This window comes from Gymnoscopelus braueri (assembly GCF_963280865.1).
Source record: "Gymnoscopelus braueri genome assembly, chromosome: 9".
NCBI classification, from domain to species: Eukaryota; Metazoa; Chordata; class Actinopteri; order Myctophiformes; family Myctophidae; genus Gymnoscopelus; species Gymnoscopelus braueri.
This window is the reverse complement of record NC_137610.1, coordinates 18137964-18208533: the sequence shown is the minus strand read 5'-3', so window position 1 is coordinate 18208533 and position 70570 is coordinate 18137964. Positions and strand designations below refer to the sequence as shown.

General features: G+C 41.2%; 7 protein-coding genes across 9 annotated transcripts in view; 3 read left to right on the top strand and 4 right to left on the bottom strand.

Moving 5' to 3' along the window:
* The window catches only part of fbxl13 (F-box and leucine-rich repeat protein 13), a 22211-nt gene extending 18957 nt beyond the window's left edge, over positions 1-3254 (top strand). The window contains exons 8-14 of the mRNA XM_080438056.1: positions 575-737; positions 895-1014; positions 1169-1292; positions 1405-1485; positions 2462-2596; positions 2747-2910; positions 3051-3254. Coding sequence (XP_080294182.1) covers positions 575-737; positions 895-1014; positions 1169-1292; positions 1405-1485; positions 2462-2596; positions 2747-2910; positions 3051-3243 — 980 coding nt within the window. The 3' untranslated portion in view covers positions 3244-3254. The remainder of the gene's footprint in view (positions 1-574; positions 738-894; positions 1015-1168; positions 1293-1404; positions 1486-2461; positions 2597-2746; positions 2911-3050) is intronic.
* Positions 3255-3284: 30 nt separating this feature from the next.
* On the bottom strand, positions 3285-7646 carry fam185a (family with sequence similarity 185 member A). Its single transcript, XM_080436817.1, has 8 exons — positions 6998-7646; positions 6612-6724; positions 6317-6409; positions 5601-5739; positions 4787-4828; positions 4554-4652; positions 4135-4269; positions 3285-3806 (listed from the first exon to the last, which is right to left on the bottom strand). The coding sequence occupies exons 1-8, from the start codon at positions 7449-7451 to the stop codon at positions 3694-3696; spliced, it is 1188 nt and encodes a 395-aa protein (XP_080292943.1). The 5' UTR covers positions 7452-7646; the 3' UTR covers positions 3285-3693.
* A 1287-nt stretch (positions 7647-8933) lies between these two features.
* Positions 8934-21666, bottom strand: LOC308092210 (uncharacterized protein; the record flags this gene model as incomplete). Its single annotated transcript, XM_080438055.1, has 3 exons — positions 8934-10159; positions 12852-19570; positions 21623-21666. The coding sequence occupies 3 exons, from the start codon at positions 21664-21666 to the stop codon at positions 9447-9449; spliced, it is 7476 nt and encodes a 2491-aa protein (XP_080294181.1). The 3' UTR covers positions 8934-9446.
* Positions 21667-24478: 2812 nt separating this feature from the next.
* On the top strand, positions 24479-44324 carry LOC308091310 (lysine-specific demethylase RSBN1L-like). The gene is made up of 8 exons (XM_080436810.1): positions 24479-25006; positions 26041-26178; positions 26689-27344; positions 36878-37015; positions 37147-37289; positions 38818-38985; positions 39621-39729; positions 41637-44324. Exons 1-8 carry the CDS (start codon positions 24487-24489, stop codon positions 43356-43358), a joined length of 3594 nt encoding a protein of 1197 aa, XP_080292936.1. The 5' UTR covers positions 24479-24486; the 3' UTR covers positions 43359-44324.
* A 300-nt stretch (positions 44325-44624) lies between these two features.
* LOC308091317 (transmembrane protein 60-like) lies at positions 44625-47138 on the bottom strand. Of its 2 annotated transcripts, none has more exons than XM_080436820.1 (2): positions 47025-47138; positions 44625-45760 (listed from the first exon to the last, which is right to left on the bottom strand). In XM_080436820.1, exon 2 carries the CDS (start codon positions 45688-45690, stop codon positions 45286-45288), a length of 405 nt encoding a protein of 134 aa, XP_080292946.1. In that variant the 5' UTR covers positions 45691-45760; positions 47025-47138; the 3' UTR covers positions 44625-45285. The 2 variants fall into 2 exon arrangements, with proteins under 2 accessions (XP_080292946.1, XP_080292947.1); XM_080436821.1 differs by having other exon boundaries at positions 47028-47137.
* Positions 47139-47923: 785 nt separating this feature from the next.
* On the bottom strand, positions 47924-57761 carry prr5a (proline rich 5a (renal)). 2 transcript variants are annotated; one of them, XM_080436815.1, is made up of 11 exons: positions 57415-57761; positions 54672-54799; positions 52827-52952; positions 52634-52714; positions 51722-51770; positions 51398-51455; positions 51201-51292; positions 50746-50886; positions 50198-50333; positions 49772-50047; positions 47924-49117 (listed from the first exon to the last, which is right to left on the bottom strand). In XM_080436815.1, exons 2-11 carry the CDS (start codon positions 54797-54799, stop codon positions 48831-48833), a joined length of 1374 nt encoding a protein of 457 aa, XP_080292941.1. In that variant the 5' UTR covers positions 57415-57761; the 3' UTR covers positions 47924-48830. The 2 variants fall into 2 exon arrangements, with proteins under 2 accessions (XP_080292941.1, XP_080292942.1); XM_080436816.1 differs by lacking the exon at positions 57415-57761 and adding an exon at positions 55541-55885.
* Positions 57762-60118: 2357 nt separating this feature from the next.
* On the top strand, positions 60119-64919 carry rad52 (RAD52 homolog, DNA repair protein). Its single transcript, XM_080436814.1, has 11 exons — positions 60119-60456; positions 61843-61944; positions 62035-62128; positions 62247-62314; positions 62944-63062; positions 63247-63322; positions 63418-63704; positions 63826-64016; positions 64150-64245; positions 64353-64577; positions 64671-64919. The coding sequence occupies exons 1-11, from the start codon at positions 60397-60399 to the stop codon at positions 64730-64732; spliced, it is 1380 nt and encodes a 459-aa protein (XP_080292940.1). The 5' UTR covers positions 60119-60396; the 3' UTR covers positions 64733-64919.
* Positions 64920-70570: the final 5651 nt, after the last annotated feature.

Below are 70570 nucleotides of genomic sequence, written 5' to 3'. Positions count from 1 at the left end.
ATAAACAACTGGCACAAGGAAAAAGTTCAAGTCAATAAATATGTGTTGAAGATTGGACAATAGTTGATAATGTATGCATGTAAAAAAGGAAAAGGAAATGTTTTTGTTCTGCACTTTTGTAAGTGCAGCATTTTTTAAACATCACCATTTCCAGGAGAAATGACTGTTCAAAAGTAAAAAATTAAATGAATACTCTTTTCATTGTCCAGACCCTCATAGCACTGTGCATCACCAGACAGCTGATTGAGTAGGATAATTTATGCTATTTCGAGAGGGGAAATCCTGCTCTAGTAAAATACTGTATCTTCTGTATTAATGTTTATTATATAGATATTTGTTCACAAACCTCACACATTATTACTTAGGCTATCGATATAAATATAATAGTTTAGCTGTGATGCTCTCAAGTGGTCAGGGAGGGCTAAATAAATGGGCTATAGCTAAATATTGGACACTGTCATTAGACTATCTTTTTAAAATGGCAGATATTTCAGTTGTATCGAAACTCAGCATTTAATCATTGCCATGAAGAGACTTGATATCGATTCATTCCTTATACCTGTTTCTGCGTCAGGCAATGACCGCATGACGGATGTCAGTTGGAAGGCCCTTTGTCGTAGCTCACAGGGCCTCCGTAGGCTCCACGCCGCAGACTGTCCCAGGACGACTGACGCCAGCCTCAAATCCATGAGCACCCTGAAGAACCTGCAGTACCTGGACATCTCACATTGCAGCAGGTATGTGTGCTCATACTGTGTGAGGGTGTGTTGTCTATGGTTATGACATTCACTGTTTATCGGCTTTTTTATTCTGTTGCACCATGAATGATAAATAAGATACCCCACTCTTTGGCATTATTTTTCCCAAATTAATGTGTTCAAATGAATGTTTAAGGGTAGGAGATGTGGGGATGCGCTACCTGACTGAAGGCGCCTCAGCAACTAAATTGCGAGAGCTGAACGTGAGTCACTGCAGCCGCATCAATGACATCTCTGTCAAGAGGATTGCCCAGAGGTATTTGTCTGCACGCGCATGCACACACACACACACACCTCGCACCATGGTCTGCTGTGCAAAGATGCTGAGTGCTGTGTGTGTGTGTGTGTGTGTGTGTGTGTGTGTGTGTGTGTGTGTGTGTGCGTGCGCATGCCTGTGACCATTTCACCAGGTTATCTAAGCTATACCAGCTCAATGTGAGTTATTGTGAGAGTCTGAGTGACAGTGCCCTAGAGTGGCTGAGTGGCAGTTCCATCACCTCTCTTGACATCAGCGGATGTAATATCCAGGATCAGGTACTCTGTGTATGTGTGTGCTCACAAGTGCACTGCAAACACCTGATTGAAAATAATTATTTTTGTAAAATGTTGCCTTGTTATTGAAGACTCTTTTTATTTGCATGTTTAGGGACTGAGTGCACTGGAAGGAATTCACTTGAAGAAGATGGTTCTCGCCGAGTGTGCCAATATCACAGACACTGGCATAGAGGTAAAATTCTAGCTATAATATTGACACTCCAGGTGAGTCATTTGTATATTTTACAGAAGTTTGCTCATTTGGTTTTACAGTTATGCATTTAGCATACACTCGTATTCCAGAGCAACGTACCAAAGGTCGGACATGGTGCCAAGATCTGAGATTCAAATACTTTATTTTTCATGTACTCATAATATAGGGACAGATTCTGACAGACTGTGTTTTTCTTTTATTATTGTTCTTTATTGAATGTCTCTTGCTTTAGTTTACAATTTTTCCCAGGAGAAACTTATTTTATATTTCTCTTTTTTTAGGGGAGGTCTTTGTTTAAGCCCAATTGGGTTTCAAACCTCGACTGCACACTTCTAATACTTTTTGTAATTATTTTCAGTCTGTATACTTTCATAGTGTGTGCAAATAACCTATACGTCTTGATCACATGACTACAGAGATAATGTGTACGGAGGCTTGGACAAACTCTAGCAGGGATTATTAGCAACCAAACATATACATATACATATATACATACATTCATGCAGCAGAAGGATGACCAAAGTAGTAGTGCAAATAGCAGTAAATATTGTGGTGAGCTATAGCAATCCTGAGCTAGGTGCAATCAAGACTGTACCAGTTGCATAAAGATATGTACTACAAATGTGTCCAAAAGTGCTGTTGGTGTGTGGGTAATTACAGGTTAAAGACAGCTGGGTCCTTGTTCAGAGCTCTAATAGATTTAGGGAAAAATTAGTCTCTCTGTGGTGGCTTTGTGGCGGCGTAGGCGTTTGCCTGACCGCAGCAACACAAACAGTACATTGCTGGAGTGGTGGGAGTCCTTCATAATTCTTCTGTGAGTCATGAACATTAGTCAAACAACAACAGGGCTAATGACCATGGGACTGGAGTGCAATGAGAACAAAATGCCTTCTCTTGTTTGATCATCTCTCTTTCATATGTTATTCCAATCACCATTTACTTATTTTTCTCTGAGACGTTCTGCAAGCAAGTGAAAGGTCTGGAACACCTTGATGTGTCTCACTGTGTAGCGCTGTCTGACCAGGCCATCAAGATTCTCTCCTTCTACTGCAGAGGTTTAGTCACACTGCAAATGTCCGGTTGTCCCAAGGTAAAACACATAAACACATCCGTTTCAAGTTCTCTGAAGTGTCAGTTCAGTTCAGTGAATCTCCAGACTGCCTTCTAATCTGTGCTTCCCCCACCCCCCTCCATTTAATTCCGTGCCACGTTTTATCCCTCGCCATTTTCCTCATTCCAGATGACAGATGTAGCGATGCAGTACCTGACATCTGGGCTGCACTACCTGCGAGAGTTGGACGTGAGCGGCTGTGTGCTTCTCACCGACCGCACGTTACGATACCTTGAAAGGAACTGCCCTCCCCTCCGCTTCATCACGATGGCCTACTGCAGCGGCATCTCCAAGTATGCAACACACATATAGATACTGCGTGCAAAACAATGCATTTTGAACTTATCTTAATTGAACTTATACATGCAGCATGTGCTTCTGGTGCACTGCAGTGGAGGCTGTTTGTGATAAATGCACATATGTGTTCCATCAGGCTGGCGGCCTTGAGGCTGCAGCCACGTGTGCAGCACTGGGAGCATAGCAGTGATGACCCTCCCTATTGGTTTGGATACAACAACGTGGGCCAGATGGTGCAGCCAATAAGAATGGCCGGCAAGACTGATGACACCTGGGAGGAGGAGGAGGATGGGGAGCGAGCGCTCAGTGACAATAAGAGCAGGAACTGAAGAGGGAGGAAAGACTGACCCTCGTAACTCATCACATGGCTTTATACATATTGTACATAACATGAAGTGATGACCCCATCGTTTCATAAAATCATCTTGAAGATGTTAACAGATGTTTGGGAAATGTTCTGTTTTATATCCAATTACGTACGGTCAGAGTTGAGGTATTTCTGTATTACATCATATTCAGTCCACATAAATACAATACATATTTTAAACATAACCATTTTTGTCAACACAGTAATTTATAGCAGTCCCTACATTCAGGCATGCACAGAGACAAATTAACAATGCTTAGCTTTTGAGACAGATGAAGCGTGCAGAATATATTCCCGGCAAGTACAGAGTTTGGAAGAACATAGTCCAGAACCTAGTTCATTCACAGAATTAAAGCTCCTGCAAACAAACAGAAGAGCTTTACAACCTTCCATAAAACACATCATTCAGGACTCAGCTCCCGAGCTTCAGGGACTCAAACCAGCTTTGTGTCTTCAGCTTGATGAGGCCTTGGTCTGCCCGAGCCTTAATCCACTGGTCCACCTGGGGCTCGCTATTCACATGGCCTGAGAATAAGTAGTGAAAGGGAGTTCAATCATGGTGCTGGATGACACTTTTGCATCATTTGTTGACAGTATAGCCACTCAAGACCTATTTAAAAAATAGCCAATCTGCAAGCCCATAAGGTGTCCCGATGCGACACGTTGTAAGCTTGTAGATCTGCAGTTGTCCAAAATAGGGACACCAGATTTTTGTAGTTAGTTATAGCAGGGCGGTGTTAACGTCAGAATGACGTTAATGTCATTAACGCTCCCCCCATGATAGCACATAGGCATTTGCCTAGCTACAGTTACAGTGATATGGGATAGGGTTTAATGAAAAATGATGACTAACCAGTGACTGTGGTTTGGCTGTCAGTCGTGTTGTGCTCCGTGCTGTGTAGGATGACCTCTGGGCTGATGTCCACAGACGCTCCAATAAGCTCCACTCTGGCTCTTATAGAGGAGGGTACGCGTACACACACTGTCCCTAGGGAGAATGAGTTTGCAAAAAGAGAATGGAGAAACATCAATTATACCAAGGCAGATATAATTATCTTATACTCATTCAGATGGGATTGAAATAGCTGTAGTTTCTTCCCAATAGTACAGGGTGGTAGTGGCATAACATATTTGCAAAAATAAATGTCTGTTAATATGTTTCAATTCGGATGGCATTAAATGTATCAGTTGGATGAAGAACTTGATGACATGTTTATTCTGATTAAATGCTTTGAACAGATAATGTAAGAATGCATTTTCCAATCTGTTTACCTTCTTGACTGTGGAGGTCAGCACTGCCACTGTCCCCAACGTATGCGTCAATGTCTCCACTCTTTGAGGAAACCTTTAGATGGCCATAGTTTGAGCCATCTGCAAAGGCAAAACAAGTTCTGGTACTTTTGTCTTTGTGATTAAGATGCAATACACAGTTCATTGTGCCTTATAAATCTGTTTATTTACTGTACATAGCCAATGTTTGTAAATTGAATAACATGCTTGCTTACCTACAATTACATCTCCAGAGCCGTTTTTCACAGTGACATTACCTGATAATAAAACAAAAGGACAAAGTGAGTGTTAATAGTGTTACTGTGACTAGCTGTCAATGCCTGCACACATACTGTACTTTACAGCTCCCTATAGATGGGCGCCAACACACTTAGTATTTAATATGTGCAGACTTGTCTATGGAATTGTTGCCAACACCCCCTTTTCAGACTTTTTTAAACCTTCCATATTGAAGCTAACAGGGTAATTGTTTCCATGCCCTCTGGGAAGAGAGAGGATCGTATATTGTACAGTATGTCAGGAATACGTCAAAATTCTCTGTGGATGATTCATCCTCTTCTCTTGGCATCACGCTAGCGTTCAAGTTCGTTCTCTTCTTGATCCAGAAATAGGCGTGACACTTGCTCTATTAAAATAATAAATGAATAAATAATAACACATATATAGCCCAGTCTGCCTTCTCGATCCTATTTTTTTCTCCCCAAGGGTTGGTTAGTGGCTTTTGTGACGTGCAGAACCAAAAAAAACTGTGATTCACTTTAGAGATGTAACTCATGGAAGATTTGACCTACACTACATAACCTCAAATTAATTAAACTTCATTTTAATATAATGTATGTAGCACACACGAGATAATTCAGACATGCATGTCACTCTGAACCTTCTACTGATTCAGATTAAATAAGATTCTTTCAATGCATCTGCTGAATGTTTTCACACTTCTTCCTCACTCCATCTTAGATTATGATGACAGAAGGATTGATTGTCCATGCCTGTGGTTAAGACGATGCTAAACGTTGTTTCGCTTACCATGTACGTGACCCAGCTCTACTCTCCCTGTGGAGGATGTGACAGAGGTGGACTCAGCATAGACGGCTTTGATCTTTAGAGGGCCATGTTCTGTTGACACATTCAATATGGTTCCTTGAAGCTTCTTTATGTCCACTGCCTACAAACGTGCAGACAGAGGGATTACTAAACATAACAGCATGTTTGTAGAGGAGAATACAATCTCAACGTAAACACTCACTCTCCTGTCTCTCTTAACTGTCCAGACCTAATACTACAGAAATACATAATTAATCATAATGATTATATTTTAAATGTAGTATCAAATGTGAAAACAAAAGCTGCAAATACACAATACTACTAGAGTCTTAAAATAATATATAGGCTAGCACTGCCCCCTAATGACTGCTGACTGTAAGAGCAGCCTAGCAAAATGGTAAAAATGGTAAATGGTGCATTTATATAGCGTTTTTATCCAAAGCGCTTTAAATAGATTGTGCATTACATTCACCCATTCACACACACAGTCATACACCGATGGCGGAGGATACCATGCAAGGCATCAACCTGCTCATCGGGAGCAATTAGGGGTTCAGTGTCTTGCTCAAGGACACTTCGACACCAACTCTGGGGGAGCCCGGGATCGAACTGGGAACCTCACAGTTCACATCCGACCACTCTACCCCTGAGCCACTGCCGCCCCTAGCAGCCATTAAAGTAATGTAACTTTGACATACACCGTTTCCTGATGAATAGATGTCCACGTTGCCATAGATGGTGCCCCTACCAGTCACATTTCCTCCGTGGGACAGCACCTCAATGTGGTGACCCTATGATGTGACAAACGAGACTCATCTCAGCATCAGTAGAAGGACAATTAAATGCTGATTTCACTGTTCACAGACTGTTGTTTTCTTATTTTGACATCTGATATAACTAACTTTGACTGTTGCAAAACAAACAGAAATTGGACCATTATAAGCACAATATACTTTGTAGTTATTGCAAGGATTATTTTTCTATTACGTCTACCTTGACTGAGTGTAGCACACAGTTGCCCTTCTCTGTTTGCAGCTTACAGACGTCAGCACACTCCATTTTCTGCACGTGCACATTGCCTTTTCCTTGGGTGGTGATGTAGAGATCTGGCACAAAAATACACAGTTTATTATCTGATGATAACTGATGCCTTTCCAAGCATAGCCCCATAGTAGTGATATGCCTAGGCTTAGCCTTGATACAAGACTGTCATACATTATATATTATATTACATCATTTTAACATCTGTGGCCATGGGGTAAGCACTTTATATTTGAAATCTGAACGTTTATGTAGATGTATGGGCCAAAAAGGGAGAAAGATCATCCAAGACGGTCATGACAGATGATCCAAGGCTATGATATGCCTATTACACTTACTACTTTTGGTGGGTGCAGTTAGTAGGACAGATAGGTCGCTGCTGGCCCTTTCAGCCAACACCAACAGCTCTTTGTTGTGCTCATCATACTGGACTTGGAAGTCGAGGAGATCAACACCCTGGTCTTGGTCACCGTGGACTGAGATGAAGGCTCGGTCCGACTCGGGGAAGTCATGTGGATCCAATGAGGACACCGCTATGTTGCAACCCAAGTGTGCGCGCACCACGCTGAACGGGTCAACAGCAAACTCCCACTGCTTCAGAAGCTTCTCTGCCTCCTTGGTTGTTGTTGTTGTTGTTGTCGCCTCTGACTTCACACATGGCGATGTTGATACATTCCGTAACGTTGTTAATAAGGACCACGGGCTACAAGGTGTTTGTTGGCGTGATGCTAATGACTGCCAGCGCACAAGTCCAACACATGCACGCTGACACGCTGCTGAACCCCAAAACATCACGGACCACCGGTGGTAAACACTACAGTACTGAAGACTAGAGCTACAGCGTGTACATTGCCGTTGGCTAAGTGGAAAACTATCCCCATGTGTTGTGGAAAACAAAGTACTTTAGTAAACAACACATTCTTTATCAGAGGACGTCATTTTGTCACCATAACCTTCTGGAAATGGAATCATTCTTTTAGATAATCTTCAAAGTCACATTACTTGTGTCTCGTCCAATCAGACGCTTCCTCCTCCATGACTTCCTTGTTGTCGACACTCGCCCGGAAACGCAGTAGCGTTGCCAAGTCCGCCTATTATAAGCGACTTTTGGCTTCTTTTTCTGTAAAGTAAACTGGTAGTTACGGATTGCCGTTTCCTCCCCCCAAAAAATAAATATATTATTCAAACCAGTGATTCTCAAATATTTTCATGTCATCATGGACCACCCAAATTAATATGTAGCCTATTTGTGTTGTTAGAATGTTTCAAAACGTTTCCAAATATTCCACATTATTTTTATTTCAACATGTTTTAGAAAAACGCTTGTAAAACATGTTGAAAAAAAGTGTTGTGAGCTTGTAGATTGGCTATTCAAAAAGCCGATGTATATAGGTTTAAAGCGCTCATATGATCTAAGTTGCTTCTTTTGGGCTTGTTTTCCTAGACCTGGTTGCTTATTTCTCTCACACAATCTGGCAACACTGAAACGCAGCCGGACACGCCTCGAACAGAATGTCGGGAATTGGAGTCTTGTGACTGTGAGTTTTTTTTCAATCACTGACTGTCTGTCATACGCAAATAGTTGTGAATTGATTTATTCCGGAGATAAGTGCTAGAATATTCGTCATACGCTTTAAATACACTTGTATTAATTTACAGGGGAATGCGGGTTTATTTAAGGCAGCCCATCTTCATCTTCTCTCTCCGGGGCCAGGTTGAAATTGGGAGCGTTCCAGATCAACTGCAGCAAACCCAAACTGTTGCAAGAATCCGATAGGGTGCCAGATTCTTACAGTCGATGGCCAAATTGCATTGGATACAGACAGTGGTGGAAAGTAATTAAGTACATTTACTCAAGCACTGTACTTAAGTACAATTTTGAGGTACTTTTACTTTTTACTGGAGTATTTCATTTTTTAAATACTTTTACTTTTACTCCACTACAATAGTAGTCAAATATTGTACTTTTTACTCCACGACAATTATTAGAAAACTTTATTTATAAGTTACTTTGTAGATTTGGATTATTATTACAAAACATACATTACCACTTCAGCTCTATTTAAACTTTGGCTATTTGAAAACAGCAAATCAGTGCAATGCATTGTGAGCTTAATTGTAGATCTGCTATTTTCAAAAGATTTTTATACATTTGAAAACTGAAATGGGACATTCTGCATAATGGATACTTTTGAATTCTGGACTTTTACTTGTAACAGAGTATTTCTACATGGCAGTATTGATACTTTTATTTAATTTTTTTTTGTACACACATTTTATTGATCTCGAAATAGCAAAATTATACCAAACATAGTCAACAGTATATATATCAACGAACAATTAACATTCCAGTACTGTTATGTTTATCAGTCTCTCTATTGCTCATTGGCTACCCACAAGGTTCATATCTATCTTTGCTAATAGAAAAATAACTTCACAAGAGGATTTCTCTTTCTTGTCATCATAGAATATTAAAACAATATTTCCATTAAGAAAAAATAAGAGATTACGAAAAGATATTCTATGAATAAGAATATTTTTCGTAATTACTATGTACACCTTTCCACAGTTTCATATACATTGAGTAAATCCTTGGAAAAAAAGAAAGAAAAGTATTGCAATATACCAACACAAGGCGGCAGCCTTGTGTCAACAGTGCACAATAATCATTTGGCTTAAAAGACAGCTTGTGAGTTCATGGTGGGAGTTAGTGGTTGGTTGTAATTACCCATAAAGCTTATAATGTCATCTCATACTGTTTTCAAGCATGAAAAGGTAGTCCAAGACTCACGGTGCAAAGCCTTTGGGTCTGATCATCATTTTGACAGTTTTAAAAGAGTGCCGATCATTGGTGGGATAGTGCTCTCTTGATATGTTATACCATGTCCCCCAGAAAATACCATCCCGGACCCCTTTGTATGCCCCCACGTGGTATCTCCCGTTAAGGTTTGCTGCCATGCATGCATCAAACCACCACCCTGAGCTGTAGTATGCCCCACAGTTCCCGGATGGGTAGCGGTCATGGTCCTTGTCTGGGGTAGTGAAGGCCCTGTTATTATGATTATACCTTCTGTTGAAGGTAAGGCCATCACCTGCAGAGCCCGAATAACTACCAACTGTCAAGCGGTAGCGCATTCTCTCACTCGCCACCCTAAATTGCCCATACTCTGCATATCCCTTCACCCCCTCGAAGTCCTCCAGCTCCACACGCAGCACCATGTCCCTGGCACGGGTCAGCAGGTGGATCTTATCATTTCCCAGCCAGAACTCCCCCCCATCCAGTTCCCCAAATCCTGATCGGTACTCGGCCCATGTCCGGTTGAAGCTCACACTGCCATCCTGGCGGCTCTGTATGAGGGTCCACCCCCCACTGCCTGGCTCCATGGCGCAGAACACTGGGAAGGTTCTGTTATGGGGGTCAGGGGTCACCTGGTAGACGCCGTTGGTTTTCTTCCCTCCTCTGACTACATGATCAGAGCAGTCTCTCGGTGATGTGGTGACTGCAGACAGAAAGAGTATGTTTTACAAATGATTGATCATCTACATAGGTAGACAGACAGACAGACAGACAGAGCATTATTGATCCCATAAGGGAAATTAGGGTGGCATGGCAGTACCGTAGTATGAAACAGGACACAAACATAAAAAAGAGATAAAGCTAAGAATACAAATAATAATAATATGTGTACAGTGTGTGTGTCACATCTAATACAATTTGGTAAATACAAATATGGTTTGAGTTTTAATGGGATATTTCACTTTCAAACATGTTTGGGGTCATTTTAATGTGTTTTTTGTGTGCACCCCAGAATGTTTTTAGGTTGCTTGATTCAGTATTTACACCTTTTTGATATTCATTTGATCAGACACGCCCCTTTCCTACATAAACCCAATGTAACTTCAAATTACATTTTAACCATGATAGACTTATTTAAAATACAAGTCCCTGCTTCTGATGACTGATATTGTCCTTCTAATGCGTGAGGGGGCCGTGTTTAAAAAAAGAAAGAAAAGGAAATGAAAAAAGGAATTGAAGAAACACTGCCCTCTCACGCATTAGAAGGACAATATCAGTCACCAGAACCAAGGACGTGTGTTTTCAATGACTCTAACATGGTTGAAATAGAGTTTGAAGATATCTAAATACTGAAACAAGCAACTTAAAACTGGGGTGCTCACAAAAGCCTGAGTAGATGTTAGAATGACCCCAAACATGTTTGAAAGTGAAATATCCCTTTACATTTCTCATTAAGTAATGAAGATAATGCTGGATGACCACCGCACCACCCAGCTTCTGGAAGTACAACTACAAAATGAGTCCAAACTGATATGTTTTAGATAGAGATATTTACACATTTGTGTTTAGATCATGCAGTGTTTCAAAATAAAGTGAAACACTGACTGCATCTCTTCTATCAGTTTGGACTCACTAATTAATAATGAACAAACAAATGACTTACTGTATTACACATTAAGGGCAGAAAACATACAAGTCCTGTATGAAAAATAAAGCCTACAGTTGCATAGTTCAATAAGGGGTTAGTTGTTTTTCTACTGGATATGTAGTGTATGACCTTACAGTAAGTGACTAAATGTGTTTGGCTGAAGAATCCATAAGATTGATGTGATTCTTAATTAGTCATTCACTGTTAGCTGTGCTCTATTAAATGACGTTTTAAAGCTGTTACTCTGTCTAAGGCAATGTGCAGCTGTGGGTTTTATTCCAAACACACACAGACATGGACGTTGCACACATGCGTGAATTCCTCATGTAACAAAGATTAGCCACACAGCATATGTTGCAAAGATGATGATCTCAGATTTAATTATGCTCATCATTATTGATTATCTTTGGTCTCACTGCCTTCTTAGTATAAATACTTCTGTTAACTTTGCCATTGATGTGATATTAAGAACTGCCATGGGGTAATAATTGTAATGTCACAATTTCCACATAGAGAACTGATTCACAATGTTTGTGCTAGTTTCTTTTGTATAAAAAAGAAAAGTTTGGAAAATATAATGTCATCTAAAGAAATTCACCATTCTCTTTTTCAAGGTTTATTAAAGTTCATAGGAATGGTCACATGCTAAGGAAAATTGATAGTTTTATTTTCTCTCTTTTTCTCCCTCTTTCCTTCCCACCCTAGTTCCTTCCCACCCTAGTTCCTTTCCCGTCTCTCTCTCTCTCTCTCTCTCTCTCTCTCTCTCTCTCTCTCTCTCTCTCTCTCTCTCTCTCTCTCTCTCTCTCTCTCTCTCTCTCTCTCTCTCTCTCACACTCCCCCAGTGTTTGTGTAATAGTTCTGAAATTCAAGTTAATCAAATTATCTTGTATCTGTCATTTCTGCCAAGCCTTTTTTTAATAACAGCTCCTAGTTGACTTATTGAAACAATTAGATTATGTAACAGTAGAGCAACTCTTCTGTTATTACTACATTTGCTATTTGAAATGCCCAATACAAACACTGACAATAGCAACTGCATGATCAAAACACACTTGTGTAATGTTTGATTTTAACCACTTTTAACCAGACAAATATTTAACCTTTATTTTAGGCATAGGCCTGCACAAAAAATCTAATCTTTATTTCATGTTTGAGTTTAACCACTTTTAACCAGACAAATATTTAACCTTTATTTTAGGCATAGGCCTGCACATAAAATCTAATCTTTATTTCATGTTTGAGTTTAACCACTTTTAACCAGACAAATATTTAACCTTTATTTTAGGCATAGGCCTGCACAAAAAATCTAATCTTTATTTCATGTTTGAGTTTAACCACTTTTAACCAGACAAATATTTAACCTTTATTTTAGGCATAGGCCTGCACAAAAAATCTAATCTTTATTTCATGTTTGAGTTTAACCACTTTTAACCAGACAAATATTTAACCTTTATTTTAGGCATAGGCCTGCACAAAAAATCTAATCTTTATTTCATGTTTGAGTTTAACCACTTTTAACCAGACAAATATTTAACCTTTATTTTAGGCATAGGCCTGCACAAAAAATCTAATCTTTATTTCAAAAGATTGAACCCCCACCCCCCCCCCCCCCCCTGTTAGTAGCAGATCTACTAACAATGAATTGCTTCGTGATGCATTGTGAGCTTGTAGATCAGCTATTTTCGCTATTCATCGAAGTATATAGGGCTTAAGTGGTTAAAGAGTAAGACTGATTATCATCTCTTACCTTTAGATGATATCAGGAGCTGGCTTTCACTCGTGTTGCTGTTCTCAGCGTCTTCCTTTGGATGTCTCGTCATATCATATTTGTCCTGTGGCCCTCCATTTAGGCCCCAGCTGTTATTCAAGTTCGCAGCCACCTGGTTAATCTTCACACGTAGCTCTCGGGCACTGGAGGTAGTGGAGACAGGAATGGGGCTAGGAGTAGAGAGGTCAGATTTTGAGGTGGCAGGGGTTGTTGAGATGAAGTCAGAGCTGAGCTTTGAGTGTAGAGTGGAGCTAGTTTGGCTGTTGGTGTTAGTAGGACTGCGGCTTGCTGTTCTGTATGTCTTAGGAGTTTGTCTGGTTGCAGTTTCCTTTAGACCGAGTGTGACCTTATTCTCTAAGTGTGACACACTTTTAGTATTTTGGTTGGTTGGCGGGATCGGTGTTCCAGAACTGGTGCTGGGAATGCTTCCTGGAGCCCTGCTGATCAAAGAAGTATCAAAAGGTGTTGGCTTTGGTTTTACTGCAGGTCCAGGTATGGGTTTCACACCTGGTTTGGATTTTATGTTGTCTTTGGTTCTGGTGGTCCAAGAACTGCTTGTGGCTGTTGAGCTTTCAGTGATGTATAACCCCAGACTAGGATCAGTGGTTGTTGTAGTTGCTGTAGTTGAGCTAACGCCTACTGGTCTCAGGCTGGTGGTCATCGAGCTGGTCATAATGTTTGTTCTAGTGGTTGTTCGTGGAGAACTAACCAATCGGCTAGTGGTAGTGGTTGTTGATGGCGAGTGATCTTGGTCATAATTAGGTATTTGGTGATGTTTAGGATGGGCGTCAGTTATTGGCAAATTATCATGCCAAGGCTTCCCAGCAGACTTCACAATTTGTCCTGGTTTAAGCTTTTTGTCAGGTATGGGTTTTTTGTGAGGAGAATCGGGTTTCTTCTTTTTATCAGGTGAAGGCTTTGGGTGAGTTATAGGCTTTTGGTTAATTTTTTGTTTTTGACTAGAATTTGGTTTTCTAGAAGGTATAGGTTTCACATCTGGTTTGGTTTTTGTGTTGTCCTTTGTTCTGGTGGTCCAAGGTCTGAGCCTTGTGGCTGTTGAGCTTTCAGTGGTGTGTAAACTCTGACTAGGGTCAGTGGTTGCTGTAGTTGAGCTAACGGTGGTCATGGAGCTGGTCCTAGTGCTTGGATTGGCGATTGATCCGAGAGAGACAGCCAATTGGCTTGCGGTAGTGGTTGTTGATAGCCAGTGATCTTGGTCATAATTAGATATTTTGTCATTTATAGGATTTGCATCAGTTGTGGGCAAATTATTACGTAAAGGCTTTCCATCTTCCTTCACAGTTTGTCCTGGTTTAAGCTTTTTGTCAGGTAGGGTTTTTTGGTGAGGAGAATCAGGTTTTTTCTCTTCATCAGGTGAAGTCTTCATGTCAGGATTAGGCTTTGGTCCCGTTTTAGGCTTTTGGTTAAATTTAGGCTTTTGAATAGGTTTTGTTTTTTGACCAGGTATGGGTTTTACACCTGGATTGTTTTTTGTGTTGTAATTTGTTCTAGTGGTCCAAGGACTGAGGATTGTGGCTGTAGAGCTGTCAGTGATGTATAAACTATGACTAGGGTCAGTGGTCGTTGTAGTTGCTGTAGTTGAGCTAATGCTGCTGTCAGAGCTTGCTGCTGGCCTCTGGCTGCTGGTCATGGAGCTGGTCCTAGTGCTTTGACTGGTGGTTGTTTGGAGAGAACTAGCCAATTGGTTCATGGCAGTGGTTGTTGATGGCCAGTGATTTTGAGGATTTGTATCCGTAATGGGCAAATTATTACGTAAAGGCTTTCCATCAGGCTTCCCAGTTTGTCCTGGTTTAAGCTTTTTGTCAGGTATGGGTTTTTGGTGAGGAGAATCAGGTTTTTTCTTTTTATCAGGTGATGGCTTCCTGTCAGGTTTAGGCTTCGGGCCAGTTACAGGCTTTTGGTTAAATTTAGTTTTTTGACTAGGTTTTGGTTTTTGAGAAGGTATGGGTTTCACACCTGGTTTGGTTTTTATGTTGTCCTTTGTTCTGGTGGTCCAAGCACTGAGCCTTGTGGCTGTTGAGGTTTCAGTGATGTATAAACTTTGACTAGGGTCAGTGGTTGTTGTTGTTGTTGTTGAGCCAATGCTGCTGTCAGAGCTTGCTGCTGGTCTCAGGCTGGTGGTCATGGAGCTGGTTCTAGTGCTTGGATTGCTGGTTGTTCGGAGAGAACCAGCCAATTGGTTAGTAGTAGCGGTTGCTGATAGCCAGTGATCTTGGTCATAATTTAATATTTTGTCATTTATAGGATTTGCATCAGTTGTGGGCAAATTATTCCGTAAAGGCTTGCCATCATCCTTCACAGTTTGTCCTGGTTTAAGCTTTTTGTCAGGTTTGGGAGGGTTTAGAGGGTGCTCATATTTTCTCTTTTGATCAGGTATAGGCTTGATATCAGGTTTAGGCTTTGGACCAGTAGGCTTTTGGTTCAATTTAGGCTTTTCACCAGGTTTTGGTTTTTGACCAGGTATGGGTTTCACTCCTGGTTTGGTTTTTGTGTTGTCTTTTGTTCTGATGGTCCAAGGATTGAGGGCTGTGGCTGTAGAGCTTTCAGTGATGTATACACTCTGACTAGGATCAGTGGTTGTTGTAGTCGCTGTAGTTGAGCTAATGCTGCTGTCAGAGCTTGCTGCTGGTCTCAGGCTAGTCATGGTGCTGGTCTTAGTTCTTTGACTGGCAGTTGTTCGTAGAGAGCCAGCCAATTGGCTAGAGGTAGAGGTTGTTGATGGCATATGATCTGGATTATAATCAGACATTTCATCATGTTCAGGATTTGCATCAGTAATTGGTGAATCTTCAGGCAACTGCTTTCCACCAGGCTTTGAAATTTGACCATGATTAGTTTTTTTGTCAGATGTGGGGGTTGGGTCTGGGATCATAGGCTTTTGGTCTGGTTTTGGCTTTTGGGTTGGTAACGTTATATGTTCTTCTTCAGTAGTATGATCTTGGTCATAAATAGGTGTTTGGTGATGTTTAGGGTAGGCATCAGTTATTGGCAAATGATCATGTGAAGGTTTCCTATCAGACTTCACAGTTTGTCCTGGTTTAAGCTTTTTGTCAGGTATAGGTTTTTGGTGAGGAGAATCCGTTTTTTTCTTTTTATCAGGTGAAGGCTTCATGTCAGGTTTAGGCTTTGGTCCCGTTTTAGGCTTTTGGTTAAATTTAGGCTTTTGAATAGGTTTAGTTTTTTCACCAGGTATGGGTTTCACACCTGGTTTGGTTTTTGTGTTGTCATTTGTTCTGGTGGTCCAATGACTGAGGGTTGTGGCTGTAGAGCTGTCAGTGATGTATAAACTATGACTTGGATCAGTGGTTGTTGTAGTTGAGCTAATGCTGCTGTCAGAGCTTGCTGCTGGCCTCTGGCTGCTGGTCATGGAGCTGGTCCTAGTGCTTTGACTGGTGGTTGTTTGGAGAGAACTAGACAATTGGTTCATGGCAGTGGTTGTTGATGGCCAGTGATTTTGAGGATTTGTATCCGTAATGGGCAAATTATTACGTAAAGGCTTTCCATCAGGCTTCCCAATTTGTCCCGGTTTAAGCTTTTTGTCAGGTATGGGTTTTTGGTGAGGAGAATCTGTTTTTTTCTTTTTATCAGCTGAAGGCTTCGGGTCAAGTTTAGGCTTTGGTCCTGTTTTAGGCTTTTGGTTAAATTTAGGCTTTTGAATAGGTTTTGTTTTTTGACCAGGTATCGGTTTTACACCTGGTTTGTTTTTTATGTTGTCTTTTGTTCTGGTGGTCCAAGGACTGAGGGTTGTGGCTGTAGAGTTTTCAGTGATGTATAAACTATGACTTGGATCAGTGGTTGTTGTTGTTGAGCTAATGCCGCTGTCAGTGGTCATGGAGCTGATCCTATTGCTTGGACTGGCAGTTGTTCGTAGAGAGCTAGCCAATTGACTAGAGTTAGTGGTTGTTGATGGCATATGATCTGGATTATAATCAGACATTTCATCATGTTCAGGATTCGCACCAGTTATTGGTAAATATTCAGGCCACAGCTTTCCACCAGGCTTTGAAATTTGACCTTGGATAGTTTTTTTGTCAGATGTGGGGGTTTGGTCTGGGATCATAGGCTTTTGGTCTGATTTTGGCTTTTGGGTTGGTAACGTTATATGTTCTTCTTCAGTAGTATGATCTTGGTCATAAATAGGTATTTGGTGATGTTTAGGGTAAGCATCAGTTAATGGCAAATTATCATGTGAAGGTTTCCCATCAGACTTCACAGTTTGTCCTGGTTTAAGCTTTTTGTCAGGTATAGGTTTTTGGTGAGGAGAATCCGTTTTTTTCTTTTTATCAGGTGAAGGCTTCATGTCAGGTTTAGGCTTTGGTCCCGTGTTAGGCTTTTGGTTAAATTTAGGCTTTTGAATAGGTTTCGTTTTTTGACCAGGTATGGGTTTCACACCTGGTTTGTTTTTTGTGTTGTCTTTTGTTCTGGTGGTCCAGGGACTGAGGGTTGTGCCTGTAGACCTGTCAGTGATGTATAAACTATGACTAGGGTCAGAGGTCGTTGTAGTTGCTGTAGTTGAGTGAGTGCTGCTGTCAGAGCTTGCTGCTGGTCTCTGGCTGCTGGTCATGGAGCTGGTCCTAGTGCTTTGAATGGTGGTTGTTTGGAGAGAACTAGCCAATTGACTCATGGCAGTGGTTGTTGATGGCCAGTGATATTGGTCATAATTAGATATTTTTTCATGTACAGTATCAGTTATGGGCAAATTATTACGTAAAGGCTTTCCATCAGGCTTCCCAGTTTGTCCTGGTTTAAGCTTTTTGTCAGGTATGGGATGTTTTCTCTTTTGATCAGGTGATGGCTTGATGCCAGGTTTAGGCTTTGGGCTTATAGACTTTTGGTTAGATTTAGGCTTTTGACCAGGTTTAATTTTTTTGCCAGGTGAGGATTTTATACCTGGTTTGGTTTTTGCGTTGTCCTTTTTTGTGCTGGTCCAAGAACTGAGAGTTGTGGCCCTTAACCTCTCAGTGGTGTGTAATATGTGACTAGGATGAGTGGTTGTTGTAGCTGCTGTAGTTGAGTGAATGTTAACGTAGGAGCTTGCATCTGGTCTCATGCTGGTGGTGATGGAGCTGGTCCCAGCGTTTGAACTGGATGTTGTTTGTTGACTCCGTTTCTGGTTCCTTGTTTCAGTCATTCTATTAGTTGTTAACCCCTTCCCAGTTGTTTTGACATGGTATAAGATGTCAGCAATGCTAGATATAAGGCTGGTGGTCTTGTAGCTTCTCCCCTCACCGGGGGTTGTGCTTAGGCTAGGAGTAGCCCTTGTGCCCGTTATAAACACAGAACTTGAAATAAACGCAGAGTTTGTCACAGAAGTGCTGCCTGTTAGTTCAGGAGAGCTGTGATCATAACCTCTGTCATTACCTGTCATAACATGGGAGCTGGTGCTGGAGACTCCTATACCTGTAGACTCAGGTGATGGAACTGAACTAAGGTTAGGAGGAGGGTGCGGGGTGGGTGAAAACATGTCTGTCATCTCACTCGGCTGTCTGGATGCCAGTTCCTCGTCCCTGTCCCTCTGTACACCATGGACAGTTTTTTCTGTCTCTGTCTTATTCTCCATCTTCCCCTCCTCTATAATAGACGTCTCTGTTTCTCTCTCTGATTTCCTCTCTTTAATCCCTTTCCCTCCCCTCTCCTCTCTCTGCTGCTCTTTCTCTGTATTCCCGTGTTGCTGGATTCTATTCGTCCTCTCGCTCGCTCGGGGCTTCCCAGTAGGGGAGATCTCCTCCGCCCCCCTTTCTGTCTCACCTCTCTCCTGCCACGGATGACGATCATTCTGTCTATTCTCCTTTTTATCATCATTACCTGTCCTCTTGCCTTCTTCCTTGTTTTGCACCTGATGCTCCGTCTGTTCTGTGATATCTCCCAAGTTATCTTCTCTGATCACCACTGTTTCTTTCCTCTCATGTTCATTTTCCACCGTGACTTCTTCTCTCATCCTCTCCCCTTGTCTTGTCTTGTCTTCCTCGCTGGGTTGCACCTCTGCCTCCTGTAACTGACCCTTCCCACTGCTCACTGTCTCACTTTGATATTTTCCATCTCCCTTTTCCTCTGCCTTTACATATTTTTCTTTGTCACTGTCATTTTTGCCAATTTTATCTCCCTCTGTTTCTGTTTCCCATTTCTTCCCCTCCTTTTCCTCTAAAATTGTCCTGTCCTGTTTTATGTTGCCACCACCCTCTGCCTCCAGAATAGCCTTTCCCTCTTTAACACCATCTGTGCCACACTGTGCCAAGTCTCTCTCATTTTCTGTTGGTCTCTCAGCATCTCTCCCTTTTGTAAAATTCCTCTGAAGCTTGTGTTGCTCCTTACCTTCTTTCTCCCTTTCCCGTAGCCTTGTGTTGTCCCTCTCTTTTTGGCTACTCGTGCAAGAGCAAGTCCTCCTAAGTTGATCCACGTTGTCCTTCAGCCTCTGTACCTCCTTTACAATATTTTCCAGGTCCTGGAGCTGTTTTGGCAAATGGACAGTGAGCGGTGGAAGAATCACTCGGTACGGGCATGTGTTTTCATCCTGCCCCTGTCCACATGCACCCGCAGGTTTCAGAATCACAGTGCAGGGTCCCTTACTCCAATGTTGGGCTCCTTCACCTGGGCTGGCTGTAGTCCTAGGTAGGTCCGAGAAGGCCAGTAAAGTCCCAAACATGCACAGTGCTGCTAGCCTCATCGTGTCCTGAGTTCTAGTGGGCAGAGGAGGGAGAAAGGGGAAGAGGGTGCTGAAGGACGCCAGTGACCCACCTCAGTTTGTGAGAAGCTGTGACAGAGAGAGAGGAGGAGGGAGGATGGCAGACAGACAAGAAGGGAGGAGAGAGCTGATGGGCCTGTTCAGTCCAGAGTTGTGTGTTGAGATGTGTGAGGGAGATTAGGAGGGAGAGGAGAGAAGAGAAGAGACAAAACAGTGAAAAACATGACAGGAATATTGTGTATGGAAGCATTTCTCAGTGAATAGTGTCTGAGATAGCCGAGAGACCAGAAGGTTATTAACAACTATAAATAATGAGCGTGAGCTGTGAAAACGTTATTAACCACGCTTTAAAATTAAGGAATTAATTCAAAGGAGATTATATTATCCTATTAATATTTACCAAATTGCTTTCAACCTAATCAAACCCCCTAATGAGGAACATTTGCAACACATTCTCACTCCATGTTGTAATAGTAAACACACATTCTCTCCCCATGTATCAGCACTCTGAATGTGCATGTGTGCGACAGTCGCTTTGGCAAGCATGTCCTATGCTTCCTGTCAATAGGTCAGTAAACATGTGAGTGGCAGATGCAACAGGTCTAAATATGCATTTGAAGCACAATGTTGGTGTCTGGATTGAAGCCAGGATTCTGTTGTGGTGAATAGGAAATATTGTGGTTTACTTTGGCTTCTGAGTCATAAAAAGCAGGAATCTAAAGTCAGATGCTGTGCTTATCCAGGGAGGGCTACTTGATACAAATGCAAAGTAGAGCTACTTACGATATTTTTTGGTATAGAATCTTATCATGTATGTGTTTCGAAACTGAATTCTCAAATACATTTAAATAATGAACATGAATGAGAGCTTCATATGGCACGAAATAGTCACAGTAAAGCTTTACTTTGCTTCTTCCACAGACCACAGGATATGAGACGTGTTATGATATCATATGATTTATGAATTCCCCGTTAAACGTCTCTGAAATGTGTCCATTGTAATGATTATTCCACCACCTAGAAGGCTCCTATTTAATCCCGGGTGAAACTTGAAGCTGGTCCTCTGTTTCCTTTCAGTTGCTCTGCTTGTATGAAGGTGGAGAGGTTTCTCAGCTGTCTTTTAATAAACACAAAGGAAGCCTTTTTGTTTAACAAAAGGACTCTGTGATTCGTTGTTTGAAATTAAATAAGTGGATATTGGTAAAAGGGGGGGAAAAGCTACATTATAAGAGAGCAACATTGATGAATAATTTTACTGTACTCCTCCATTTTTCTCTTTTCTATTACTATCAGAGTCCAGGTAGTCTCGTTAACTATAATAAAATGAATAGCTACTCCACATTACTTTTTTTCCCTGTTTATTATTAGATTGCAAGATGTAGCTTGTCTCTGACAATGCGATTACAGGTATGAGCTATGCTATTACAACTATGAGCTGGGTTGACATTCGTCCACTGTTGCCAGAACAAGGTTTAAAAAACAGTATCCTTTCACCTCTCACAACCACTCCAACACTCTAGTACTTAGACTGGGAAGTGGTGTGAGAGAAATGTTTATTCACAGAGAGATGTATGAATGTTCGGCCAAGTTGATTTATAATGTTAGAGCCACGTCATACATGGCAGAGATGGCCCAGACGGTTACCGCTTAGCTGCAACTAACTTCCCTTCAGTGCTCATCTAATGTCACTGCTGGATGAAGCACAGTAACTGTTAATGAAGTCATTAACAGTTTGCTTGTGAAAAGGCTTGATTGTAGTTTGCTGTTTGATTGGTTTCTCGAGATCGATTTAATCCACAATGGCTGCACAGCACAACCAGTTAGTTTATTATGTATGCCCCATTAATACCCTCACTCTTGGCTGTTCCCATTTATGGGCAACCATTATATTTCTCCTTATAGTGCCCTTTTGGAAAACAGTGTTTTGAATTCCCTCAGTGAGTTGGCTTGGCCCGCTCTCTGTCCTAGATTGTGTAAACACTGTGGTTTTTCCATTTGCACTAGAACAAACATCTGACCATCAGTCCGACTTTGTGCCTTTACTTACTGGCAGACCACTCCATCTCCATCCACTTTGGGAAGAAGAGCCATTGTCGTTGCTCGTCGGTCATGTCTGCTATATGCATAAGTGTCCCATTTCCAGTCGAACTGGAATGAATCCCCTGTCTGTCCAAAACACCATACCAGCTCAGTGTAAAACCACCCTCTCAGACTGCCTCTCTGATGGCATAAACGTACTTGTTAAGTATCTTTTCAAATGACTATTTTTTTGGTGTGTCTGGGACATTGTAAAACTGAAAAAATCAACTGAATAAAAACACACGCGTAGCCGTGCAGTCATGTGATCCAACACCCACCTTGTCTACTGTATGTGGGTCAGTGCATATAGAGCCTTTAAAATATAGGTCTAATTGGCTGTCTCTGTCTCACACTAAAGCTGCATGCATTGCTGTCAGACAATTCCTTATTATACAGTAACTGCATTCCATTGTCATGTGTGAGAATGCTTTCCATTGGTTAACAGACTGATAGTGAAGTTTAGAAATGAAAGGGAAAGGGCCAAGTGTAGGCTACCTCACATCTGGGCTGGATTTTCGATGCACAGCCAACACCAGATAACGACAGGTCAATTTGTTTCTGTTCCAAAAACCTGGACTTCATTAAGACTTTGTTTAAAATTTATAGTCAAGAATTTCTGTGCTGAAGAGCGGAAAATGTGTGAATAGGTTGTTTGCTTCTGTCACACCCCGGGGAGTCTTGCGAACTTTAAGGCTGGAGTAGACGGATGAGGCCCAGCCGTGCACGAAATCAATACAAAACAAAATGGCCAGTTTCCCCCTGCAGGAAAGATTGTGGTGCGTCGAAAAATGTGTTTTTCTTCCTCTTGTAAACAAATTTGCATAAAGCATTACAGGACCTTTCTCCAACTTTGATGTTTGATGTCCTCAGGTACCCTCACACTGAATGAATTTGTTAGGAATTTGTTCATCTCAGCAGTGGGTCAGATATCATACATGTCATAAATAATATAGACAGTGATATTTAACCTGAAGGATTGCTCACCAATGTATGACTGAATGTTCATCTACAACACCTGTTTTTGAAATATCTCTTTGACTACACTCAATACCAGCACTGTGTTTTTGAGAATAGTGTTGAGAGTATTCTTTGGCTTTTGAGATGATTTTCTTTACATTAGAGTAGCCAAAAGTGATTTAGATTTTATAATATTCAAGGTTTTCTAAAATATCATACATTTGCTGTTGCTGGCTCTGAATAGTGTCTCATTGCTGGAACCAAAAATAGCTCTTCCTTTTATTAAACTGTAAACATTTTCTTTCTCTCCTTGGTGATCTGACTCTGTGTCAGTACTCTGTGTAATATACACCTACGAACAATTTAGTGTCCCAGAGAAATAAACATGTCTCATTTTAGAGTAACTCACTGTCAGCAAGGCTGAACAGTGTGTACACTACCTCTCCAATCACTTTGGCAAATTAGTCCTGCTACTTTAGTGGCTCCAAAAAAAGGAGTAGCCAGGCATATAAACGTATGTCTCCAGAGGGAGTGCAATTAAATTGAGTGTTTCAGAGAAGTGTCATTTTACACATCTTTACTGGATTTGTTGTTGTTTTGTGTCATAACAAGTCATCTAATATCCGAGAATTATAGAAGAGAAAGCTTCAGCATTGTGTTAAGATTATAAATGCATAATGTTTAAATCATATTAGAAAGAATATTGGGAACTTGGATGAAATTAAAGTATGACTAATCAATTAAATAGAAATGTTGTGACTTGGAATATGAAAAAAAAAAAACAGGTGTGTGATATCTTTATATTTGGTTGTGCAATAGAAATGAGTCATGTCTGAGCTGACATCACCCAACATTTACGACTGTTTGGGTTTTCATCAGAGTCGTAGAACAGCTGTGTGGGTGAATATCTGTTATGGTGGTTTCCATTGAGAAACGCCACTCCCTGGATTTCCGCCACAATACCTCCATCTAGTGGTGTAATGTAGAAGGTCATCCAGTAGGCCTACATCAAAATGTAGGGAGAAATTAAATTGCATAATTTGTCTGAATTACATGTACGTCATGTAACATAAAGCGGAAAACACACATTATACTGACGTTGCCAGCAGTAAACTGGAGAGAATCCATACATTTTCAACAGTAACATTTTCCTAGATTTCAGTAATGGCCGGTCCAGTCATTTGTATGTATGTGTATGTATGTGTGTGTGAATACATATATATGTGTGTGTGTGTGTGTGTGTGTGTGTGTGTGTGTGTGTGTGTGTGTGTGTGTGTGTGTGTGTGTGTGTGTGTGTGTGTGTGTGTGTGTGTGTGTGTGTGTGTGTGTATACATATATCTATGTGTATATACGTATATATATATATATATATATATATATATATATATATATATATATATATATATATATATATATATATATATATATATATATATATACACACACACACATGTGTGTGTGTGCGCGTGTGTGTGTGTATATATATATATATATATATATATATATATATATATATATATATATATGTAAGTGTATATATATGTATATGTATATATATATATATATATATATATATATATATATATATATATATATATATATATATATATATATATATATATATATATATATATATATATATATATATATATAATAATATCACATGACATTGCTACTACATTGTTACTACCAAGCTTGCAACAACGCGTCAATGTCAACGCCAAGTGTTTCCTGCAACAATAATGTAAACAACCGTGTTTACCACTCTGATCCTCCCTCCCCCATTCTGCTGCGTCCCGACGCCCCGCCCCCCTCCTGCCTCTCACGCACACCAGAGTTACGTATGAACCGTAAAAAAATAGAAAACTTCCAAGATGGCCGAGTCCGTGGACTCCATGCATTTCGCAGGCGCAAATAGCAAAACAAATTCCCCCAAACCCTTGATACCCAAACGGCCGCCAGCAGAGAGCCGGCCGCAGCAGTCTTCCGGTGACATTTGTCCTCCGCCCGCCAAGAAGGTCCGCATCGAGGAGAAGAGCCTGAAACACATTAAGAAAGTGAACGGGGAGGTCTGCGCACTAGGAGGGGAGAAACACCACAACGGGAAGCAGAGTTATGGAAGCCCAGCGAAATGGAGTTTCGGCCCGGCCAAGGCGAGCAACTCCACCGCGGCAGGAGGCTCGGCTCCCGCTCGAAAAATCTTCAAGATCAGCAACTTCCTCGCCCAGCCGCCCAAAGTCAAGAAGGCCAATAAAGAGAGACGACACAACAAGGAGAAGAGCAGCAGAGCCGCTCAGACGCAGAGTTCACCCTCCATCGCTAGTGTGGAGAAAGTGAGCCCTGCTAGCTGCCATACAAAGACGGAGAACGGTGACGTGAAAATCACACAGAGAGGTAGGGCAACACACAACACAACACGTTGTACTCACTGTTGGCCATTCATTTGTGATATGGGGGACATTCACGCTTGAAAGTTAATGCTTAAGAATAACATCGATACAGTTAATTGTTGCATTATTTTGTATTTCAAATTCACGTCTCCGATTATTTATCTTTAGGCCCCAAGTGGTGGTATGCACACGTGCCAATGTTTGCCCATTATTATTTATGTCACCAAGTATGAATGCAGCAACATTCTCTCTGTATTACTGTAGGACAACACAACACAACATGTTTACTCACTGTTGTCCATTCATTTATGATATATAGGGACTTTCACGCTTGAAAGTTAATGCTTAACCACTTAAACCCCACATGGGTAACTGGAGTCCCTCAGGGCTCAATACTAGTGTATTTTCTGTTATTGTGGGGAAAGCTTTCGCTGAAAATAGTTAGTGTCACATTGTGAGCTTGTCGATCTGCTATTTTCAGTGAAAGGTTTCCCCACAATACCGATGCTGGGGTTTAAGTGGTTAAGAATAATATAAATATAGTTAATTGTTGTATTATTTAGTATTTCAAATTCATGTCTGTTATTTATTTTTAGGCCCATGTGGTGGTATGCACGTGCCAATGTTTGCCCATTATTATTTATGTCACCAAGTATGAATGTAGCAACATTCTCTCTGTATAAATGTAGGACAACACAACACAACATGTTTACTCACTTTTGTCCATTCATTTATGATATATGGAGACATTCACGCTTAACCATTTAAACCCCATATGGTTAAACCGGAGTCTTTCAGGGCTCAATACTAGTGTATTTTCTGATATAGTGGGGAGGGCTTTCCACACTACCGATACTTTGGTTTAAGTGGTTAAGAATAATATTATAAATATAGTTATTTTGTATTTCAAATGGACGTCTCGGTTATTATTTGTTTAGGCCCAAGTGGTGGTATGCACACGTGCCAATGTTTGCCCATTATTATTTATGTCACCAAGTATGAATGTAGCCACATTCTCTCTGTAACTTTGCATTTCAGACCACCGTGTCAAAGAGAAAGACACGGATAAGAAAAAAGAGAGGGATAAAGAGCAGTGGAAATATCATGCGTTGCCACCTGTGAATGACATTGTTGCTAGAGAAAACGGAGATGTGAGTGCTCCAGCTCCACAGAAAGGTAAGGACGAAATGTAACAATTAATCCCTTGTGCTCAAATGATTATTTGACACCAAAAAATAATCCGTTTTTATACTACATTTCCCTCTATAGCAGCAGCCATAAGCGACTGGAGTAGTGTGGCGGTGTTTACCTACAGAAACACATTGCCCCATCTCTGTATTTTGGTGTTTTCACTGTTTGTTTTGGTAGACAGGGATGTTTTTGGCCTACCAAAACAACCTGTGAAAACACCCAAACAGTGAGAGGGCAATGTGTTTCTGCAGGTAAACATCAACACACTACTCCAGTGGCTGATAACTGCTGGTATAGAGGTATTTTTTTTAAATATTGTTTTGTTATGTAATCACAGGGCAAAGTTACATAGTATACCGTTAATGATCTTATTATCAAATCCAGTAAGCTCTTACAAGCCACTTGTTTTGCATTCAGAGGTTTCTAATTGATCAAATAGCATAACATTTACACTTAAATTAGTTAATATTAATATTATGTATCTTTTACCTGCAGAGTCAAATGAGAAGATCATTACTGGTTCAAAGGAAGAACTCCTGCTGAAGAAACTGAAAAAGAAGAAGAAAAAGAAGCACAAAGATGGTGAGAGAGAGAAGGAGAGACGTAGCCGACCCAAGATGCATCATCGCTCAAGCCAGACCGTGTGCTCGGGTGTATCTCTGGACTTCCCTGACTTCCTCAGTAAAATCAACGGGGGGAGCAACAGCAGCCTACTCCAGCCATCAGCACCACACCAGGAGTATCAAGATTCTCCCTTTTCTTCCTCTATGGCCAGGGAGAGGCTGGGCTACAGCTCCCCTATCCACTGCGCCCTATCGCCAGGATTGGCAGGTCTGGAATTTGGCCGTCTAATCCACATTGAACAGCAGGCCAACGGAGGAGCATCAGTAGCACATGCCTACAGTGAGCAGCTCTCCAGTCTATCTCCAGCCGAGATACAGCGGTTCGCTGAGGAGTTTGTGGCCCTGTCGTTCAGCGAGAATGAGAACCAGGCGGCGCACTTCGTAATGGGGATCATCCACGGAGCGGCCTCCTACCTCCCAGACTTCCTGGACTACTTTTCCTGCAAGTTCCCCAATTCACCAGTGAAGATGGAGGTGCTCGGGAAGAAGGACATAGAGACGACAAGCATGGCCAACTTCTACACTCAGGTGAGAAATGTGTTCGTTTTTCTGAAATGACAAAACACTTTGTCAGGGTAATCGTTGTTGAGAAGATAGGATTTGAAAGATGGAAAGACATCAGCATGCAGATGTCCACCACCACAGGGTGCAACACATTGTCTCAGTGCATTAGTGGTGCATTAGTCACTCTACTTTGTCCCTCAGCTCATGAAAGTCACACATGAAGCACAAGTATCTTGGCCAGTTCACACTTGAAAAAGAGACTGTGTCTCAACGTGTTTTTACTGGTTAAATAAAGGTTAAATAAAAAAATAAATAAAAATTTAGTATTTTTTGTATGTAAGCTTAGCTACATCCCAGATTTTGTCCTAGCCTGAACAGATCCTTATGGCCAGGATGGGGTTGTGCAAAAAACATGATCAGCCCATTGGGAGTCATATTCTTTGGAACACCCAGGGACCATTCTTCTCCCTACAAAACAAGTAGTGTTCAAATAAAATTAAACAATCACCTGTCTTTCTGGAAATGGTTCGTACTGCTGTGTGGCCCCTAGTTATCGCCTTTTCAGTCTACTGTTTCAAATCAAAGCCTTCTATTTTAAAAGGCCTCTCAAAACTAAAACTAAAGTGAAACTTTAGCTGGGGTATATTGAAAACGAAGTCAGAGTTCCTCCTTCACATTCTGCTTGTTTTGAAATTAATAATATACCTTTTGTGGTGGCTTTCCAGCCAGCAAAAGTATCACAACATTTATTTATTTTCTTAAGATTTCTATTTATTTTATTTCAAATAGGAGAGTGTAGAGAGGCAGGAAACCTATGTAGCATGCAGGTCACATGACAGGAGTTGTATTCAAACTCAGGTCCTCACCACTTAAAAGAGGCATAATGTTTGCACTACTAGGTACCCCAACTAGCACATTATATATATCTCTGCTGTCGGGAAGAAACCAGCCAACTCCAAAATGTTAATTTATCAGGAAATGAAAAAACAAAACAAAAAGCTTGCAGCGCATTCTGTCCCAATAACGCACCTGTCACTCCCTTTCAGGACCCTCCCCGTAGCCCGCAGTTGCTCGATTGTGAGCTCCTGAGTCTTGGGACGGTCCACCTTCGACTCACCCGATTGAACAGAGGGGGGAAAGCAGTATCTGTCTCAAGCATTTATCTGCTTCAAATAGACAAGGCATATAGAGCGCATAAACGCAAAGTGTGCCCGACATGCGGAAAATACGCAAAACCACCAAACCACGGCATTCCCATTGAAAAGTATTGTCAGATTCCGCCCCATAGGTAGAATCAAAGTGTGGTGTGGCCGTGCCCTTAGGAGGTTTCGTCCATCATTGATAAGAACAGCTGAATGGACACCTCCAAGCTCACAATGAGGGTGAGCTTGGAGGGGTGTGGAGCCTGGAGTTAGAAAAATGGAGTTAGAAAAAATGGCTAACTCCAACCCCTTTGGTGGAGTTAGCTGGTTTAGCAGACATTTTTACGGATCCAATGGAGTTGTCAGAAGCGCTTTTTAATACTTTTCAGTGGATCAATATTTTTTTAACCAACACACAGACTTAAAGGGTGTTCAATAGCACTGATTTATGAAAAAGAAAAAGCGACGATATATATTTTTAAACAAATAGCCTATTTGTACATTCCATTACTCCATTGAATGTACAGGATACATGTAGATTCAATGGAGACTGCAGAACCACTTGCGGTAGATAAACTCGCAGCAGAAATGAAATAATTAATATGCGAGAGACCACTGCGCAACCATGACTATTAGTCTGAATTGGTTAAAGTCTTACTGTTTGACTGTACCATTAAAGTCTTTTTTACCGTTTTTGGTGTGCGGGCTCTACCTCTTTCTAGTTGAGCCTTTTTAGCCCAGCACCCATAGTCGATGTGCGTATAGTTAAGTTTCCTTAACTAAACGCACATCAACTATATTGCCCCTGACACAAGTGTAGGGGCAGGCACAAAATAGTGTTAAGGTGTTTAGAGAAGTCAAAAAACGAATTTATTTGGAATTCCTATTGTGAAAAATAATGAAGAATGTGCACATTCTAATACGCCATTGGGCTGTACTCTCCAAAACTAAACAATATGCAAAACCAGAAAACGGCGTGTAGGAGTACACTAGGAGTACACTAGATGTTCTGATACTCGGGCCAGTGTCAGATATCTGTCTTAATTTCTTTCCCACCACCCCAATGGTCAAGAGACAAGTTTAGTTCTGCCTGAAGATAGACTTTCATCTTTTCTGTGCTGCAGCATCTCCCACCTGATTCTGTGGAAACCAGCTTTTCCTCATCTCTGCACAGCAGCATAGCAATCTCCTTCTCCTTCTCAGTTTTTTATACGTGTTCCTCCTTTTCAGCTGGGGGTTTACGGGTGCCTTGGTTGTGCTGTACTCAGTTGGACTGCCAGCCGTGCAACTACTGTATAGAGCCCAACCGATGCCAAATTTTTGGGACCGACGCTGATCATGATTTTGTGGATTCCTAAACCACTGATTACCTATATTTTGACCAATATTTTATCAAAGTTCAAAATCTGTTCCAATAATTTGAGTTTTTCAAAAATAGAAAATAAAAAAATAGCCAAAATACAAGCCTGTGAACTTGTAGAAAGCATGTAGATCGGCTATTCTTGAATATTTTTGAAGACGTAAACATTTCGGCTGCATAATTGCAGTTACAGATAATGGGCGATATATTGTCCAGATCGATAATATTAGTCGGGCTCTACTGTATAGGCCTAATCAAATTATTCATCCAGAAAAGGGAGCTGCTTGAAACTATAGTCTGTTATCCAGATATAACATATATACTGCTGGTCATCATCAGTCCCACATAATGTCAATTTCTTTGACCAGCTTGCTTTTAATTCTTTTGGCTGTCATCATCTGTAAGGGTTTGGTGGCGTCTTTCCAAATTTGCCAGTGTAGTATATTGTTGCAGACAGGGAAGTGGTGTCCTTTTCAGACAGTAGTTCAGTCAGAGTTATCATGGGTTTCAGGCTTTCAGCATGTTTGCAATGTCCCAGCCGCGTTCCTGTGCGCGTGCGTGCGTGTGTGTGTTTTTGTGTAAGATCCAGTGTACTGCTCTGCTCTCGTTCTTCGTTGTAAAGTTTAGGTCAGAAAGGGCTGTGGTAACAGGCCAGCATTACTCCAACTGTGAATAGTGGAGTTCCCAAACGTAGAAACGTCCTGAATCAGCTGCTCCTTCTGTTTTAGCCTTGTTTTTGCTTTTTCTCCCTTTCTGAAATGTCCCACTAGATGCCATGCAGCAGCCACGGTGCAACAAACTCTTGTTTGAGTTGGGCTGCACGATTCCCTTCTAAAAGTTTTTTAAGAATTGATGATTCTCTCTCACAATTATTTTTCTTCTCTCCGTAAAAACATTTATTGCACTCTTAGATATGAGTAAAATATGCATCTGAGGTGCTTGCTGTCTAGAGAGGGCTTTAAACTGACAATATGACATAATATCAAAGTGCTTGACTTCAAGCAACACTATGTTAGGTCAGTCGAGACCCTTTCAGTTGACGCAAATTATTTGATTAGAGCCGTCGTGTTTTTATTTTATTTCTTTTTATACCGTCAGTTACTAGTGTAGGTGCGGAGCGCTGGTGCAGTGCTTGACATTACGTTTTTGAGGTACTTGTCCTTTGGACAAGAACATTTCCCATTCACTTGTCCAGGCACTAAAGTTACATGTCCGTGTAAACATTAGCTCATATGGATGAGTTGGAATACGTTTAATCATAGAACCATTAGGTTGATTGGTTGTTTAACATAAAACACAAAAAAGAAAACACTATAATGTGGCAATTAGTGTTTAAAAAAAAATATATATATATTTATAGAATAGGGAAGTCCGATGGCCATTTAAAAACGTATTTAGAGCTGACCCAAGTAGTTTGGAGCTAAGAAGCTTTGTACGATGGCATGAGATTTGAATGTGGGAAAAAAAAGAAATGAACACATTCACTGCCAGGTATTATTTCATTAATTCATCCACTGGTGCCAGCGTTTTTTACCTTGTTTTGACGATCTTTGGAAGCCACGACGTGCACGCGGATGTAAACAAAGAGTGTCTGGGGGGTGGGGGATGGTCTCGTCTATCCACCGGAACAAAAATATTTTACCTTGATCAGCCATTTTGTTGCTATACTGTAGCCCGTTGAAAATGGCTCGTTTTCACCAAAAAAAGAAGAAATCCGAGCTAGATGTGTTTTTATACAAATCCTAATGTAGGAGTGGACGGAAGTGATGTTTTTTGGGATGACGTCACATCCATCCATTCCTTCTATCAGAGTCGAGGGATCATTCCTAAGTTGCGTTAGAGCTTCCTTTTTTTTTAATATATTGACGGAGATCTACGTCAATGGCGGTCAACAGTTGGATTTCAAATGACGTCTTTTCTCTTTACTTTTCTCGTTATTTCTTTTGTCTTGCACCAGCGACTACTGGATCTGCAACATAGCTCTTTGACACAGTAGCGTTGGGCTCCGAACTGTATGTAGTCCTACACAGGATTGATGTCAATTAAAATAAGCAGTCTGCCGTCATGTAGTTAAAGGATTCATTGCTTTTAAATGTTAGAAACCTATTCAAATGGCTCTGTTGCACTTCACTATGTAATAATCAGCATTCAGCACTGAAAGTTTCTGAAACACTTGCAATTGTAGCCTCCTCTAAGGTCATAAAGACCTATTTTTCTATATAGAAACGAATCATCGAGTCGCATTAAACTCCAGATTCTGAGTCGACTAGATAAATACTGAGTCGGGTACAGCCCTACACTATGTAACTTCAATATCCTACCCTGGATTGAAAACGGGTCCCCCATGCATGTGCTGACATTTTTACCACTGAGCTAATAGAGCCTGCCTGCTGCAGGGGGAAATTGAATTTTGACCTTTAGGCAGTACCACTTCTCAACAAGTAGTAGTCGAACCAGACCACAGGATATACATTTCTCAATAGAAGAGCAGGGAGACCAAATACCCCCCCCCCCCCCCCCCAATTGTGTCACTTATATTGTATTTCACTAGCAAACATGTTTGGGGTCGTTTTAACATCTACTCAGGCTTTTGTGTGCACCCCAGACAGTTTTTATGCTGCTTGATTCAGTATTTAGATATTTTATAAATTGTTTGTCTGGTTCTGGTGACTGTCATTGTCCTTTCTAATGTTTTTGGAAAATGAAAAAATAAAAATCATTTTCCAAGATTTTCCAAGTTAAAATAAATATAAGAAGACATTATTACAAATCCTCAGTAAAAGGCAAACAGAAGAGTCATAGCAGACCTGCAGTTTTCTGGGCGTTTGTTCTAGATATGTCTTCTTCACATGTAGTTTTGTCTCTGACTTGTCCTAGTCATGATAACCTCTCAAGATCCGAAATGTATTCTGGCCCTAAACCATTCAGTGCTTTACAATTCAACCGTGGTATTTGGAGTAAAAAACATTGACATTGATTAAGTGAGCAGTGTAAAGATCTGGGAATTGGAGTGATATGATCCACTTTGTTGGTATTAGTAAGTACTCAAGCATTAGCGTTCTGAATCAACTGCAGCTGTCTGATCAGTCTTTTAGGTAGACCTGCAAGGACAGCGTTAAGAATTTTCCAGTCTAAGTTTTTACAAATCCTGTTGAGATATGGGCCTAACACCATCCTGACTGCCAGCGAGTATGTAGCATCGGCCATTTCTTTACGACATAGCCTGAACCAAATTAAGTAATGAATAACTAATGAGAGGATGAAAGGAATTACTCCGCTTCATGAAGCTACAACACACAAACACACGTGCACACACAATCTCCTGCACAAACACTGTACGCATAGACAGGTGTCACAGGTCTCCCTTAAATATGAGGCTTTTGTGAGAACCCCAGACAGTTGCTTGATTCAGTATTAAGATTTGAAAAAAACACAGCCGCCTCACGTATTAGAAGGACAATATCAGTATCAATAACAGAACCAAGGACAGGTGTTTTCGATGAATCTATCATGGTTAAAATGGAGTTTGAAGTTACAATGGGTTTGTATAGGAAGGGGACGTGTCTGATAAAATGAATATCAAATATCTAAATACTGAATTAAGCAACTTGAAAACTGTCTGGGGTGCACACAAAAGCCTGAGTAGACGTTAAAATTACCCCAAACATGTTTGAAAGTGAAATATCCCTTATATTAAGTTTAGCCTAAGTGAATGGTATGGGTTGCTTTTGTATTTGTAGTGTAGTTTAATTACAGATACAGTTGTCTTTTTTAATGTAATTCTTTTTACTTCAATTCAAAAGTTATTTGTGGGGGGGGGGGGGGGGGGGTGGCTTTAAATATATATATGAAGGAAGCTTTTAAATAATGTGTCTCTGGATGAACAATAGATATGGACTTAGGTATGGACTAGCCAGGGAGCAGTGTCTCCTTCCTGCAGAGTGCAGATCCAACTGGAAGGTGTGTTCAGACCTTTCTAGTCGTTGCTTGAATCGCTTCACTTTGTTCGCTGGGTGTTTCAATGGGACAAAAGCGCTCATTCACGTGTTCAACTAATCGCCTCTTCATGCTGTCAATCACTACACATAAAATTTAAATACTCTGTACCGAATTCTAATCACAAAGTTATCTAGATGTATGTGTGAAAATAAGAAAGATTGAGCACTATGTTCTATTTCATTACAAAAATATATCGATCTCATCATCATCGTTTACAATCAAGCTGTCAAAAACACAGACAGCTTGACGGCGGGCGTGTGTTTTTCCTCCTTCCTAGCTTGTCGATGTAGCCTACTGCCCGGTCAGATTGAGCAGGACTTCCCGCTTGGTGAGATGTCACTTAGGGACTCGGGAGTAAATGGAACGCAGTTTATTGACTCAAATAACAATTCAGGAGCTTTTTTTGAGGGCTCTTACAACAGATAAAATGTACACAGGGACACCTCCAGCGTTAATTTACGGTGTAATAATTTGACTCTGGGAGTGTAACCAAATGGACCATTTGGTTCCATTTTGTTACCCTCTAGGGGTTACAAAAACACCCAAGACAGCCCTGTTAAGAGCCACCCGCTCATTATGTTGAACATAATTCCTGCTATATTACTAAGCTATATTGTGTATGAGCAGCAAAATCAGTTCCTATGTCTCTGCAAGAGCTTGTGTATTGTCTTTCCCCCCTGTGTTGCTGCTGGTTCCCACTTCCCGGTTGGTTGGAGCTGGTTAAATGAAACCAAACATATTCTACAGAACAATATCAACACAGATTGGCTGTCAGGACGCGAAGGGTGAAGCAACGGATTGCTTCGTTCGCGTCGCCCTGTTCGCCTCGTTTGCGCAGCTCGATGCAACATCGCGCCAAGTGATTGATTGATTGAACATTTTATTTGGCAAAAGAATGTAAAACAACACAGTTACATTTATAATACTTTTGTCTAAAAGGTCCGACCAAAAAAGTCCTTGCGGACTTGTTTCCGTTGGGTCGCGTCTTTGCGTTGAATTTGCATGTAAGCGCGCCACGCCGCCGCACGAACAAATGTTATCTCTCTGTGTGAACCTTTAGATTTAGCCTTCCTCCAACAACACACTGTATTGCAGTGAAGTTTAGAGAATGACTTTAAGTCATAGGATAAATGGTTTGTGTTACATCTGATATGACATGGAGAGGATTTTCCCCCTACTAATTTTTATTTGCTGCGCAGTGCAACACACACACATGAGTAGCAGCTGCGCAATTGACGATCAAACCATAAAAAAGACTCGCCACTAGCCTACTGCAACGGAGTAGCAGAACTTCAATATAAGACTTGCACTGATTAGTACTATGATAGTCTCTCTCAAGCCAGACAACTATTTTAAGAGTCTGTAATTACGCCCCCTAAAAGCGGTACAAAGGTCGTCATCATTTGTCATTTCTGTTAATGAAAATATATTTAAAAATATCTCCAAACTGTATTATTTTTGAATTTCCATTTCTACCAAGCAGCAAGCTTCGACCAATTCGATTTATAGTAGGAATTATTTATGCGACTGCAAAGACAAAACGAAAGTGGGGGGCTTTACAGTCATGATCCATTTCAGCACTACCATTGTACAGTATGATGGAAGCTTTAGAACATTTTGTGAGCCAACGGTCTGTCTCGAGAGACTATTACTATGAGAAACTTGTAGTATAATTAGTCAACGCAGGTTTTATTTTGAAGTTCACCTACTGGGAAGTCCATGAAGTCTCTTTTAGCCTACCTGTATCTCATTGAGCAGTCTATTTACGTTCATGTCTTTGATTTATGTAACTCATAAACTAGTTTCAGGCCTAGTTTGTTTGCCTACTTAAAACGTTCACTCGTTGTTTGCACTTCAGGGTCCGACAATAAGGATTGCCTGATTGCCCCAGGCATGAAAAGGGCGGGCACCTGTGGGCAATTAAAACCTGTCCAGATCTGCCCACACGGCCAACAATTGGGGGCAATGTTTTGTTTTCATTCTTGATTTCTCCCTCTCTCTCTCCGTCTCCATGTGTCTACATCTGTGCATGTCTCTCTCTCTCGCACCTGTATGCATGTGTGTATGAGCGCACTGCAGAGCTTTGATAAGTTTGATTGGTTTGACCTAGTTAACGGGGACCACCAGCTTAGTCCAAAGTGTGCTGTGCTGCACAACACAAATCTTAGAACTAACTATTCTGGGGAAGTGTTGCGTGGAGGCAGATAAGTATTGATAGTTTGTCAATACTAATCTGCCTCCACGCAACATAATGTTCATGTTGTTAAGGATAAATGTTGACATTTTCCTGCTTTCAGGCCGCTGAATTACCAGCCAGTATTTTATTCAACATAATGTCTTTGAATTAACCTGTGAGGGCTTTTAAATTATATGATGCAATCATTTGGGAATCCATGTAATCTTCCCAAGACTGTCGGTGTCAAATCAAAGATGCACATATATAAGCACAATTTAATTTATAACATTAGAATACATAGCCAAGTAGTGTACTATACATTTCTGTCATGTACAATATGCATGCACTTGGAGAGATGGCAACACAGAAAAACTATTATATATCATGGCGATAATGACAAATCTATATAACCAAATATGAGTGGCAAAACTAAGTTGTAAGAGAAATGGGAAGGGTAGAAAAAAACCTTAATATCGGACCCTGCGGCCTGGACCGCTGGCGTAGCGGTCCAGGCACCTAGGCTCAATGTAGCCTGACAGCGCACCGCGGGTTCGAGTCCCAATCCCGACGGCCTTTTCTGCATGTCTCTCCCCATTTCCTGTCAGCCTACTGTCCTATCCATATAGGCGTAAAAGCCCAAAGACAAATCTTAAAAATAAAAAAAAGAAATCTGACCCTGCACTCAATAAATAAATAAATTTGTTATTATTTATTTTTGCCCTACCCACCGTAACAAATAGCATCATTTTTGGCCCGAACCCTCTGATCCCGTCGGACTCGGGTTGAAATTGAGAACTGTAAATTATACAATGAACACAATAAAAGTTGGGTTTTTGTCCAGTTTGCCTGAGCTGTCTGCTGTGCTATCGTCCTGCTGCAGGTCAAGCGGACATATTCCCAGGGAACGTACCGTGCCGGGGCCATGCGGCAGGTCAGCCTGGTAGGGGCTGTGGACGAGGAGGTGGGGGACTACTTCCCAGAGTTCATCCGCATGCTGGAGGATTCTCCCTTTCTGGAGGTTAGTGGGTTTTAATATTCATATAACGTACGTGTGGTCATATTCTGTAGCAGGTGGCTGTGTTAATGTCTTTGTGACATTCATTATTATGTGTTGACCATGAATATTTTTGGCGCTTCGTGTTTGCGTAGCGGACTCTGCCGTGGGGGACGTTCTCCAGCTTGCGGTTGCAAAGCCCCACCGAGAGTGACGATGGCCCCATCATGTGGGTCAGACCAGGTGAACAGATGATCCCCATGGCAGATATGCCAAAATCTCCCTTCAAAAGAAAAAGGTGGGTTATTGAGTTGATGATGTTTGGAGTAAGGTAACTTAACAGCAGTGTTAATAGTTTTGAATGGTTTCTTTATGCTGTCTTTCATTTTTATTTGCTAAAGCAAAAATGAGCTGAGCTGTGGTGTTGTTTTTAAATACTACTATTATTTATTAAAAAAAATGTTAATCACAACTGCAACCCTTTGTGACATTTCAGATCTGCTATTTTAGCTATTTTTGAAAATGTTAATGGCATGCCCACAATAGGGAAGTCAGGTTGAAAGTACCGGTAGTTAATGGTATAAACCAGTGATTATCAACCCTGGCAAACGTCCCAATTTTGGTCCGCGAGTACTGCTGAGGTGTTCCGCGCCGTTTGAAGTAAGTCTGAACTCAGCCCCTCGAGAACAATAGCGAGCAGCGATCGTCCGCCAATCGTTACGGCCATCATCCGTTTCACACTCAGCCACGCCCGAGCCGAGTCCATTCAGTGTAGCGACCATCACCCATAGGAATGCAAATATGTTGTCCTACCTGGTACTGTATAAAGGGGCACAGGGGTACATGCTTTGGCACTCAGTATTACTACATTGTGGGTTGGAACGGGCCGATACGGCGGCCAAGAGCCAAGAGGGGCTGTCATATTATAACCTGCCATGATGATGAATGTCCGACAATTAAACACTAACTAACTAACTGTACTAACTTTAAATCAACATAAGTGTTAGATTTCTTATAAAGTGCTTCTAAATCGCTCCAGGGCGTTGTTAGTGTGAACGTAATCCATGTAGTTTTAGTGTTTAATTACTCCACGGAGATCGGGAGATGGTCTGTTCACTCGCAGCTGCGGTAACCAAAAGTCTCGCCCCAAAGCACGCTACCCCCATTTGTTTTCGCGGACCAGCGGTTCTTCTTGTATTTGTTTTACTGAGGATAAGGTTAGAAATAAGTTTAGTATTAGGCATAGTTTTACTGATGTTACGTTTAGGAATAAGGTTAGGTTTAGACATAGTTTACTGAGGTTACGTTTAGGAATACCAGGTTGGCGACTGTGTTTTGGGGCGAGTGTTTTGGTAACCGTCTGTATTGGGTAACTGCGCATGCGTCCGAAATAATGCTTTCACTTTTTACTCTGGTAAGATGAAATCAGACTCCTCCAGTCAGCACTGAGCCAAGTTTGTATATTTGTAGGCCAAAGACATTTTGTAATGTTTGTATTTGTTTGTTTGTTTTCTTTATTACATCTTGTGTACATGAGAGTAAATATTTTGATATATATATATATATATATATATATATATATATATATATATATATATATATATATATATATATATATATATATATAAAATATGTATATATATATATATATATATAATATATGTATACACACACACACCGTATATCTAGGTGTGCCCTGGGATATTTTGGCTATGCCAGGTGTGCCTTGGCACCAAAAAGGTTGATATACACTGGTATAAACTATAGCAGGGTGTTTCTCTTTGCACCCATCACATTCCTGAACACAATTGATTCATATATTGCAGGTCCACTAATGAGATAAAGAACCTGCAGTACCTGCCTAGAGCCAGTGAGCCCAGGGAGATGCTGTTTGAAGACCGGACGCGAGCCCATGCTGACCACATTGGCCAGGGGTTCGAGAGACAAACCACTGCCGCCGTTGGCGTGCTGAAGGCTGTGCGCTACGGAGAAGGGTGGGTGTACAATGACAGTCCTCCATTATTTGTATATACTAATATCTCAAATTGATATAGCACTTTTTTTAAGTACCCAAAGACGCTTTACATGGGGCGGAGGAGAAAACGACAAAATAAAAACAACTTTCTTCGACTAAGACTAAGGAATAAGATCAATAAAAAACAGTGGAATGATGAGAAATGGGAGGGGGGGGTGGAGTTAGCTGGGGAAAGCCATATAAATAAATGAATGAATACACTAGAGTTGTGTATTTGCAAGAATCTGGCAATACAATACATATCACGATACAGGGTTTCCGATTCAATATATTGTGATATTGTAAGCTAAATCTAATATTAGGACAACTCGTAGTATAAAGAACACACCACCATATGCATAAAATCTGAGTAAAAAGGTTTACTTGTTTATGCAATCAGAACAATGGGAGATGCATTTGTATTATTTTTTTCTGCAATCTGTGCAAAGGAATTGAGTTCAGTGCCTATATCGGTTTTAAAAAAAAAACAGTTTTAAAAGATACAAGGTTTTTGAGAATCGATACTGTATCACAAAACATATTGTGTTGATATTTTCATACACTCCTAGAATACACACATTCACACAGTGATTGGGCGTCTGTGTCTTCTTACAGTGGTACTCCCTCACGGATCACCAAAGATGTTGTATGTTTCCACGCTGGAGATTTCCCAGATGTGGTCATGAGGCTCCAGCTGGACCTCCACGAACCCCCGCTGTCACAGGTGAGTCACAACACCATTGAAATCTCCAATCTGGAACTTGATGTTTCATTTGGTACATTTGGTTTGTGGAACATGTTCCTCTACTGTTATTAGGAACTCATGGTAGGGAATAGGTATATACCAGTAATACCTAAGGCCTTTGCACACCATGCCCAAAGTTTCACGCAAAATATATGGCAGGGAAACAAAGTGGTCATTAAATACTCGTACTCATAATACTACAACTGCAGGTTCAATCAATTAATAATTATCCACCAATAATGTCCACCAGATGTCACATTTGTTCTCAAACCCTCAGTGGGGACAGCCATGTTGGCCATCTATTTGAATAAAAATTGTTAATTTTGGGGAGGACATGTAAATTCTACCCACTTACCAGAATAGGATATTACCCAATATTATAATTTTCCTTTTATCAAGAAGCAGCAATGCTCATCATCGCTGCTGCTTGGACTTGGAGACTCCATCTCTAGTGGAGTGAAGAGAGAAAGAGATGGATCTTTTTTTTAATTCGCATGGGCCTTGCATGACTTCCTTGGTTCATATTGCACCTAATGTGCAACAGCCTTTACACTGATACAGTGGTTATTGAACTATTACTTACATTGCACAGTAATTACAAGTTGTTAATCAAGTAATGATCTTTGCCATTATTTTTTACTTAAAGCGATGTTGAACCTTGGTAAAACGTTGGGTTTGTATAGCTCCTAGACATGATATGACTCCAAATATTGTATCATCTTTATCTGTTGCTTCTGTGCTCTGTGAGCAAGGACGCTGAAGTTTTTTCTCACACCATTTAAGTTTATGGCAAAACAGTTCCCACTTCTAGCACATTACTGAACGTCAACAAAATTGGATTCCGCCATTTACTGTATATAATATATACAATTAATCTTGGTACTTATTTTCTATTTCACCTGTTAAACTTGCATTGCGTTGCACCAACATTGTTGATCTATCGACCTCTGTGGCACTAGAGAACTTCTTTCAAATTGAGTGTGTAGCCTAATTTATTTATTTTTAAATCGGGAATCGAACCTTGAGCATCAGAGCATATATATGGTATGCGCCTTAATCGCTAGGCCATCGGCGCCCCAGCCTAAATTTAATTTGAAGGTAGACCTGTTTAAGACATGTTTTGCCAAACCATTAGAATGAATGGAGAGAGGAAAGAAATTATATTCCATGCTCCTCATTTAAGGAGCAGCGTAGCAACTGATACAATGGACAACATTTGAACTTATATCATCATGCCCAGGTGGCTATACAAACAAAGGTTCAGCCAAAGTTCATCACTTTAAAGGCCTTTGCAATCCACTTTTTTTTTTTGATTGGTCAATTCGTTTTTAACACATCATTAAAAAAAACACAGTAATCTAACTTGGTTCGATTGGGGGGAATGACGCACTGTCGCAGCCACAAGTCAGAAGGCAATTTCGGCGTAGGTGTGCAAGAGGTCATAGAGAAGCGTGTGTTTGTTTTACATTTTTCTTTCCTTGCGAAAAATTCAGATTCTGTGCAAGGGCCTTATGACAGAACTTTGAACTTTAGTATGAGACCATTGGGAACAAATATTGTAATATAATCCATGTTCTCAATCAGATGTCCTTAACATCCTATATGTGGTAAAGAGTCAGTAAAGTTAGATGTGATTTCTGACAAGTTATGCAGTCTCTTGTAATTACATTTTTCAAGTTGAGGAAATTCATCAATGAAACATTTTAGTCTGTAATCATCCAGATACCTATTATACTGGGTTTCAGTTAAAAAGGCAAGCAGGGAGCTTGAAATAGAATTCCACTTGGACATGTTCCAGTGTTCCACTCCTTTCACATTTACCATTGTCCGTCCGTTGTTACCGAGGTGATTGAGTTTCCCTGTGCCTCCCGCCACTCCCTTCACAGTGTGTGCAGTGGATCGACGATGCCAAGCTGAACCAGCTGAGGAGGGAGGGCATCCGCTACGCACGTATCCAGCTCTACCACGACGACATCTACTTCATCCCCCGGGGAGTGGTCCACCAGTTCAAAACGGTGTCGGCCGTCTGCAGCCTGGCCTGGCATGTCCGCCTTAGACAGTACCATCAACAGGAGGGGGAGGAGAAGGAGGAGGAGGAGGACGAGGAGGAGGAAGAAGAGGGAGAGGGGAGCTGCATGCCTACGCACGCGCCAGTTCAAGTCAAAGAGGAAGATGAGGACGAGCAGCCCATTCCATCTGGAATGAGCGAGTGTAACAGTCCCACTGAGAAGCCACTGAAGGGGCTAGACGGGGAAGGCGAGGTGCCGTACTCACCAGGGCCGACGCCGACCTGCAAGGAGGAATACATGGAGGAGGCGGCGGTGACAGAGACAGAAGAGAAGGACTCGTCACCTACAGAGTCTCTGACCTGCATCAAAACTGAGCCGAATGAGGGCTCCCTCACAGATCCACCTGCAGAGATCAAGGCCGAGGAGGGAGAAAGTAAGGCAGCGAGAGATGGTGGCACAGGTCACCATCAGACACCACGTAAAGGGGACGACGAGGAGGAGGCTGGAGACAACAGTGTTTCCTCAAAGACCCCACAGCACTTACGGAAAGAGTATGACGTGGACGAGAGGCCACAGAAGACAGCCGCACAGGGCCAGGGCCCTAAAGAGAAAACTAAAGACATTGGTGTTGCGGCTGTTTACACAACAATCCCAATCAAGAAGGAAAAGGACAAAAGCAGGGGGAAGGACAGGGAGAAAGATGACAAAGAAAGGGCCAAAGAGCGAGAAAAGAAGGAGGAGAGGAGTAGAGAGAAGGACAAGAAGGACAAGGGGAGAGAGAGGGAGAGGGAGAAAGAGAGAATTAGAGAGAGGGAGAAAGCCAAGGCAGAAGGTGGGAAAGAGGGCGGTGCAACGACACTTAGCAGGAAGAAGGAGGATGAGGACAGGACAAGAGAGGGCAGCAAAGCTCCATTGCCCGCTCAGCGAGAGGAGAAGGGTGTCAGGGAGGCAGAGGTGCCACCTCAAATAAAGCGAGAGAAGGAGCATGACAAAGACCGGGGTGGCATGCAGGCGGCACCTCACACAAGGCACGATCGAGAGGAAGCCAGAGAGTCTGGCGCGCATAAACACAAGTCATTGCACGGGAAGAAAGACAAGAGTGGCCACAGGGAGGCCAAAGAGAGCAACACATCATCCGCACATTTGTCGCACACCAAATTGGGGCGAGAAGACGGGAAGGCTGGTGCTCACAAACACGTGCATGCTGTCGTTAAGAAGGAAGGAAAGCGGGAGAAAGACATGAGCTTCAAGGAAGAGAGGAAGAAGTTGAACACTACCACGGGCTCCGCTCCCCCCGAACACAAACCACCCAGGACGCTCATCCCCTTTGACCTCTTTAAGCCAATGGACATTCACCAAACTCTGTCCCACTCCTTCACAGACAGTAGAGTTAAGACCCACCATCACAGTGACTCCAGAGGCACGTCTTCAAAGTCTGGGTCTGACAGCCGGACAATAGTGCCCTCCAAAGGACCAAAAGTAAAGGACACCATGCAGACGAAGCCTGTAATGTCTGTACAGGACACACGACCACAACACTCATTAAAACACCCACTTAAACCACACACACCCCAAGGGCAGAAAGACTTTTTAATATGAATGTCTAGATGTGTAGTCTTCTTTCTACTGTACAACTTACGTTCAGGTTATGTTGCAATATTTGGAAAATGCATCCTTATTTTACAACATTGGTTTCAAGCATTGACTTTTTAATATAGGTCCCCATTGTATTACTTGGCATTACACCAACAGAGCCATGCCATTTCAGTGGTATCATGAAAAGAGGATGTGCTTTCTAAGTATTTCATCTACACCTATGTAAGAATGTAAGCTAAGTAGCTCACTTCACGTTTGTTAGAGAATGTACGTAGGCTGTATATCAAACCTGTTATGTGACCCGTGTGTCAGTGCCTGTGCACTACTTAGCTACGCTCTTAAAGCACCTATTTTAGGTACTCGACTAGTCAATCTGAAAACAACCCTCCTTACTCCACTTATATAGGAATGACCTCCATTCATTGTTAGGAACATGATGGCAAGTTATTGCTGTCCAAAGGAAATACTCTTTGCTCTATTGCTTTAATCTATCCTGGTTTATAATTTGATTAAGACTTAAAGGTTGGAGCAAGTGGTTGTTTTCAGATTTGACTGAAGCCTAATTTATACTATATTGCACGACCCTGTTGCTTGCCACTTACTGATTTTCAAGCGATAAAACATATTTATCGCTTGAAAGTCAGTTATTGCGAGTGACACTGTTGCACAACAAAGTATAAATGAAGCTGTAATTTGACTCACACAGGGCTGTAAATGATACTGTATGTACTGAAACTGTACAGTATAGATGTATTAGCACCAATGTGAGAAAATGTAAACAGAAATTGCATATATTTTTTGTAAGACGAGTTTTATTTTCCATAGAACTTATTTATATCATTTACTGTCTGTTTTTATTTGAAAGCAACTTATGTGAGAATTTTGCTGTAAATACATTTTATTTCTTAAGATAAGACTTGGTAGTGTGATTTATACTCTGATCAGAACCTCCCAATAAATGGTTCGTAATATTGACTTGGCCTTCTCGTGAGTCCTTATATTTTAAAATGTATTTATTTAAGGGGGGGGGGGGTTAATGCCGCAGAGAAAATTAAGTTTTCACTGATGGCTGCTCCGATATATGCTTTGGGGGGGAGCAGTTAGGGGTCAAGTGTTGCTCATGGACACCCCGCGGGCGGAAATCAAACCTAGGACCTTCTGATTCCCTCGCTACCATTCAGCTATGGCCGCCCAACAAGCTGGGACCCTATGTTTCCCAGGCGGCCTATCTACCCATTCAACTGGCCGCCCCATAATGAGATCAAAGAAGTTTCCTTCCAAGGATGTAAACAAAACTCAACTCTTTATTTACAGAAGGCACATGAGGACATTTTAAAATGGTGTCCATGTTCAAGGTAGCATTGTGTGTTTGCATTCAACCTTTGCCACTGACATGGGATCTTTTCAAATAAATGAACACAAAATTATGACAGCAAAACAAAAAAAAGACACAAAACTGAGGACATTCCCAAGGCTTGTACCTATTTTCATTTGCCAGAGCAAATAAAAACAGGAGGCATGAGGTTAATTGTATTCCTGCTTGTTGTGAAGCCTACAGTATGATATGCATCATGGGAAATTAATTGAATTTTGTCATGTTTACAGTCTTGTACATTATGTTTCACACCCTCTTATTCACCACTCCTGTCACTTAAGACATTTGAGCAGGATGGCTACATAAACAGAATGAGCTGACTATGATCTGAAGATGACAAATGTTGGTGGACTTGAAAAATCCTTCATTAGAACTAAGTTCCAAAGGTATTGCATAAAGGTGCGTATACAATCAGAACCCTGTGATAAGAGGAAAACCCCCAAAACTAAAACTCCCTTCCCTTTGATTCCATTTACATTCAAAACCTGGGGCCCCGTCTCACAACCCCAGCTCCTTCTCTTGGAGATGGTCATTGTCCCAGCTTCCTTTTCCAGTTCAATCCCTCCTGTAGTGGAACACATTGTGACCCAGCTCTATCAGCGCCCCGACCAGCAGAGCCCAGAGAGGGACACAGACCACGCTGAGCCACATGTCTGTGAGCTTCTCCAGACGGAAGCACAGTGTCAGGCAGAAGCCCAGCTTCAGCAGCAAAGCTATGAGGTACCACACCCTCCGCCCCAGGTCATGCTGGCCGTCCCGCAGGTTGACGCTGGACTTACAGCGACCTGCCATCTTCACCACCAGCATGAGGATGAGAACGGTGTCAAATGTCCAGACGGGGAGAAAGATGAGGAACCAGTTCCACTGGATCTTGGAGTCCAGCTTGAGGACCAACATGATGAGAAAAATGAGGAGGAAAATCCAAGAGAGGAGGACTCGCTGGACCAGAGACATTTTCATCTAGAGGAGGCTGGTAAACATCTAGTTCCAGGCAGGGTATCTCAAGGAGTCGGGATGAACTGGAGGTAGCCTAAAAACAAACACACATTCAGTGGTGGAAAAAGTACTCAATAGCGACGCATTGTGAGCTTGTAGATTGTCAAATGGCTGAAATGTATATAGGGCTGAATTGGTTACTGTATGTTTTGTAATTATAATCAAAATCTACAAAGTAACTCAAATGTTCTAATAATAGTGGAGTAAAAGTACAATATTTGCCTCTGAGATGTAATGGAGTAGAAGTTAAAGCACAGAACATTGGAAATATTCCAGTAAAGTAAAAAATACCTCAATTGTACTCAAGAACAGAGTACATGTACTTAGTTACTTTCCACCACTGCATGATACACTAGAAGATCTAGCCATGAAACATGACTGTACAAAACATAAAACAAGTCATTACATGTATTTGACCACGGAACCCCATCTCAACATATGTTGTTCCAGGGACCCCCATCTCAACATATGTTGTTCCAGGGACCCCCATCTCAACATATGTTGTTCATATCATGACAGTCATGGCGCTTCTTGTTCCTGGTTTTTGAGATCTCTACATTTACCCGTACATCTACATAAACGTTCAAATTTCAAATATAAAGTGCTGACCCCCGGCCACGGATGTAACAAGTTAAAACGCCCAGGTCCAAGTACCTGTATCTTCCGTATTGTTCAATAAAAAGCGTTTTACTCCGATCGGAGTTATAATGTATCAGAGTGCAGTACACCTCCCAACCGATAGGGTCGCATGGTTGAAAGCATAATGGAGAAAATTCAGAGAAAATGGCCACCGATCGGATTAAAATGCTTTTTATTGAACAATACGGTAGATACGGGTAATTAGACCCAGGCGTTTAAACTTGTTACATCCATGGCCGTGGGGTCAGCACTTTATATTTTAAATATGAACGTTTATGTAGATGTACGGGTTGTAAATGTAGAAATTTCAAAAACCAGGAACAAGTAGCGCCATGACATTTGTGACAGACGAGCGTTATTATGTGAACCATGGCTACATTCGATCATGATATAGTGCACCGTGTCGATGTTAGTACTTCTCTCACGTGACTTGACTTAAACGTGAAAAATCATGTAAACGGGCAAAAAGCAGTTGCACAAACATACACTCGATAGACTAAAAGCCATCATTGACAACCACTGATATTTCAATGTCTTACCTACTCTATGGTTACATGCAATAGATGAGGTTTTACTGTGTGAGATTTTACTTTTAGGTGAAAATAGCGAGACTAGCGTTAACGAAAAAACAACAACAAATGTTAACAAATATGTCTTACCACGGTTTATAGCTAAACTCCGTGTTAAATCATCATCAATTCACTAGGAAAGGAAAACCAATGTAACGAGGATACTGTGGGACTTTGTTTTCGCTAGTAGCCCCAGCAGCGTTGCCATGTTTTGTGAGAGAAATAAGCAACCAGGTCTAGGAAAACGAGCCCAAAAGAAGCAACTTAGGGCCACATGAGCACTTTTCAACCTATATGCATTGGCTGTTTGCAAATAGCATATCTACAAGCTTACAACGCGTCGCTTGTAGATCTTTTCAAAGAAAAAAATCTTGGAACAAATTTGGGAATATTTTCAAATCCACAAAATATTGTATGGGGGTCTCTTAGCCCTGGTCCAGAGCGTTACGGACCAGGGCTAGAGGTCTCTGGGACAAAATTATATCAGAAGGTTGGGTCTACAATTAAATCTATATTAATGTGGCGGTCCTTAACATGAAAATGTTTGAGAAACACTGGTCCAAACAACATCATGAAACAAGCCCAAATAAGCAACTACACTTTAGAAACAAGCCCCAAAAACCCGCAACTATCAATATTTACAAGCAACTTAACAAAACAATAAGTCCAAAGTCGCTTATAATAAGCCGACATGGCAACACTGAGGCCTGGTATTCACAATGACGTCAGACAACTTCCGTAAAAGTGCAAATAGTAACGCTTTCACTTCCGTTTTGTCTTCAAAACAAAAACACAAGTTTGATCAAGGTGTTGCTAAGCGAGAGCAAAAGCTGACGAGCAACACTTTTATTTTGAAGGACAGGCAAATTGTGCCCACCTCCTCATTGACGTGTCCATATTCAGTGTTGCTACTGTAAACTGTAAATTATTTGATCTCAATTTAATTTCATCACGCCCAAAAAATATGTCAGAGAAACCATGCATTACGTGTTATTCAAAGGTATTCATTTATTTAAAGTTTAATGGTCTAGTATAACAAATTAATGGAAATTACAACCTTAGATAAAAACTTCATAGATATAGTAGATTGTCCAAAAAAAAGTACAAAACGTTTGAGGTAAACATCATTGAAAAAGCCATTTAAAAAGCCCTTATCAAAATCACAATTCAATTCAATTTCAGTTAAAAGCTTACTTCACAATATCTAGCCGTCCTAAAAAATGACAACACATTTTTATTTACAAGGTAGTGGTGCCACAAATACAGTGTAATAAGACGACATTCAGTAAAAATGCAAAAACATTTGTCAAATGTAAACAATAAACAATCACCCATTACACTCCTCTTGTAGTAGGCCAAATAGACAAGCAGATGAAAAGGATGTCATGACATTCATGTTTGCACTAAAAAGTTACTTTGTATTAGACTTTTGATGAGCACTGAAATTGAAAACCTTTCAGTCCACATTTTATCATAATGAACACAGCTGTGTTATAAAATCAAAAGACCACAGTAGAGAGAAGGGGGAAAAAGTGTTTTAAGACTAATAAATACCCACACAAAAATTCTATGAAAAGCTATAACGGGTAGATCTAATGCAATGAGAAAACGTGTGTGTTATTTTCTCTTGTAGATTAAAAAGAGGCCCCTCATTGGGAGATGTACACAGCAAAATCCTCAGTCTTAATTTATCCATTTGTAACTCTGAGAGTGTACACACTCAGCACTTACAGTGTATGGAGTGCACTTAAACATAGAATCTGAAAATCCTAAAGATGTTACTGCTGTAACATAGCTGTTAAAAGCTCCTTAATGTTTTGTCCCCCAAATATGAAAGCACAGAGTACAGGGCGTAGGGAGGTAGGGCTGGCTTTACAACCCTGAGGAGAACCCTGTCTAAACAGTGCTCTGTCTGCTCTCGTGTCCATATCCCATAGACTCTGCAGTGTGGGATGGAAAATCAATGAATATCCCGTCCGAGTCTGAGTCTGCAGACACCTGCCCAATTATGGTTTCAGGGCTGGATGATCCACTGGGAGGTGTGGAAGAGGCACCCAATGTGCTCATATCAGTGAGCGTTGTTGTGGCTTCAGTCCCATGAAGCGGTCCTGGGGAGTGAAGAGGAAGGATGGAGGGAGAGGGAAGAGGCAATTCCAGGGCACTTGCTCCTCCTGGTACCATTCCTAGAAAAGAAAGGAAATGGATTCACTGGCTGAACCAGGCCAGCACAGACAAGGAGCAGTGTTTCTCAAATTTTTTATTTATTTCAAAGACCCCTATTTTGGTATGCATTAGGCCAAGGATTAGGAGTGCAACAGTAGTTGAACTAATCAATTTAATTGATTATAAGAAATAATTGATTTTAATATTGGGTGGGGGGTTGAGATTTAGCTTTTTCCCCCAAATTAAAAAAGAGTGCTTGTAGTTGTCCAATAAAGTCAGACTAATTGATTTTATCGTTTATAAAAATGTATTAATTTTTTTTCGTTGATGTTATAAAAAACATGCTTCTCAATTATTCGATTACTCAAAAAAGTCATCGATAGAATAATAATAATCGATCGTTTCAGCCCTACCACGGACCGTCCATAACTCAGAGTTACAGACCTGTATGGGTGCATTTGGTTCAGTAAATTAAATGGGAACCCCCTCAAGGATCCTTGGGGGTCCCCATACCCCACTTTGAGAAACACTGAACAAGAGGAAGAGAAACAGCAGCAAGTCTGTGTCAACATGAATTAAGCTTGTTTACTGCTGGCTCAATGATTTAATTTCAGTCATAACATTAGGATGGACGCATTCATAGAATTGAATCTATTCTGTGAACAATACTCTACCATTGAACTGAGGGCCCACACAGAGCCTGTTGGCAGAGGAGGAGGACAGCTCAGGTCCAGAGGCTAGGTCAGCGTAGGCTAGTCCTTGTTCTTCCAAGCATATGATCTCGCAGGCCGAGTGGCGTCTGATTCCTCCACTCCCAACAGAGCCGGCATCTGGGTCATATTCAGCCACTGGGGTCAGTAAGAGAGGGATATTATAGCTTTTAGATCGGACCACTGGGTTTTTGGATGGCTGATCTGCGGGCTTCGGCCAGCACCACTGTAAACGTTTCTCTGCAAGACAAAGTAGGAAGGAGAGAGGGAGAAATTGTTAGCTGGTTTTAGAGTAGCATTGTATTAGTTATTTATTTACTCGATAAACTAATAAAAAGAGAGGCAGACAGGTTTATGTCTGTCACTTTGGAATGATCTCCTCTGCCTTACCCATCACACAGCATTGAGCCTCACTTCCATCTCCAGAACAGAGTCCATGGGTACCCAGGTAAGGGGAAACCACCTTTTGAACCAGAGATTCCAGTCTCAAGTAGTCTTCATTTGCACCTCGTGATTCATGGACCCCCTACCAACACAATCAAAATCACTTTACTGGTACGTTTGCAAATAATGACGATATATGGGGTTGGCAGGCTTTTCACATGGACTCAATTTAACATATTTACAACAAGTATAAATATTTATATGATAAAGTGCAGCAAAACATAAGACTGCAGACACTGACAGTGATTATCAACGTGGGGTCCGGGGACCCGCAGGTGTCCTTGAGAGAGGACATGGGGTCCCCAGCTAAATGATAGTTGATAACAAAGAACATACAAGGATGGCTATGAGAGTTTCATTATTATCTCTATACCTACAGTACAAAGACTTCTGGACCAAATGACAGACCATATTGGACCAAATTGTGTCTAACAATAAAATAAAAAGAGATTCGGGTCTCACAGATAAAATATCAAATATCAAAATTCACCCACCTGTAGAATGAGCAGCATCTGTGTAACAGAGGGGGGCACACGGGCCCGAGGTCGCGACAGCGCGTCATCTAGGTTTACACTCAGGACTATGGTGTTCCGGAAGTGGAGCAACGCAAGCTGTTTAACAGAGGGCTCCTTACCCTGGACAGACGAGGAAAAGGCAGCGGTATTGAGGGAAAGATTTGACTACACCAAGAACCACTGCAGTGTTAAATCAAAACCACATTAACCCTGGTGTCCCTGTTTTGGAAATGTCATTATATGCACACATTCTTGAAAAGAAATAGCCTAGATTACTTTAATTTATACATGTCAAAAATAGATCTACAAGCTCATCGTGATGCATTGTGAGCCTTTGAATTGGCTATTTTCAAATGACAGTGTCAGGCTTAATTGCTTAACTCTTAGAATGTATAGTAGACAAAGACATCAGATCATAGAAGAGAGGGCATTACCTGGACAGGGTGGAAGATGGCCTGCAGCATTGAGAGAACATCACAAAAGAAGAAATCCCACGTCTCTGCCAGAGAGTCTAATAGCTTCTGGCCTACACAAATAAAAGAGTAAAGCAAAAATGTAAAAGAGACTATTGATTTATACTTGCTGACACTGAGATCCCTTTTGTCCAGATTGTGTCCAATAGTGTTCGTACCTTCATAGAACCTGATTTTGTCTCGTAGAATGACCATGCCCTTAGTCAGCAGCTGATTCTGTGAGACGCAGTGAATATAATCAACTTTATTAAACAGCAATATCAGAGGTACTGTCAGTGGGTGCCACCAGTGCCCACCACAGCAGAAATGATCACAGCACAATGTATTGCAACATGTACTTCTGTCTTATACATCAGTAACTGGTTTCATGTATCTGGAAGATGTGTTCTATTGCTTCTGCTTTGTAGCATTTACAGCTCACTGTCTCCTGAGTGGATAACCATCCTGATCCTATTTCACCCAATATCAAAGGTTTCAGTTACCTGAAGGTATTCCGTGAAGAAGGAGCCCAGCTCAGTTTTCAACAGATGCCTGAGGAAACAAAGATAACCAAGTCACTCTAACACAAAGTGACACATAATTAAGTATCATAAGTGTAAATGCAGATTGTTTGTTTGTCTGATTCTTCTTTCTTTCTTGCTTGTCTTCTTTCTTTTCTGCCTTTGCTTTCTAGTCGCTCCAAAACCTATTACCTACTACCTACCCAATAGGCTTTGTAATGCACATTGTTCACATAATACAGTACATGCAAATATTATCCCAGAAATAGCGGTCAAAACATTAACCAATAATGGCCACAGGTCTCTGACCTCCACATGGCTCCCCCTGTGTGCTAATGTGTTTACTGAGCTATAATAGAAGCTGATGTGATAGAGGTTATGGGTCTAATGTCTGGTCTAGAGAGATAATGAGATATCTGGCATGACCACATGACACATGCACACACAAACAAGCTCATTCACAAGAAAACAGACATTAAGTCAGCTCTGTACACCCAGCGTATAATTATGCTACTTTTAGCACAAAATCACATCAACAGTCAAACATAGCACACATGAACGTTCCCTTGTGTGTGTGTGTGTGTGTGTGTGTGTGTGTGTGTGTGTGTGTGTGTGTGTGTGTGTGTCTGTGTGTGTCTGTGTGTGTGTGTGTGTGTGTGTGTGTGTGTGTGTGTGTGTGTGTGTGCGTGTGTGTGCGTGTGTGTGTGTGTGTGTGTGTGTGTGTGTGTGTGTGTGTGTGTGTGCGCGCGCGTGTGTCTGCGCGCGTGTGTCTGTGTGTGTGTGTGTGTGTTTGTGTGTGCCCCACACACACACACACACACACACACACACACACACACACACACACACACACACACACACGGCGGAGGCGGAGGCTATGTGGTTTTTACATACCGGACACCTTCATTGAGGATGTAGAGTTCGTTATCTGCCAGACCTTTCTTCTGGAAGACAGCGATAACAGCGTTGTGGATGCTGCAACACCACAGACAAAGCAGGCCTGAATCAATATGCTTGGAAGTTCATACTAACGAAGTCAGCCTTAATGATTAATGAATGGTTAATGCTATATATTCATAGGACATACCTGTTCCATGTGGCGTTGGCCCCCGCTCTCTTCTGCTTCTCTCCCCTGTCCTCCGGTGAGCCTTTCTCACTCTTTCCCAGCTCACTGAGGCTGGGAGAGCTCATCAACTTCAGCCGATGCAGAGTCCTCATGTCAGAGATGGAGAGGAGAAGGAGAGAGAGAAAGGGAGAGAAAGATGGAGGATGGGAGAGAAAGAGAGTATGCACTAAGTACTGGACAGGAGAAAGGAGGTCAGGCCAGGCACCAATGTACACACACACACACACACACACACACACACACACACACACACACACACACACACACACACACACACACACACACACACACACACACACACACACACACACACACACACACACACACACACACACACACACACACAGAGGGAAGAACGACAAGAAGGTAGCTTGAGGGGAGAAGGGAACAGAAGCTGTGTGTGTGTGTGTGTGTGTGTGTGTGTGTGTGTGTGTGTGTGTGTGTGTGTGTGTGTGTGTGTGTGTGTGTGTGTGTGTGTGTGTGTGTGAGAGAAAGAGAAAGAGAGAGAGAGAGAGAGAAAGAGTAGAGAGAGAGAGAGTGGGGCAGAGCACAGTGAGAGTACAGTGACAGATAAATAGAGAGAGAAGTAGGACAGAGTGAAGTGTGGTAAGAGAGAGATAGGGTGTTAAGAAAAGGATGGGGCGGAGCCAAGCTGGAAGGTGGGCCACAGTAGTGTCACCATACTGTTTGATAACAATAGCACATCCACTGATACTGCCTGCCCTTCTTCTCTTCACTCTCCTCTCTCTCCCTCTCCTTATGATACAATACAGCCATTGACTCCAACAAATTATTATGCATAACACAGATGCGGAGGGAACTGCTGATCCGGACAAGACTTTGTTCTGCTTGTCATTATAGAGTCAGGGCTGAGGAGGAAGCAGTCTGGACTCTTTAACAACAACTGAACCGGGACAGGAAATAGTGATACAATACAGGACAATAAAGACCATTTTCCTGCTCTTCTATTTTCAACACAGCTGGTGATGTGTGCGGTGCAACAACACAAAACTGACATGCAGCAGCCTTACGGGAGACATCCCATTTCAGCAACAGGATTTGCCTCATTCAGGGGGTTTCTGAATGAGGTGATGCACTCACTATTACCAGTGTACAGTACAGTTGTCATGTGTAAGTTTACTCAGAAAACAAATGTCCCTGTATGAGATGACAGCAGAAATACTGTAGATTGATGCCTCTTGTTCCAGTGGCTGTAGGTGAAAATTAGATCTCTGAACATTACACCAAGCAACGACATGTTCAAACCCACGCAGTCCAGAAACTGTGGACGGCACAACTGTAAACAATAGGCCAATTCAGCGCCCACATACATACAAACACACAAACATGGAAGCACATTTAGGAAGGCATTTTAATTATGAATCTGCAAACATAAGCACACATACACACCCTGAAATCGTTGCTGTCGGGCAGAAACCTCCTATCTCCATACTCTAACTGTTTGTGTTTTTTCGTAAATTAACGCCCTACTTGATCATATTACAGCGTCACACCAAGCATCAAAAGTGGCGGCTTCTACTTTTGCTATTTTTTTTTATTTGAATCCTGAAAAGTATCAGTTTTGGACGTGTGAGGTTTCCACCCGACAGAGACGATATGCATTATAAAATAAGTCCATTGCTAGTCCATCAGGGGATCATTTTCGTTAGGCCACCTCACCCTGTATTACAGAAATATTCAGCTAGTTAATGAAACCTTCTGGGAACAGAGATGCTTGGATTGTTACAACTGCTGATGAATATTTCATATGTTTACGGAATGCTAATCCTAGGAACGGATCCTTACCTCCTGATTGGATGATGGCTGCTGTCCATGTCTGGGCTTGGGGGAGGGGCTGAGAAGGTGGTGAAGTTGAGTGACAGGGGTCGGGGGGAGGGGCGGGAGGCATGCCTCCTCCGGAGCCCGTCAAGCATCTGTCAAAAACAAACAGGAAATGGTGCAAAACTGCTGTGGCTGCCCTGAGATTGTTGAGAGCACTGACAGACATACAGATCATACAAGAGACACAGCAGTTGAAGTGACAAGCATAAAACAGGGGCTTTTAATACTAATCTGCTCAGTCCTATATCATTTCTATAGTATTACATTATTTATAATATTGTATTATTTTTGCCACTGTTGCCAATTGCAGTTGAAGTCAAACAGTGGATTTTGGAGAGTAAGCTATGTAAGTAAGCTATGTAAGCTATGTAAGTCATACTAGTATATCATTTCTATAATATTAATATTCTATACAGTATTGCATTTTCCACCGTTGCTTGCTTATGGAGGCATGTAGACTTGGTCACTCTCGACCTGCTTTATACATGTCAGGTGTGTTGTGATAAGTTGATGTGGCACTATATAAATAAAATGTATTGATAATATGACCATCTGAGCATTTCAGTATACTGTACATTCCTCCCTGTGTAAGTCTGTAACTGTTTTAAACGATTCTGTGTGTTGATTTCTATGGTTGTATTTCTCATGGTGTAATCTCTGCATCATTGTAAACAAGGGTCACCCTCATTGATTTATCAGAGGATGATAAATAAAAGTTGAATGAATGAAGAATAATGAATTTGTCATCTCTCTGACAAGGGGAAAAAAAACTATAAACAACAGATGAAAGAGACGAGAAGAGGAAAATTGCTCAATAAATGAAATTAACTTACGGCCTCTGAGGTTAAAGGTCAGTACACAGACTGAGGAGCCTCTTAGAAGATAGATTCTTCAATTGTCCTACTTTATCCATTAATGTTACTGTGGATTCCTTACACTGCTACAACTATATTGGCTGTTACTCTTATGATTTCAACACTATGGGGAGTAAGCAAACTGTTTTCTCATGAGTTTTTGCAACATGTTTTGCAATAGACCTCGGCTTTCTCTTTCTCTTTCCACATACACAGCTATTACATCAGTTTTGACTTTTGAGGGAATTAATCAAACTGCAAAGGCCACGTAGCCTCGTTCCTCTTGAAACATTACATTATATGTGGGTACTTTTACTCCATTACAACTATTTGAAAACGTTATTTAGGCTATAGTTACTTTGTAGATTTTGGTGGAAATACATGGACCACATCAGCCCTACATTTTTTTGAAAATAACTGACCTATGAATTGAATACCAAGGCCCTCATTGGAAACAAGTCCGCAAGGACTTTTATGAACGGACCTGTTAGACAAAGTATTTTAAATGTAACTGTGCTGTTTTAAATGTTTTGCCTAATAAAATATTCAATCAATCAATCAATCTACAAGCTCACAGAGCTTATAGATCTGCTATTTTCAAAATATGAAAACACTGGGGACACTCTGCATAATGAGTACTTTCTACTTTTGGTACTTTAAGTACATTTTGATACCAAATTACCAATATATTTGTACTTTTACTCAAGTAAATTTTGATTACCAGACTTTTACTTGTAATAGAGTATTTCTACGTTGCAGTATTGATACTTTTACTTAAGTAAAAACTGTGAGTTATTTTCCACCACTGGTGTCTCCCCATAAAGAAAATACACAAGCACCATCAACTGGTCACTGGGGAGAACGACAGTCTGGGTTGTCAGTGCCAACCCCAGACAAAGACAGCAGAAAGCGTGTGTTTATCATTTCCCTGTATAGGTGCCAAAGTAAATGGTCGTGACTCATCTGTTTCCCAGATGGCTACCTTATCCTAAGTTAAAATCACATTAATTTCCGCTCCCTCTTTTTCAAACAGTCATATACACATGCAGACATCGAGAGAGAGAGAGAGAGAGAGAGAGAGAGAGAGAGAGAGAGAGAGAGAGAGAGAGAGAGAGAGAGAGAGAGAGAGAGAGATGCCACGCCAGTCTGGGTATTCTGCTGTTGTTCTTGTTATGGTTTACATTAAGACGACACGTAGTGGAATCGACATCCGTACAATCGACACAAGTTTTCAAATGTCTATTAAAAATATTTTGAAAATAGCAGATCTACAATTGCGACGCATTGTGATCTTATAGATCTGCTATTTTCAAATGGCCGAAATGTATATAGGGTTGAAGTGGATTCTTGATTATAACGCATTTATAGGCCTATCTAGTGGGCCTGATCGACATTGTGCCCCCATTAATATAAATCATAGAACATATTTAAAAAAAACACACACCGCGCATATATGTGGATGTTTTTCTACGTGTGTGTCTATGTGTTTTTCTACGTGTGTGTGTGCTGTAGCACAATAACGCAAGCAGGGTGGGATGTGTAAACAAAACGCGTCGATCGCGCACTACAGTCACACACATGAGCACTTTATAGTTTAAACCTATATACGTTGGCTATTTGAAAATAGCCGATCTATAAGCACACAACGCGTGAGCTTGTAGATCTGCTATTTTCCAAAAAAGCTCTTGAAAAGAAGAAAGTGAAATATCGGGAACACGTTCTAAAAAAAATCATTTCAGATGCGCCGGTCTGCGGAGAAATACATTAATTTGGGCGTCCTTCATCACCATAAATGTTCAGAGTTGCCACATGCGCCGCCAGTCCTCTGTAGTCTGACTGTCTGTGTTACTCACCGTTCCTCCTGATCGTGTTCTTATTCTGGATGAAATGAGCAGATCGTCTCTACCGACGATCAATATTCATCATTTGGCTGCACATCAGTCGTTGTGTGTCCTCTCCTCTTCTTCAGACCACCCAGTCCGACCACACACACACACACACACACACACACACACACACACACACACACACACACACACACACACACACACACACACACACACACACACACACACACACACACAGCGGGGGTGCAGTGGAGAGATGCGCTAGCAGCAGCGACCTACAATACTACATGCGTGGGGAGTCATTCATGGAGCCTAGTGAACCGCATGCTCGCCCCCATGTTGTTTTGACTAGATGCAGCAGACCTGTGTTGTAGTAGTAGACGGACCGCGAGCGTCTACGAGCACACGTGCACGCGCATTATGGTATCTTGACTGTAATAGTCAGAGAGGGTGAAAGGGGTGCGTGGTGTCGTAACGGGTCGATATATAGGCAGGCACACATGTATTTATTTTTGTTTATTTACATTGACATTCACTGTTTCAATCATTTTGGAATGGCAGTCCAATCTATTTTGAATGTCGTTCGTAGCTGTCGGGTGGAAATTCCAATCGATCCAATGTAGTTATTATTTAGTCTCCAAGCTTGGTTCAATAACTTAAAGCTTGGTTTTTGTGTGACACTGTAGTAGCATTAATTTACAGAAATAAAATATAGTATCATGTCAGTATCATACTGACATTATACTGACATTATATTGACATGATACTGACATGATACTGACATGATACTGACTATAATAATACTGTAACTGTAACTGACATGATACTACTATGATACTAACTACTGACTATGATACTGACCATGATACTGACTATGATATAATGACGATGATACTGAAATGATACTGACATGATACTGACCATGATACTGACATGATAGGCCTATAATACTGACCATGATACTGACATGATAGGCCTATAATACTGACCATAATACTGACATGATAGGCCTATAATACTGACCATAATACTGACATGATAGGCCTATAATACTGACCATGATACTGACATGATAGGCCTATAATACGGACCATAATACTGACATGATAGGCCTATAATACTGACCATAATACTGACATGATAGGCCTATAATACTGACCATAATACTGACATGATAGGCCTATAATACGGACCATAATACTGACATGATAGGCCTATAATACTGACCATGATACTGACCATAATACTGACATGATAGGCCTATAATACTGACCATGATACTGACCATGATACTGACATGATACTGACCATAATACTGAAATGATACTGACCATGATACTAACATGATACTGACTATGATATTGACCGTGATACTGACTATGACTAACCATGATACTGAAATGATACTGACCATGATAGACTACTGACCATGATTTCTTCTTTTGTACTTTTTTTTCACTCTTCATACCAGTACCTGTAAGCTGATTGTATGACTTTCTGTATAGTAGTGTGTATATCTGTCTGTCTCAATCATGATTTGTGTGCATGGGGATTTCATCTTAAACAAGCTTAGTGCTCTATGAGACTCCCAGTTTAGTAGACCTTGTATTGTGAATTAGTACTTCCATGTACTGATGTTCTCATGTCTTACTAAATAAAGTACATCAATCAATCAATCAATCAATCAATCAATACTGACTATGATACTGACTATGATACTGACTATGATACTGACATGATACTGACCATGACTAACCACTGTAATAGAGTATTCCTTGCACACACACGCACGCACACGCACACACACACACACGCACGCACGCACGCACGCACGCACGCACGCACGCACGCGCACGCACACACACACACACACACACACACACACACACACACACACACACACACACACACACACACACACACACACACACACACACACACACACACACACACACACACACACACACACACACACACTATATTCAGTGTTTACCAGTCTGTTACTGTTAACCAGTGGAAACACCCGCATTACGGAACTACTTGACTACAGCACACAGCAGGGCAGTGAACCCAGCGTCGCTTGTTTTGTAACCTCGCGTCACCAGTGTTCCCTCCGTGGTGGAAAGCCTGCTGACGCGAGGTTAACTTATTTTGTTGCCTCGTAGAGCCCAGATGAGCGGAGTGCTCCGCCCTGATAATGCTGGTCTTTGGCTCCGCCCAGAGCCTTGTGTTGGACGCAGTGTTGCCATGTCGGCTTATTATAAGCGACTTTGGGCTTCTTTTTCTGTTTTTCTTTAGCTTGTACAAATTGGTAGTTGGGGGGGAGGGCAGTTGTTTGGCCTTGTTTCTAAAGTGTACTTGCTTATGCTGGCTTCCAAACCTTTTAATTATTTAAACCAGTGGTTCTCAAATATTTTCATGAAAATGTTTTGTGCCTGGGAGCATTTGTGTTGTTTGAATGTTTCAAAAAAATATTCCAAATATTCCGCATTTTATTTCAAGAGTTTTTGAAAATACCCGATCTACAAGCTCACAACGTGTTGCATCGCGGCGCGTTGTGAGCTTGTAGATTGGCTATTTTCACGCTCATGCGGCCTAGTTGCTTCTTTTGGGCTAGTTCGACTAGACCTGGTTACTTATTTGTCTCACAACATCTGGCAACACTAGCCTCGATAGGAAATGCCACTTCAAACCAAACACAAAGCGGGAGTGGAGGAGCGATAGATTATAACTCTATGGAGTGGAGGAGCGATATATATTTTAACTCTATGAAGTGGAGGAGGAAGATTGTTGAGATAACTCAATAACAACATTTTCTTTCATAATTTTGTATTTATTTTATTTTTTATAGATTTTTTTTTACGGGAGGGAGTACTGTAGGACACAGCTGAAATGTGTGTTTACGACGAGGCGTATCGAGGCTAAATTTATGCAAACGTGAACCTAATAACAACTGATTGGTTGATACTGTGAGAGAAGTCTGCAAACATGCACCATGATAGAGAGCAGGACGACAAGAGGACCCGGCCAGCCAAGTGCTTTGGACAGGTAGACAGTGGTGTAAAGTAACTAAGTACATCGACTCAAGTACTGTACTTAAGTAACATTTTTAGGTACTTTTACATTACTGGAGTATTTCCAATTTTCAATACTTTTACTTCTACTCCACTACATCTCAGAGGCAAATATTGTACTTTTACTCCACTACAATTATTTGAAAACGTTATGATAACGTAGATCTGCTATTTTCAAAAGATTTTTTACACATTTGAAAACTTGTGAAATGGGACATTTCACAATGAGTAGGCTACTTTATACTTTTGGTACGTTAAGTACATTTTGATATCAATACTTTTGTACTTTTACTCAAGTAAATTTTGAAATCCAGACTTATACTTGTAACAGAGTATACAGAGTATTTCTACATTGCAGTATTGATACTTTTACTTAAAGGTAGGGTAAGTGATATTTTTGGGTTAAAACAAAAAGTATTTTGTTAAAAGGTTAAAGCACTATATTCTGATAGTAATCATTGCTATAGAGTGTTTGTTCAGTAACAGGAGTCTCCCCGTCTCTCCAGCTCTTTAATAAACAGAAAATGCATTTTATGGTAGGTGTCAAAATCTCAGCCAATCAGGAGAAAGTACCCATTTTTAAGCTTCATTTTTATAGTGTTCCAGTTAAAAATTTTCCTGCTCATTTCTTAGTGTCATCACTTCCAATTTCACTTGTTTAATCTATATCCTGATTGAGTTCTCTATCCTGATTGGATAAAATTGGAAATGAAACTGAAACTGAAACGAAAATGCATTTTCTATTTTATAAAGAGCTGGAGAGACATGGAGACTCTTTATATGGACAGGACACTCTATAGTAACGAGCACTATCAGAACATAGACCCATTTTGCAATTATTTGAATAATTGCAAATCACTTACCCTACCTTTAAGTAAAAAATGCGAGTACTATTTCCACCACTGCAGGTAGACCATGGCTACTGTATGGACTTCTGGAATAGAGCCTCACAACTCACTCACAATTTAAATGTGTATACATGTGTGCTTATTGCTGTCAAAGTTACACATGGATCAATTAACACCCACCTATGGTATTTGAAATTAAATGGGGTTCAGGTGTGTTAAAGATCCCTAATGTTGGGAATGTAACTTAATTACATGTTACACCTGTATGCTATTTCTGTCTTCCATAATGTGTGAAGTGAACTTTTACAAGTCGTGCTGTTGTACTGTAATGTTACACCAGCAGTGAATGTCAGATAAGACCAAAGAGTGGATGACTGTCATGCACTTCTTGAGAAAAATGTCTAGTGTCATCCTTTTTGGTGTTGCTGAAAGTAGCACGGAATTTGATCTGCATCCATCCAGATAATATTGTAGATGCAACAGCATCGTCCCTGACTGGACTCTGTTCACAGTACTCTTTCACTGCAGAGGAATACCAGGCAGTCCAGAATGCTCTGCGACAGAAGCTTGGACCAGAGTACATCAGTAGCAGAATGGCTGGAGGAGGCCAGAAGGTAAAATGCATACACACACACTGTTCCTATATCTCTATAGCCCATGTCTGTTGTGCTGACAAACGCTTGAACCAATTTTTTTTTTTACAGGTGTGCTATATTGAAGGGCATCGAGTGATCGGCTTAGCCAATGAGATGTTTGGCTACAATGGCTGGTCTCACTCCATCTCCCAGCAGAGTGTTGGTAAGAAAATTTAAATCTTGCACAATTGGATCTATTCCTGACAGCCAAGGTGCTGTCAGTGTCAAAGTGTTTTGACTCAAAACACTATACTTACAGACCGTGTTTCTGGCCTTTACAGACTTTGTGGACCTTGTCAATGGGAAGTTCTATGTTGGAGTCAGTGCATTTATCAAAGTGCAGTTGAAGGTTAGTTGAATAACCAATTAATAGGCTGTACATTTGGAGATTTCTTTTCATTGTTGAATTTCAAAGGAGAAAGGACCTAAACTAAGCCAAAACACTTAATCCTCCACGCTATGGAGTCCAGCTTAGGTCTTTGTTGTTTTCCTGCTGCTTTGTTTTTTGCAACCAAGCACAGTCTCATGATCAAGACTCAGAATGCAGGAGTTTGAAGTCACGCACCTCGTTCGCTGACCGCCTATCCTGAACTTAACCACACCAAACCCATGCTAAACTTAAAAATGTATAACCTAATGCAAATTATAAAACCTAAAGAAATATATTTTAACTTAACTAAATCTAACCATCTGTAGCACAATGCCTAAATACACCCATTTGACTTAAAAGCTAAATGAAACCTAAATTTGGGTCATTGCGATTGGCTCTAGCCATGGAATGCACATCTTGGCATATCTAGCAGTTTGTGCAATGCATTATGGGTTACTGGTGTTTCTAGAGCCACTACCTTACTTCTATTAAAGCAACAACCCCTTACTTTTGAATATACTTATGTCTTGTAAATTTGGGCAATACTGCTTAATTTATCCTCGAAATATTAGAGTATAAATCAGGATTAAGAGTGTGATCACTTCCAGGATGGGTCGTTCCACGAAGATGTGGGCTACGGAGTGAGCGAGGGACTGAAATCTAAAGCACTGTCACTGGAGAAGGCCAGGAAGGAAGCTGTCACTGATGGACTAAAGCGATCGCTGAAGTATTGTAACACCATTTTGTGATAGTACAGATGGACACAAACACATAATCCCCAGTGTGCAGAATGTTCACAATTTCCCAGAATTTTAAATGCTTACCTGTTTATGTGCGGATTAATAACATGCAGTTTGTCTATAAGCAGACTGAACAAAAGGCCAAGCTGATGTGTGTTTGCTCCCTTTCAGATGCTTTGGCAATGCCCTTGGAAACTGCATCCTGAATAAGGAATACCTCATGGCCATTAACAAAATCCCCAAACAGGTCAAATATATCTCCTCAACTGTCTTGTTTTGTGGTCTTTTGTCACTTAAGTATTATTCTGATGCAGAGTCTCTCCATATCTCTTTCCCGTACAGCCTAATCCTCCTCTGGACCCAGCTAAAACCAAGCGCTCTGACGGTGAACCCTTAGTAGAAAAAGCACGCTTCTCTAGCCTGGCCCGGGATGACAACCCTGGGCCTGCAGTGCAATCTGCCAGGCCTCCCCTGGAGCCCAGAGTCCTCAACCAGAGCCTGTCGGAAGGCCAAAAGGGTGGGAAAGAAGCCAAAGCATCTTTCCATCACACTAATGCTGATCCCATATCATCACCTGTACATTCTGTAGCTCTGGCAGGCATGAAGAAGGAGAATGATATTGGTGTCGGGTAAACAAGGCTGTCTGCAATGGCCCAAGACTGGGTTTAGTTTAGTTCAGTAATAATTGTACAGCTCTCTGACCATCACTAATAATATCTCTCCTCTTTTTTTCCTCCTCCGTCTCTCCAGGCGATCACCAGACTCTGGGGAAGTCTCAGAAACGCACACAGATCCCAAACAACTGAGAAAGCTCAAGCAACAACAGCTCCAGCAGAAGTTCAGGCTAGAGATGGAATCTAAGAAGCTGCATGAAGAAGAGGGAGAATATCAGTTCCAGTCTATGGCTACAGAGGTCACTGTTGCACAGGTACCATGTGATGGTAAGAGGGGAACAACAGTGGTAGGAGAAAACGTTCTTAGCGTCTTGCTATGTTGTCTATCTCTTTGTAAAATGTTATAAATATGAGGTTTCACCTGGCATTGATATTTTTTAATTATAATTATGCCTCGCAGGTCGTGTAAGCCTTCCTGGCCAGGTAGTTGTGCCTAAGTCCAACCACAGTGCCCCAACTGGACAACGTGAACCTTGCAACAGCCACAACTATATAGGTACTTGAAAAAACCACCAGAGGGCTCAAGATACTCCTGATGAAGACACATTCCTATTATCTGTAGCTTTACTGGCTAACCACACTTTGTCTACTTGTTTGCTTTAGCGGATGATCCTGAGTTATGGGATTTCACCCTGGAGGGTATTGACGAGCTAGATGTGCCTGCAGGTGGACATCCTTCTAGAGGCTCCAGGCCAAGTACACCTGCAAATCACCAGATGCAGACACGAAGTCAGACCCCTCAGAGGGGCCCAACAGAAGAGGCCCCGCAACACAGTCGAATTCCAGGAAACCACTCCCAGTATAGACCTCAACTTGAAGCAAAGCCAGGTGAGATAAAAAAAAAAAAGTCCTGTTTGGCAAATGTTTGCCTTTTTCTTATGTTTAGTTTCTGCTTTGCTAATTTAATAAATTTTTTTGCAGGTGAGGCGTTAAGTCCATATAGGCATGGGCAGTGCTTGAAAAAACGCAAATTGGACAGATGAACGCTGGAAATCTGTCTCTTGAATTGTCCTTAAACCAATTTCATAATTTAGACAGAATTTTGATTTATTTGTTTGAATGAGTACATGTAACATTTACATAGCAATTCATGTCATTTATTCTGTAAATGTGTTGACATGCATGGTTTTGTAAAAAAATAAATGGAACCGTGTCTGGTGTAGAATTGTTTGGAATAACTTTAAAATGTTTACATAAAGAGCAGTTACAAATCATGTATTTCCTTACTGCACCTAATCAAGAACATTGTCAGCTTTACACCAATGCCGGGGCCTATTACACGAAAGGAGAATTAAATAAGCCTGGATTTAAGTTAAATCCGGTCCGTACAGCCTGGGGCCTGTTCCTCAAAAGGTGAATTAGAGCTAAAGCCTGGCTTTAACCCCTATCCTGGCTTAATTTAGCCAGGATTAGGGCTGAATCGGTTCCTAGAAAGCTGAATTATCTTGAAGATTAGTTTAGCCAGTTCACCCTGGCTAAGTTTAGCCATGACCCGATTCCACGAAAGAGAATTTAAGCAAGCCTACCTTAGTTACCATGGCAATTTAGCTGTGAAGTTAGCCTGCTCAGGCTAACAGCCAAGCTTACTTAATCCAGTGCCTTGTTCAAGTTTTTCCACAGTTAATTCAAAACATGTGTTTGTATATGGACTCATTTTAATGACCCTGCATTCAAATAAAATGAAATAAATACAATAAGATATAATCAAATTAATTATATTACTGAAATAGTGTGTGACCATGAATCATAATCATAATTGTTTCACAATGACTCATGTGATATGTAATTGTCACTCTGTTATAGTTAACACTATAGTTCATATTGTTGTTAGATGTTTGATAATATATTAAAAAAAAATAAAAAATATTATAAAAAATGTCTAACACATACATACACACATATATATATATATATATACATTTAAATATATATATAAATGATTAGTTACGGGTTTAAAGGAGCCTCTTTGTAAGTCAATAAGGAGCATATTTTAAATTATCAATTTCTAGTCAATGGAGAAATTATTTTTTATTTCTTGATTTCTTTTTATTATCATGATGGCAAGGTAACTACACAACCCAAATCTCTACCAAGTGGTCTTGCAAATGTGGGGTTATTGCGTGTCTCGTCCCGTCCCCCGCTCATCCCGTCGCGGTCAACCCCCCCTTCCCCCCCCCCCCCGTCCCGTGCGTCCCGTTGCGGCCCCCGTCGCAGTACACCGCCCCCCCCCCCCCCCCCCGTCCCGTCCCGTCCGTACGTCCTGTTGCCCGTCCGTCGCACACACACACACACACACACACACACACACACACACACACACACACACACACACACACACACACACACACACACACTCTGTGTGTGCTTGCAATACTTTGCCACGCTTTCTCCCTGGATCTATTTATTGCGGTCGCGTTTCCTTTCTTGCTTAAATACATTTTACTTGCTTGTATGATTTCATGAGCTGCTGCAGTGCTGCTGTTCAGCCACAGAGAAGAACGCTGCTCTGGTTTTGGACTCCATGATTGGTCAAGTTCAAGGATTCTGCTATCGACTTTCATGGTCTTTTATAGAAATACGTGAAGCCTGGCTTCATTATCCTGGCTCGACACAGCCTGGCTTGACAAGGTCTAGCTCGACAAAGTCGCTCCTTTTCAGCCTGGCTTGGCGTTCATGGAACGTAATAAACCAGGGGCCTGTTCCTCGAAAGGTGAATTAAATAAGCCTGGCCTTAAGTCAAATCCAGGCTTGACAAAGTCGGGTCCGTATAGCCTGGTTTATTCGGTTCCTGGAACGCCAAGCCAGGCTGTGTCGAGCCAGGATGGCAACGGGAAGCCAGGATGGTAAAGCCAGGCTTCACGTATTCCTATTAGTGGGATAGCTTAACAAGATAATCGAAACAAAGCAGATAAAAGCGCCACATTTTTTATGAGGCTTCTTTAGGACCTACTGATGGATTCTAGCCTTGGGTACCAAACTTTATTTTGAAAAGTATCCATACAATTATCCATATCAATATCCATTAAAAAAAACAGGCCGATTCACTTTTTGGCCTATAACTCTTGAACCGTAGGTCATGGCATCAAAAGTCTTTTTTTCCTGGACTCCTTGGATCATGACGCAACTTCCCATATAGGTCCCGCCCCTTTTCCGATTTCAAGATTTTACGCCATTTTGCGTTATCTTCAAAACACATATTTTGCTATTTTTTTAATGGATATTGATATGGATAATTGTATGGATACTTTTCAAAATAAAGTTTGGTACCCAAGGCTAGAATCCATCAGTAGGTCCTAAAGAAGCCTCATAAAAAATGTGGCGCTTTTATCCGCTTCGTTTCAATAATGTAAAAAAAATGGGGTTAAGCTTCTACACCAGCGCTACTCAACCCGCGGCCCGGGTTTTTTTTTTTTTTTTTTTAAGCACAGGATAAAAATATACATTTCCGTTCAAATATATGGGTTGCTAAAACGTTTTTAAAAAACAAACAGACAGACATACATACAGGTGCGTCAATTGTTACAGGTATAATGCATAGTTTTCTATGCATTTCGGGTTTTTGGGGGGGTTTGACCCCCAAAATTTTCCGGCCGCGAACAAAAGGAACAAAAGGTTTCTCAATGGTTTATTGTAGTATCAGGTGTACTTAATAACATATCAAAAGTCTACCAAAATCGGACCACTAGAAATGTAAAATTTTCAAGATGGCCACCGCCAGTTCCTTAAAAGACCATTACTACTCCATTATTTATCCTAGGCAAGTAATTTTGGTGTCTAACCCTATGTTTTGGTGATCTAGGAATCCAATTAGCTTATATAAATTATAGTGAAGTGATTATAAGTACAATTATGTATTGATAAGTACAATTATGTATTAAAAAATTGGTTATAAGGGTATTTATGTAAAGAATTAAGAAACTTGTCGTGACATAATGCCCAGCATTGGTGATTTTACTTATAATTCAAATTCTGTTGAAGCTTTCAACAATTTATTTTGGGAATAAATGCATTATTACTGCGTGGTACTGTGAAATTAGTCAAAACAGGGCCGCCGCGTGAAGGCTCAGTACCGCTAAACCCTATTTTTTTTAAAACGTTTTTCTTTCATGCTTTTGTATTTTACTTAGAAGTTCTGCCCGCTACGCGGGCAGAATTCTAGTACCCCCCTAACCCCCCCAAAGAAAATGTCGTTTGGGGGTACAAAATCATGGGATAAAAAAAAATTAAAAAAAAGTACTGTACTGTACTGTACTGTACGGTCTGTACTGTACTGTACGGTCTCTACTGTACTGTACTGTACGGTCTGTACTGTACTGTACGGTCTCTACTGTACTGTACTGTACTGTACTGTACTGTACGGTCTGTACTGTACGGTCTGTACTGTACTGTACTGTACTGTACGGTCTGTACTGTACTGTACTGTACTGTACGGTCTGTACTGTACGGTCTGTACTGTACTGTACTGTACGTACTGTACTGTACTGTACTGTACTGTACTGTCTGTACTGTACTGTACTGTACTGTACGGTCTGTACTGTACTGTACTGTACTGTACTGTACTGTACTGTACTGTACGGTCTGTACTGTACTGTACGGTCTGTACTGTACTGTACTGTACGGTCTGTACTGTACTGTACTGTACGGTCTGTACTGTACTGTACTGTACTGTACTGTACAAAGCGCAAAACGAAAGCGAAACCTAACTGCAGCATGCAAACCGAAAGCGAAACCTAACTGCATCATGCAAACCAAAAGCGAAACCTAACATGCAACTGACACCGGTGACTGATTTTTTCCCCGCTTTCAGCCAGTCTGCGGATTGTAGTATAGATATTGTTTTTGTATTTTTCTCACAATTCAGTCCGTATTGTCTGCTACTACACCGTTATGTTTGGCAAGCAGTTTTGCAATTACAGTAGACCATATGCAGGAGGCTTTCTGGGGCAGCAGTTTTATTGGTCATAACTGGCACAAAGTGATTGTCCTCCAATCTCCATCCCCAATCCACCGGATTCATGTCACTCTCCATTTCAGTCCACACCATGATCTGGTAATAAACTCTTTGGCAGTGATATTTAGTCAAGGACTCTGTTGGAGGGAGATGTTCTGGGTTGACAAATGATTTGGCAGACACAATTTTCTTGCTAAGAAGTTTGTAGCGCAAAGATGAAAGTGAATCTGTATTCTTGCCACCAAACATAACTGCCATTGCCTTGCTCCCAAGGTCCTCTACCACATTTTTTGCTTGATTTGGGAGCAGATTTGGGAGCAGAAACCCATTCACCATATTGGTGTATGGTAAAGTCAGCATAGGACTGTGCAATGACACCATAACTGTCACCCATTTTCCATGGCAAGCGATGAATCAGGGAGCCACCATCAAGGACATACTGTTCAGTTGGTGGGATAGAATCCAGTATAGTTTTCTTTGATTCCTCGCTTGACAGTTCAGTCACTGCCTGAGCTAGTTGGGGTTTGTCAGCCTTACGGAATATTTATTTGGCTTCAAACAGGGCTGCAGGGAATGGGCTGAGCTCATAGGTCATTACATCTTCCAGTGAAAGGTCTCCGGTTTTTGACATAATCAGAAATCGTTGGAACAACAGACCAGGATCAATGGTTCGGTCTTTGGTAACTTTGATGCTAGACTCATCTGCAAGGGTTTTTGCCCGGTCTTTGCGTTTGAATGAGATCCCAAAAATGGGCTTTCCAACATTTTTTTCAATGAACTCATTCCCAACAGTCTCAAACTCATGAATATTCACGTCTTCTTTGGCGACTACACCAGTCACAATGTTTCTCAGAGATGGGTCTAGAGAGAATGGTTTAAAAGTGCCACGTTTTTCTTTGATCTTTTCCTGGTCAGCGTGATCTCGTTTCATCCTGGAATCTGTGGATTCTCTGTGTTGCTCACTGGTCGTGTAGATGAGATCATTGAATTCCTGCATGGCATTGTTGTACTAGTTAACTTGAAATGGGAGACCATTTCAAAGGGTTTTAATAGAGTCACAAACTAAATATTGGAATTCACAATTATCTAATTGTATCTCTGCAATTTGGACAAGTCCAATGGATTCCTAGGCCCCAAAAACATACGGTTAGACACAAAAAGTACTTGTCTAGGATAAATAATGAAGGAGTTAGGCTGTTTTAATGATTTTTTGGGCATCGTGGACGCCATCTTGAAAATAACACCTTTCCAGTGATCAAACTTTGGTAGACTTTTAGTATGTTATTCAGGACACCACATACTACAGAAAACAGTTGAGAAACCTTTTGTTCCAATTTTTTTTGGGTAAGGTGCTTTTTTTTCATATATGCACCCGCCTAATAGGTGTCTGCCACTGGACATACACACAACACAAAATAAACTGGTACAGTGAAAAGAATATGATGTCAAAATGTACATTTTCTTGTGTGTTACTAAATCGAAAAATCCAAAATAGGACCGTCATTTTTATGGCGGCCCCTTGGACTTTTGGTATTTTGCTGAGTGGCCCCTGAGCCATCTTAAGTTGAGTAGCCCTGTTCTACACTATATAAAAGACCATGAAAGTCGATAGCAGAATCCTTGAACTTGACCAATCATGGAGCCCAAAACCAGAGCGGCGTTCGTCTCTGTGGCTGAACAGCAGCACTGCAGCGGCTCATGGAACAGTGCCGTTCCAAGGAATTACATTTAGGGCAGGCGAGATCCCCCCCCCACCCCCCCCCCTACGAAAGAGGGGCGGTGGGGGCGGCTGAACTATAGTGTTAACAGAGTGACAATGACATATCACAATTATGATTCATGGTCACACTTTATTTCAGTAATATAATTA

Excerpts from the sequence above, each read along its gene's own strand:
- fam185a (XM_080436817.1), bottom strand. The coding sequence starts at position 7,451 with ATGTTTTGGGGTTCAGCAGCGTGTCAGCGTGCATGTGTTGGACTTGTG. Across the intron at positions 6,725-6,997 it reads AACTGCACCCACCAAAAGTA|ATCTCTACATCACCACCCAA; the intron begins GTAAGTGTAATA and ends TTTTTGTGCCAG. Across the intron at positions 6,410-6,611 it reads GTGTGCTACACTCAGTCAAG|GGTCACCACATTGAGGTGCT; the intron begins GTAGACGTAATA and ends GTCACATCATAG.
- LOC308091310 (XM_080436810.1), top strand. The coding sequence starts at position 24,487 with ATGGCCGAGTCCGTGGACTCCATGCATTTCGCAGGCGCAAATAGCAAA. Across the intron at positions 37,290-38,817 it reads TCTCCCTTCAAAAGAAAAAG|GTCCACTAATGAGATAAAGA; the intron begins GTGGGTTATTGA and ends CATATATTGCAG. Across the intron at positions 38,986-39,620 it reads GCTGTGCGCTACGGAGAAGG|TGGTACTCCCTCACGGATCA; the intron begins GTGGGTGTACAA and ends GTCTTCTTACAG.
- LOC308091317 (XM_080436820.1), bottom strand. The coding sequence starts at position 45,690 with ATGAAAATGTCTCTGGTCCAGCGAGTCCTCCTCTCTTGGATTTTCCTC.
- prr5a (XM_080436815.1), bottom strand. The coding sequence starts at position 54,799 with ATGCTTGACGGGCTCCGGAGGAGGCATGCCTCCCGCCCCTCCCCCCGA. Across the intron at positions 51,771-52,633 it reads ATCCTCAATGAAGGTGTCCG|GCATCTGTTGAAAACTGAGC; the intron begins GTATGTAAAAAC and ends TTGTTTCCTCAG. Across the intron at positions 50,887-51,200 it reads CCATCTTCCACCCTGTCCAG|GGTAAGGAGCCCTCTGTTAA; the intron begins GTAATGCCCTCT and ends TCGTCTGTCCAG.
- rad52 (XM_080436814.1), top strand. The coding sequence starts at position 60,397 with ATGCACCATGATAGAGAGCAGGACGACAAGAGGACCCGGCCAGCCAAG. Across the intron at positions 61,945-62,034 it reads TGGCTGGAGGAGGCCAGAAG|GTGTGCTATATTGAAGGGCA; the intron begins GTAAAATGCATA and ends TTTTTTTTACAG. Across the intron at positions 64,246-64,352 it reads CAACAGCCACAACTATATAG|CGGATGATCCTGAGTTATGG; the intron begins GTACTTGAAAAA and ends TGTTTGCTTTAG.